At 42.5% G+C, this 72,089-nt stretch overlaps 1 protein-coding gene and 2 pseudogenes across 1 annotated transcript; all 3 read left to right on the top strand.

Moving 5' to 3' along the window:
* Positions 1-4,311: 4,311 nt before the first annotated feature.
* Positions 4,312-6,291, top strand: LOC120050537 (APC membrane recruitment protein 2-like). The gene is made up of 2 exons (XM_038997123.1): positions 4,312-5,676; positions 5,728-6,291. The coding sequence occupies exons 1-2, from the start codon at positions 4,312-4,314 to the stop codon at positions 6,289-6,291; spliced, it is 1,929 nt and encodes a 642-aa protein (XP_038853051.1).
* Positions 6,292-13,436: 7,145 nt separating this feature from the next.
* Positions 13,437-29,628, top strand: LOC120050526 (annotated as a pseudogene).
* A 760-nt stretch (positions 29,629-30,388) lies between these two features.
* Positions 30,389-33,189, top strand: LOC120050521 (annotated as a pseudogene).
* Positions 33,190-72,089: the final 38,900 nt, after the last annotated feature.

The raw sequence follows: 72,089 nt of genomic DNA, 5'->3' as shown, positions 1-72,089 counted from the left end.
ATGTTATCCTGTTGTGTATGGGAACAGCTGGAAGAGAGAGGCTAAATGTTATCCTGTTGTGTATGGGAACAGCTGGAGAGAGAATGTTATCCTGTTGTGTATGGGAACAGCTGGAAGAGAGAGGGAAATGTTATCCTGTTGTGTATGGGAACAGCTGGAAGAGAGAGAGGTAAATGTATCCTGTTGTGTATGGGACACGCTGGAAGAGAGAGGGTAAATGTTATCCTGTTTGTGATGGGAACAGCTGGAAGAGAGAGGGCTATATGTTATCCTGTTGTGTATGGGAACAGCTGGAAGAAGAGGATATGTTATCCTGTTGTGTATGGGAACCAGCCTGGGGGAAAACATAAAACAAAGAGAAGAAACCGAAATTAAAACATTTCAATAAGATGACGCCCATAAGACAGACTTTCCAGGCAGGCAGACAACCTGACCTGGTAACATGGCCTCCAGGCAGACAGACAACTGACCTGGTAACATGGCCTCCAGGCAGACAGACAACCTGACCTGGTAACATGGCATCCAGGCAGGCAGATGTTTTGACCTGGTAACATGGCCTCCAGGCAGACAGACAACTTGACCTGGTAACATGGCATCCAGGCAGGCAGACAACTTGACCTGGTAACATGGCATCCAGGCAGACAGACAACTTGACCTGGTAACATGGCATCCAGGCAGGCAGACAACCTGACCTGGTAACATGGCCTCCAGGCAGACAGACAACTTGACCTGGTAACATGGCCTCCAGGCAGGCAGATGGCCTGACCTGGTAACATGGCCTCCAGGCAGACAGACAACTTGACATGGTAACATGGCATCCAGGCAGGCAGACAACCTGACCTGGTAACATGGCATCCAGGCAGGCAGACAACTTGACCTGGTAACATGGCATCCAGGCAGGCAGACAACTTGACCTGGTAACATGGCATCCAGGCAGACAGACAACCTGACCTGGTAACATGGCATCCAGGCAGACAGACAACTTGACCTGGTAACATGGCCTCCAGGCAGGCAGACAACTTGACCTGGGAACATGGCCTCCAGGCAGACAGACAACCTGACCTGGTAACATGGCATCCAGGCAGGCAGACAACCTGACCTGGTAACATGGCCTCCAGGCAGGCAGACAACCTGACCTGGTAACATGGCATCCAGGCAGGCAGACAACTTGACCTGGTAACATGGCCTCCAGGCAGGCAGACAACCTGACCTGGTAACATGGCATCCAGGCAGGCAGACAACCTGACCTGGTAACATGGCATCCAGGCAGGCAGACAACTTGACCTGGTAACATGGCATCCAGGCAGGCAGACAACCTGACCTGGTAACATGGCATCCAGGCAGGCAGACAACCTGACCTGGTAACATGGCATCCAGGCAGACAGACAACTTGACCTGGTAACATGGCATCCAGGCAGACAGACAACTTGACCTGGTAACATGGCATCCAGGCAGACAGACAACCTGACCTGGTAACATGGCATCCAGGCAGACAGACAACTTGACCTGGTAACATGGCATCCAGGCAGACAGACAACCTGACCTGGTAACATGGCCTCCAGGCAGGCAGACGACCTGACCTGGTAACATGGGATCCAGACAGACAGACAACTTGACCTGGTAACATGGCCTCCAGGCAGGCAGATGGCCTGACCTGGTAACATGGCCTCCAGGCAGACAGACAACTTGACATGGTAACATGGCATCCAGGCAGGCAGACAACCTGACCTGGTAACATGGCATCCAGGCAGGCAGACAACTTGACCTGGTAACATGGCATCCAGGCAGGCAGACAACTTGACCTGGTAACATGGCCTCCAGGCAGGCAGACAACCTGACCTGGTAACATGGCATCCAGGCAGGCAGACAACCTGACCTGGTAACATGGCATCCAGGCAGGCAGACAACTTGACCTGGTAACATGGCATCCAGGCAGGCAGACAACCTGACCTGGTAACATGGCATCCAGGCAGGCAGACAACCTGACCTGGTAACATGGCATCCAGGCAGACAGACAACTTGACCTGGTAACATGGCATCCAGGCAGACAGACAACTTGACCTGGTAACATGGCATCCAGGCAGACAGACAACCTGACCTGGTAACATGGCATCCAGGCAGACAGACAACTTGACCTGGTAACATGGCATCCAGGCAGACAGACAACCTGACCTGGTAACATGGCCTCCAGGCAGGCAGACGACCTGACCTGGTAACATGGGATCCAGACAGACAGACAACTTGACCTGGTAACATAGCCTCCAGGCAGGCAGACAACCTGACCTGGTAACATGGCATCCAGGCAGACAGACAACCTGACCTGGTACCATGGCATCCAGGCAGGCAGATGTTTTGACCTGGTAACATGGCCTCCAAGCAGACAGACAACCTGACCTGGTAACATGGCATCCAGGCAGGCAGACAACTTGACCTGGTAACATGGCCTCCAGGCAGACAGACAACCTGACCTGGTAACATGGCAGCCAGGCAGGCAGACAACCTGACCTGGTAACATGGCATCCAGGCAGGCAGACAACCCGACCTGGTAACATGGCATCCAGGCAGGCAGACAACCTGACCTGGTAACATGGGATCCAGACAGGCCTAGGTCAGCTCTGTCTATCAGAGTTGGTTGGGAAAGAGCATAAGTTGTTTCTCAACGCTTCACTATGCGGAAGCCCTCGTGTGTGTGTGTGTGTGTGTGTGTGTGTGTGTGTGTGTGTGTGTGTGTGTGTGTGTGTGTGTGTGTGTGTGTGTGTGTGTGTGTGTGAATGCAGACATTGTTTGATAGCAATGAGGTGGAAAAGGGGTCCTGTGCTCAAAGCTAGGAAAGAAGAGAGGAGATGATGAAGGAGGGATGAGAGAGGTGCTGAAAGTAGGTCAGGTGCTTAGGGAAAGGGAAATGGGGAGACCTTGTCAGTTGTACAACTGAATGCATTCAACTGAAATGTGTCTTCCGTATTTAACCCAACCCCTCTGAATGAGAGAGGTACGGGGGGCTGTCTTAATCGACTCCCACGTCTTCGGAGCTCGGGGAGATCGGGAGGATTGGAGGAATAGAAAAATAATACCCACAGAGCTCAGCTAGATGACTTAGAATATGTGGAAGAAACACATTTGTTGAGAGTGAGAGAATGAAACAGAATCTGTGGAAGAAACAGACATTTGTTGAAAGTGAGAGAATGAAGCAGAATGTGTGGAAGAAACAGACATTTGTTGAAAGTGAGAGAATGAAGCAGAATGTGTGGAAGAAACAGACATTTGTTGAAAGTGAGAGAATGAAGCAGAATGTGTGGAAGAAACAGACATTTGTTGAAAGTGAGAGAATGAAGCAGAATGTGTGGAAGAAACAGACATTTGTTGAGAGAGAGAGGATTGGGTAATATGCTATGCACAGAGGCATGTCTGCAGTCTGGTGTGTGTGCGTGTGCGTGTGCGTGTGCGTGTGCGTGTGCGTGTGTGTGTGTGTGCGTGTGCGTGTGTGTGTCAAGAACGTTAGCAATGCTGAAATATTTCTCTAAATCTACTTTATCCTTTAGATACCGCTGATCAGCAGATCTGCTCAAATCTCTCTCTCTCTCTCTCTCTCTCTCTCTCGAAACTACACAACTGAATCTTCTCATCTAAGTGGGATTTGAGAGGCTTAGTTTTGTTTACTTAAAGTTTTTAAATCTGAATACACACACACACACACACATTATCGTGTAAGTACTGTATCAGTCACACATTCATAAGCAAGAACAAGCTCATTTGTTTCATACTATTGAAATCTCTCACAAAAACCTACACACAACCACATACAGCAGTGCAGCACAAGACAGTCACCCTCTCTCTCTCTCTCTCTCTCTCTCTCTCTCTCTCTCTCTCTCTCTCTCTCTCTCTCTCTCTCTCTCTCTCTCTCTCTCTCTCTCTCTCTCTCTCTCTCTGTCTCACTGTGATGGGGCGTGAACATAGATAAATAAAGGAGAGAAAAGAAGAGAGGGATCCATAGTGCTGGTGGGATGGGGAGGGAGGGAGGAGTATATTGAGGGTGGAGAGTGAGGAGGGGAAGAGAGAGAGAGAGGCATGGGCAAGCCGCCAACGCTGACGAAAGCTGCTTAGCGCAACCAGTTGCCATGGATACAGTCAGGGGCAGCACCTTGTGTGTGTGTGTGAGAAAAAAAAGAGAGAGAGAGAGGGAGGGAAAACCAACAGGCAGCGTCAGACAGAACCAGTGAGGAAGATAGAGAACACCAGGCTGCAGGACAGAGAGAGAGTGAGAGAGACAGAGGGAGACAGCCAGAGCAAAAGAGTGATAGTGATAGCTAGAAGATGGAGGTTCAGTCAGAATGCGTTGAGCCTCCTCCTCCTCCATGCGATCCCCAGCCGCCAGGGAAGATCAACAAAGCAGCATTCAAGCTGTTCGGAAAACGACGCTCCGGAATGGCCGGATTCTTCTCTTTCAGGAACAAAGGGGGCAACAGGAACGGGAATTCTGTGAATGTGAATTCTGTGAATGTGAATTCTGTGAATGTGAATTCTGTGGGGGCGACTAACGAGCTCGTCAGGAGTAAAACGCATGACGGACTAACGAGCTTGGAACCAGACGGACAGAGAGGGGAGGAGTCCGGAATATCAGAGGCGGGACAGGTGAGGTCTCTCAGCAAATCACTGAGCTTCTTTTCGCTGCTCAGACGAGGAAGTATGAGAGCCAATGAGAATACAGGGTTTGGGAGAAGGGGGAGGGGTTTAAAAGGCTTCTTCAGTAGTATGAAATGGCGGCGGAAGGAGAACGTGACGGAGGGAGAGGGGGAGGTAGCGGAGGTGAGAGAGGGGGAAGTGATTCTAACAGAAGAAGTGAAAGACATCACTCTGACCCTCGAACCCCAGCCCCGCCTGCCCCAGGAGGATCATGGTAGCTTGGAGGCTGAGCAAAACACAGAATCGGCAGGAACCTCTCCCTCCAACAACGCCACGACACCACTCACGCACTCAATCGCCTTGACTACAAACCTGTCAGAATCCCTCTATACGCCATCCCCCTCCCCTCTGCGCACCGTCCTCCACTCAAAACCCAAAACGTCAATTTCCTCTGTAACGGCCATCCCCCCTCTGGATCAGTGTGACCCTCCCTCCGAACCCTCAGTGGACCGGCTCTGTTCAGTCCTCTTCACTGACGTCACTTCACTCAAGAGCTTCGATTCACTGACGGGGTGCGGTGACATCATCGCAGACGCAGAGGAGGAGGGGGCAGGAAACGGTGGAGGAGGAGTAGGAAGTGCTACTAGCAGTAGCACTAGTAGTGGGGAAGGAGGAGGAGGAGTACGAAGCTCCATTAATACCCATGTCACCCCTTCCACCCCTACCTCCACCTCCGCTACTGCCTCTGCCCCTGCCCCCCTCCATGCCAGGGCACGGCTGATGCCCTCTCACTCTGCCCCAACTCAGCAGCCCTCTGGCAGCGGCGTGGTGGCCTACATGGGGGGTGGGGAGGAGATGGCCAGCCCTGACGGGGTGGACGACGCAGACATGCAGGGGCTCTGGCACATGCTCCCCTCTGGGGGAGAAAACTCCCCCACCTTCCTCCGATCCAACTCTCACCTGGCTCCCCCGAGGGGTACAGAGCGGAAACTCACCCAGGTCAAGTCTCTGGGACTCAGCAAGATCCCTGTAGTGGGGGGAGGAGGGGGAGGAAGGGTGACTAAACTCCCCACTCACGCCGCTTGCCAAACCTCCTCGTCCAATGAGATGGAGACTAAGGAGGAAGTCCCGCCCCAACAGGATGTCCCGGCTCTTAGGGATGAGGGCTACTGGGATACGCCTTCTGCAACCCCCACGGCAACGCCTGACAACGGCTTCCTGCGGAACCAAAGGCTTGGCCTATTGTGTGACAGTTGCTCTGGCGATGCGCTCTACGACCTCTACAATGAGGAATTGGAAAGATCTGATGACGAGGAAGAGGAAGAAGATCTGATGAGTACACCTTCCACCTCTGCATGTGAGTACAAACTCAGCCCTCTGGCCCGGACTACTCCTCCTTTCTCCTCCTCCTCTTCCTCTTTCCACTCGATGAAGGGAAGCACTAGCCTTCCCCGCGAGTCCAAAATCCCTCTTAGTGTCAGACAGATCACACCCCCTCACTCTGTGAGCCAATCAGCTCTTTCCTCTGTCCACGCAACCGCTCCTCCCTCTGACACACCCACCCATGCCCCTCCCCCAGCCCGGACCAGAATCCCTGTCTCCAAGGTGCCAGTCCGTCGCCCTGGGAACAAGGCCGGCAACGCTACACAAGGGCCAGCCCCCAGGAAGTAGCTTTGGACCAGGCAGCCATGAACTTTGGTGTCTTTGGACTAAACCTGTGTACACCATCACTGGTCTTATGTGTAAGACATTGCTGGACTGGTGGGTTGTGGAAGGCATCAGACAATGATAGACACTGGAAATAAAGTGAGAAGAGCTCTAAGCAACACTCCCTTTAGATCCTAGTGGGTCACAAGAAAACTAAATAAACTTTGGGTGGCAAAAAAAGTTTGACATATTGTAACCACTGAACATAAGTGCTCAACATCACCGGACGTGTGTGTTCAACATCACCGGACGTGTGTTCAACATCACCGGACGTGTGTGTTCAACATCACCGGACGTGTGTGTTCAACATCACCGGACGTGTGTGTTCAACATCACCGGACGTGTGTTCAACATCACCGGACGTGTGTGTTCAACATCACCGGACGTGTGTGTTCAACATCACCGGACGTTTGTGTTCAACATCACCGGACGTGTGTTCAACATCACCGGACGTTTGTGTTCAACATCACCGGACGTTTGTGTTCAACATCACCGGACGTTTGTGTTCAACATCACCGGACGTGTGTGTTCAACATCACCGGACGTGTGTGTTCAACATCACCGGACGTGTGTGTACAACATCACCGGACGTGTGTGTTCAACATCACCGGACGTGTGTTCAACATCACCGGACGTGTGTGTTCAACATCACCGGACGTGTGTTCAACATCACCGGACGTGTGTGTTCAACATCACCGGACGTGTGTGTTCAACATCACCGGACGTGTGTTCAACATCACCGGACGTGTGTTCAACATCACCGGACGTTTGTGTTCAACATCACCGGACGTGTGTGTTCAACATCACCGGACGTGTGTGTTCAACATCACCGGACGTGTGTGTTCAACATCACCGGACGTGTGTGTTCAACATCACCGGACGTGTGTGTTCAACATCACCGGACGTGTGTGTTCAACATCACCGGACGTGTGTGTTCAACATCACTGGAGTTATGTGTATGGGACAAGAAACTTGGCAACTCTTCAAGTGGGGGAAGGGAGCGCACCGAAAAGTTTGGGATCCACATTTTTAGACAACTCTCATCACTTCCTGACCAGATATGCAAACTTTGGTCATATAAATCAACTGCACTACACACCGCTAGGAAGGACCAGGGCACCTTTCACACCGCTAGGAAGGACCAGGGCACCTTTCACACCGCTAGGAAGGACCAGAGCACCTTTCACACCGCTAGGAAGGACCAGGGCACCTTTCACACCGCTAGGAAGGACCAGGGCACCTTTCACACCGCTAGAAAGGACCAGAGCACCTTTCACACCGCTAGGAAGGACCGGGGCACCTTTCACACCGCTAGGAAGGACCAGGGCACCTTTCACACCGCTAGGAAGGACCAGGGCACCTTTCACACCGCTAGGAAGGACCAGGGCACCTTTCACACCGCTAGGAAGGACCAGGGCACCTTTCACACTGCTAGGAAGGACCAGGGCACCTTTCACACCGCTAGGAAGGACCAGGGCACCTTTCACACCGCTAGGAAGGACCAGGGCACCTTTCACACCGCTAGGAAGGACCAGAGCACCTTTCACACCGCTAGGAAGGACCAGGGCACCTTTCACACCGCTAGGAAGGACCAGGGCACCTTTCACACCGGCTAAGAAGGACCAGAGCACCTTTCACACTGCTAGGAAGGACCAGAGCACCTTTCACACCGCTAGGGAGGACCAGAGCACCTTTCACACCGCTAGGAAGGACCAGAGGACCTTTCACACCGCTAGGAAGGACCAGGGCACCTTTCACACCGCTAGGAAGGACCAGGGCACCTTTCACACCACTAGGAAGGACCAGGGCACCTTTCACACCGCTAGGGAGGACCAGAGCACCTTTCACACCGCTAGGAAGGACCAGAGCACCTTTCACACCGCTAGGAAGGACCAGAGGACCTTTACCTTTTCTCTTCAAGTCCTTTTTTCTAAAACACAGATTTTATATGATACGACGTGTTTAATCTAACAACAGCCTAATATAATTAAACAGTTTGGAATGTGTCATCATCTAATCTGTAACTAATTACCTCCTAATCCCAGACTCCAATCCTTAATCTGTATCTATAATTTTGTCATGCCATTTAGCAGACCTTTTTATCCAAAGTGATTTACAGTAATGTAGGTGGGAGGAGCTATATGAGGGCGGGCTCATTGTAATGGCTGGAATGGAATTAATGGAACAGAGTCAAACATGTTGTTTCCATATGTGTGATACCATTCCATTTATTCCATTGAGCCCATCCTCCCACCAGTGAGACATACATGCATATTATTATATTATTGTTTATGATGGGTGATCCCGGAAATCAAACCCACCATCCTGGCATTGCAAGCGCTATGTGCTACCAATTGAGCTACGGTGGACCACCGTCTTCTAAAACCTGATTGGTTGTACTGCTGACTATTTGTCTGCCAGTGTTAAAGTACCAGTGGATGGCAGTGATGACAACATTGCTAAAATAAATCCGAGAGAATGTATGTATGTTTACTAAGGTGCACATGGAGATCACAGGATACCAAGAAACGTCCCTAAAACATCCTCCTTAGTGAAACATAAACACACACATGGTCCTCTGGACCTGATGGACTCCACCACTCAAACGAGCAACTACTGTACTGTGATGAGCTTACACAGCCGCACTGCAATCTGGGAAAACAGCTGCAGGTTCAATCTCTCTGGGATTTACAACCATAACAAATCACCTAATGGAAAACTGGAAAACGAACTGAACAATCGCTGCATGAGGTGCCTGGAACACAGGGCACTAGGATCAGGGAACACTGACGCACACACACATTTTAAATACTTAATTTGAATCCACCAATCAAATGTACAAAAAAAGGATCCAAATATTTCAAAGTCCCTTTTTTGCATGGTACAGAAAGCAGCTCCTTCTCCAAACAGCTAGGCTCCCCAGAGCAGTACCTAGCCTACTGCTTTGCCCTAGTTTTTGTCAGGCCCGCAATCTGGAGGCCACACACTGCAAGCCTGTGTACGTGGCCGAGACCGCCAATTATCAGGGCCACCAGCTTGCACCTCCACCCGAGGCTGTCCAAGCGTGCCACGAGGGGCAGGTACTGAAGCAGCTTCTCAGCAAACACAAACACAAACACAAAAACACACACACACACACACACACACACACACACACACACACACACACACACACACACACACACACACACACACACACACACACACACACACACACACACACACACACACACACGTCAAGAACTGTCTTTCGTACCAACCCTGGATTACTTTCTTCTCTACCAGGACACATCAATACAATGCTTTTTTCTACTGAGTACTTTGTTATTCACTAGTTTTCATACTCTTTTTTATAGGACAATGTTTCATGAGATACCGCAACCAACCTTGACTGTGAACACACCAGCTACTTAGTGGGCTTTCATTTTTGTTTCTGATTTATGAAGGAAGTGTGTGTGGGGGTGGGGGCCAAAGCTTGCCTGTGGCATACATTCAGGAGTATATTTCACCTCCCCCACCCCAATCCCCAAATCAGGAGTGCACTTCACCTCCCATCCCCAGATCAGGAGTAACCTTCACCCCCATCCCCAAATCAGGAATGCACTTCACCTCCCATCCCCAGATCAGGAGTAACCTTCACCCCCATCCCCAAATCAGGAGTGCACTTCACCTCCCATCCCCAAATCAGGAGTAACCTTCACCCTCCGTCCCCAAATCAGGAGTAACCTTCACCTCCCATCCTCAAATCAGGAGTAACCTTCCCCCTCCATCCCCAAATCAGGAGTAACCTTCACCTCCCATCCCCAAATCAGGAGTAACCTTCACCTCCCATCCCCAAATCAGGAGTAACCTTCACCTCCCATCCCCAAATCAGGAGTAACCTTCCCCCTCCATCCCCAAATCAGGAGTAACCTTCACCTCCCATCCCCAAATCAGGAGTAACCTTCACCTCCCATCCCCAAATCAGGAGTAACCTTCCCCCTCCATCCCCAAATCAGGAGTAACCTTCCCCCTCCATCCCCAAATCAGGAGTAACCTTCACCCTCCGTCCACAAATCAGGAGTAACCTTCACCCTCCGTCCCCAAATCAGGAGTAACCTTCACCTCCCATCCCCAGATCAGGAGTAACCTTCACCCCCATCCCCAAATCAGGAGTAACCTTCACCTCCCATTCCCAAATCAGGAGTAACCTTCATCCCCAAATCAGGAGTAATCTTCACCTCCCATCCCCAAATCAGGAGTGACCTTCACCTCCCATCCCCAAATCAGGAGTAACCTTCACCCTCATCCCCAAATCAGGAGTAACCTTCACCCCCCATCCCCAGATCAGGAGTAACCTTCACCCCCCATCCCCAAATCAGGAGTAACCTTCACCTCCCATCCCCAAATCAGGAGTAACCTTCACCTCCCATCCCCAAATCAGGAGTAACCTTCACCTCCCATCCCCAAATCAGGAGTAACCTTCACCCCCATCCCCAAATCAGGAGTAACCTTTACCCCCATCCCCAAATCAGGAGTAACCTTCACCCTCCATCCCCAAATCAGGAGTAACCTTCATCCCCAAATCAGGAGTAACCTTCACCCTCCATCCCCAAATCAGGAGTAACCTTCATCCCCAAATCAGGAGTAACCTTCACCCTCCATCCCCAAATCAGGAGTAACCTTCACCTCCCATCCCCAAATCAGGAGTAACCTTCACCTCCCATCCCCAAATCAGGAGTAACCTTCACCCCCCATCCCCAAATCAGGAGTATACTTCATCCTGTGTCCCCAAATCAGGAGTATACTTCACCTCCCATCCCCAAATCAGGAGTAAACTTCACCCTCATCCCCAAATCAGGAGTAACCTTCACCCTCCGTCCCCAAATCAGGAGTAATCTTCATCCTGTGTCCCCAAATCAGGATTAACATTCACCCTCCGTCCCCAAATCAGGAGTGACCTTCACCCTCCATCCCAAAATCATGCTGTTATTCTATACCATTAGGAGTTACAGACCCATAGACATGGAGATCTGAATGCAGCATGACGTCATTCTTAGCCTTACATCTACCTACCTGTCTGTCCATCTCTCTGTCTTTCTTTTATTCCCTCTGGTGTGAATATCTTTGTTTTCTTTCACTCTGTTAATGGTGTGAATATCTTTGTTTTCTTTCACTCTGTTAATTGTGTGAATATCTTTGTTTTCTTTCACTCTGTTAATGGTGTGAATATCTTTGTTTTCTTTCATTCTGTTAATGGTGTGAATATCTTTGTTTTCTTTCACTCTGTTAATGGTGTGAATATCTTTGTTTTCTTTCACTCTGTTAATGGTGTGAATATCTTTGTTTTCTTTCACTCTGTTAATGGTGTGAATATCTTTGTTTTCTTTCACTCTGTTAATGGTGAGAATATCTTTGTTTTCTTTCACTCTGTTAATGGTGAGAATATCTTTGTTTTCTTTCACTCTGTTAATGGTGTGAATATCTTTGTTTTCTTTCACTCTGTTAATGGTGTGAATATCTTTGTTTAATTAATAAACCGCTGTGATCGCGCTAATAGAGACGATTTTGGCTCAGTGTGTTGGCATACATTTCAGTCGCCTGCTAGCAGACACACACACACACACACACACACACACACACACACACACACACACACACACACACACACACACACACACACACACACACACACACACACACACACAGGAGGAGTGATGGGAGGGTGATGCTGTTGTTGCTCTGCTGCAGTGGGGGGTGATGTTTTTGTGAGTGGCTCAGAGAGCTACAGCTGCTGATGGATATACAACTTGATTGTTAGATTGTGTGGTCTTTCTGAGACTGAATGAATGGTGAAGGTGGCAGAGAGACACAAAGAGAGAGGCTGGCTGCAGCTGATACAGGCTTTCTGTCAATATGAAACTGGGCATGTGTGTGTGTGTGTGTGTGTGTGTGTGTGTGTGTGTGTGTGTGTGTGTGTGTGTGTGTGTGTGTGTGTGTGTGTGTGTGTGTGTGTGTGTGTGTGTGTGTGTGTGTGTGTGTGTGTGTGTGTGTGTGTACATTTACTTTAAGACCCCCCTATCTGCTTAAGTGTGTGTGTGCATGAGTGTGTGTGTGTGTTTGACTGTTGAATATAGATGGGAGGGAATGTCTCTTTTTGTAAGCTTTCTCTGTCACTGTTAGAGGGACCCACGTGTTGCTCGAGAAAGTATGTATTTGTGTGTGTGTGTGGTGTGTGTGTGTGTGTGTGTGTGTGTGTGTGTGTGTGTGTGTGTGTGTGTGTGTGTGTGTGTGTGTGTGTGTGTGTGTGTGTGTGTGTGTGTGTGTGTGTGTGTGTGTGTGTGTGTGTGTACGCCTAAGGAAGGCAGGAGGATTTGGTGCAGTGTGAATCCCCTTTGTAATGGTGCAGAATAAATACATCTCCCCCTCATTCTCCCCTCCATCTCTCTCTCCCTCTCACTCCCCCTCTTTCTCCCCTCCCCCTCGCTCTTTTTCTCCCCTCCATCTTTCTCCCCATCTTCTTCTCCCCCTCTCTCGCTCCCTGCAGAGTGTAGTTTATGTAAAAGCATTAGGTAATACCAGATCAAAGCTTCTCGTGATGACAGAGAGAGGGGTCTGTGTGTGTGTGTGCGTGTATGTGTTTGTGTGCGTTTGTGTGTGTGTGTTTGTGTGCATTTGTGGTGGGTTATAAACACTGTTGCTGATCTCATCTCCTTTAAGTGTTCTGGGCAACCTGGACTTTGACTCCACACGCACGCAAACACACACATTTAGCGTGGGTATATATTCGACTAAAAAGACTGGGTGGAATTATTTTGAATTTTGTACAGATGAAAACAAAGACAACAGACTGAGAAGAGAAATGAGAGACTAAGAGAATGAGAAAGAAAAAGATAACTAAAGACTGAGGGGTAGGGAGGAGAAGAATGAGGGGTAGGGGGGAGAAGAGTGAGGAGAAGAGTGAGGGGTAGGGAGGAGAAGAATGAGGGGTAGGGAGGAGAAGAGTGGGGAGAAGAGTGAGGAGAAGAGTGAGGAGAAGAGTGAGGGGTAGGGAGGAGAAGAGTGAGGAGAAGAGTGAGGGGTAGGGAGGAGAAGAGTGAGGAGAAGAGTGAGGGGTAGGGAGGAGAAGAATGAGGGGTAGGGAGGAGAAGAGTGAGGAGAAGAGTGAGGAGAAGAGTGAAGGTAGGGAGGAGAAGTGTGAGGAGAAGAGTGAGGGGTAGGGAGGAGAAGAGTGAGGAGAAGAGTGAGGGGTAGGGAGGAGAAGAATGAGGGGTAGGGAGGAGAAGAAGGAGGAGGAGAGTGAGGGGTAGGGAGGAGAAGAATGTGGAGTAGGGAGGAGAAGAATGAGGAGTAGGGAGGAGAAGAGTGATGGGTGGGGAGGAGAAGAATGAGGGGTAGGGAGGAGAAGAATGAGGGGTAGGGAGGAGAAGAATGTGGAGTAGGGAGGAGAAGAGTGAGGGGTAGGGAGGAGAAGAATGAGGAGAAGAGGGAGGTGAAGAATGAGGAGAAGAGGGAGGAGAATAATGTGTGTGTAAGTGTAAGTGTCTGCGTGTGCGTGTGTGTGCGTGCGTGCGCGCGCGTGTGTGTGTGTGTGAGAATCTGCATAATGTAGAAGAATTATACCTGCATGACTATTCAGGTCAGACTGTACTGATGATGATGATGATGATGATATACTTAACCAATAAGGCATGAGGGGGTGTGGTATATGGCCAATATACCACGGCTAAGGGCTGTTCTTACATATGACGCAATACGGAGTGCCTGGATACAGCCTGTAGCCGTGGTATATTGGCCATCAGGGTTGGGGAGTAACGGTTTACAAAAAAACTGTAACTGTAATCCGTTACGTTACCAGCAAAAATATTGTAATCAGATTACAGATACTTTTGAGAAACTAGATGATTACCTTAAGGATTACTTTTAAATTCAGAAAGGATGTTTGCGAAAAAAAACATTTTTGACACTTTTCTCAATTACATTCAAATCAGCATTGGAAAAAGGCGCAAATTTTAATTTGTTCAACGTGAGCGAGTCTCGCCACCAATCAGAGACCACTATGACACACCAATGTGTTTGATTGATTGCAGGGAAAGAGCAGGAATATGTTTTTTTAGGCTACAGTCCAAGCTTTGTCTTCCAATGTTACGACTGCTGTCGGCATCCAAAGATTAACCAACTTGAATAAAGGCTTGGAGGTAAGGATGACAGCAGTGGTGTAGTCTACAACGATACGGATATCCCTTATTATTGATGTCTACATAGCGTATTGATGTGAATCACACTGCTGCTCTCTCATTTAGCTATTTGCACCTTATGAATTGTTGTTGTTGTGGACGGCTGTTCACAAATCTAAATGTGTATTTCAACCCAATAATGATTGAATTCAAGAAGTTTAAGCTGCCTATCAATCATTGTTTTTGAAACCAGTGGACAGCCAGTGTAAAATGCGTTTTTGCTACAGGTGCATAGTGCGGATCCAAGCCTATGGAATAAAAGTGGGGCTTTTATTGTTCAATCTAATTCATGGTGATAAAAACATTAAATCCATAGGCCTAATAGACACATGCTCAAACTTGTACACGTTTGATAGACTTAAAGTGTCAATCTGTAGTTGCTACATCCATTTTTGGACTTATATATATATATATATATATATATACACACTACCATTCAAAAGTTTGTGGTCACTTAGAAATGTCCTTGTTTTTGAAAGAAAAGCAAAAAAAAAATGTCCATTCAACTAACATCAACTAGATCAGAAATACAGTGTAGACATTGTTAATGTTGTATATGACTATTGTAGCTGGAAACGGCCTCTGTACGCCTCTGTAGATATTCCATAAAACAACAGCCGTTTCCAGCTACAATAGTCATTTACAACATTAACAATGTCTACACTGTATTTCTGATCAATTTGATGTTATTTTAATGGACAACAAGGACATTTCTAAGTGACCCCAAACTTTTGAACGGTAGTGTGTGTGTGTATATATATATATATATATATATATATATATATATATATATATATATATATATATATATATATATATAAATCTCAATTGATTTTTGAAGAATATAACTTAGAAATGCCTAATGAGTAATGAGCCTAGTTCAACTGTCACACTCCATGAGAACCCATATATATATATATATATATATATATATATATATATATATATACACATTTACACATTTTCTCCAATGTTTGTAAACATTGTAAATGTAAACTAACACTGGAAATCAAATCAAATCAAATGTTATTTGTCACATGCATCGAATACAACAGGTGTAGACCTCACAGTGAAATGCTTACTTACAAGCCCCTAACCAACAATGTAGTTACATTTTTTTACTTAAAAAAAAATAATATATACCTAAAAATAGCCTCAAAATGGTTAAAACAATAAGAGTGGTTACATTTCTCCAGGCCCATCCCTTTTTACCAAAACAGAGGCGGGGCGGCCGTTGTTATTGTTTCATCTGTGGATTTGTCCTTTAAACAACTTCATATTATCAAGATATCAAAGTGTCACCAACTAAAAGGTAAACAGTAGGCCTATAGCAAATGCAGCATATTGCATTCATTTTTCACATGTAAATAGCTCTTTTCAGTAGTGCTCAAAGCCACTCCATGAGCGCAGCATTTATTTTTCAACTGGAGTCAATGAGCCCAATCAGTCCTCCATGACAACAAAATCATAAACAACAGAGTAGGGCTGGCTAATTAGTCATTCGTTTTGGGGTCAAAGTCAGGTAAAACTATTTGGCTAATCTATACTTCCATATTTCCAAGTCCTATTCTTGAAGATACAGGGGTATAACATTTATTGGAATGACTGGAATTCTGATAGACTTTAGTTTTTAATGTAAAGATATAATTTTATCATATTATTATATGTAGTAGAAAGCGATGGGTTAGCAGAAGCCTACATAACCAACCCATAACGTAAAATGTAACATCCATATATGGCCAGCTATGTAAACTTTAACATTGATTTATCCTGCAATAGATGTCGTTCAATTTGTAACATGCATTTTTCTCTTCTAATGCCGCTTAAGGGTGAAAGTAATCTAAAAGTAACAGAATGTAATCAGATTACATTACTGAGTTTGGGTAATCCAAAAGTTACGTTACTGATAATTTTGGACAGGTAACTAGTTACTGTAACGGATTACATTTAGAAAGTAACCTACCCAAACCTGTTGGTCATATACCACAAACACCCCAGGTGCCTTTACAGCTGTTATAAAATGGTTACCAACGTAATTTAAGCAGTAAAAATACATGTTTTGTCATACACATCATACTTTCAGCCAATCAGCATTCAGGGCTTGAACCACCCAGTTTATAATAGATAATATACTCTTTTGGATAAAACCACCAGGTGACAATGATAGCTGTTTACTCCTCATGTCATCTTTTCCTCCATCATTACATCTCCAGGGGTAACTAGCCTTGCTTCTATAAAACCTCACCACTGATTTTCCCCTGAGTCTGTGTGTATTCAACAACGTGGATGCATACATGTGTGTGTCCGTGCATGCATTCCTGTGTGTGTGTGTGTGTGTGTGTGTGTGTGTGTGTGTGTGTGTGTGTGTGTGTGCGTGATTGAGGCCCATTCAAAAAAGATGCACCCCACATTTCGCAGGGTAGCCTCACCACAGATGTTTCCTTGGCAACCCCACTAGGTCATCCAATGAGAAGAGGGGGCTGGGCAAGGAGGGAGAGGAGGGGGGGGGGGAGGAAGGAGGTGGCACTGACACAGAGAATCTGAGAGACCTGATTGGAGTTGGACTGGTGCAGTGAAACACGCACACGCACACACACACACACCTTCAAAGCATGCAAATTTCAACTTTCAGAGCTGTTTTGTTTTGTAGTAATGTGGTGCCTGCCTGTATTTCCTTAAACATTTAATTAACAGTACATGCCATTGAAAAATATGAATATTTCATGACATCATTTTTGTCAGTAGGTACCCAACAGAAGGTGATGTGTTGGACACAGTCATATAGATACAGAGGTCTATAGAGCCTGTCTGTATTCCTGATTTCTGGAACTCTTACCAGTGTAATATTGACATAAGGTTAGCTTACCAGCGTAATATTGACATAAGGTTAGCTTACCAGTGTAATATTGACATAAGGTTAGCTTACCAGTGTAATATTGACATAAGGTTAGCTTACCAGCGTAATATTGACATAAGGTTAGCTTACCAGCGTAATATTGACATAAGGTTAGCTTACCAGCGTAATATTGACATAAGGTTAGCTTACCAGCGTAATATTGACATAAGGTTAGCTTACCAGTGTAATATTGACATAAGGTTAGCTTACCAGCGTAATATTGACATAAGGTTAGCTTACCAGTGTAATATTGACATAAGGTTAGCTTACCAGTGTAATATTAACATAAGGTTAGCTTACCAGTGTAATATTGACATAAGGTTAGCTTACCAGCGTAATATTGACATAAGGTTAGCTTACCAGTGTAATATTGACATAAGGTTAGCTTACCAGCGTAATATTGACATAAGGTTAGCTTACCAGCGTAATATTGACATAAGGTTAGCTTACCAGTGTAATATTGACATAAGGTTAGCTTACCAGTGTAATATTGACATAAGGTTAGCTTACCAGTGTAATATTGACATAAGGTTAGCTTACCAGTGTAATATTGACATAAGGTTAGCTTACCAGTGTAATATTGACATAAGGTTAGCTTACCAGCGTAATATTGACATAAGGTTAGCTTACCAGCGTAATATTGACATAAGGTTAGCTTACCAGTGTAATATTGACATAAGGTTAGCTTACCAGTGTAATATTGACATAAGGTTAGCTTACCAGTGTAATATTGACATAAGGTTAGCTTACCAGTGTAATATTGACATAAGGTTAGCTTACCAGTGTAATATTGACATAAGGTTAGCTTACCAGCGTAATATTGACATAAGGTTAGCTTACCAGCGTAATATTGACATAAGGTTAGCTTACCAGTGTAATATTGACATAAGGTTAGCTTACCAGCGTAATATTGACATAAGGTTAGCTTACCAGTGTAATATTGACATAAGGTTAGCTTACCAGCGTAATATTGACATAAGGTTAGCTTACCAGTGTAATATTGACATAAGGTTAGCTTACCAGCGTAATATTGACATAAGGTTAGCTTACCAGTGTAATATTGACATAAGGTTAGCTTACCAGCGTAATATTGACATAAGGTTAGCTTACCAGTGTAATATTGACATAAGGTTAGCTTACCAGCGTAATATTGACATAAGGTTAGCTTACCAGCGTAATATTGACATAAGGTTAGCTTACCAGCGTAATATTGACATAAGGTTAGCTTACCAGTGTAATATTGACATAAGGTTAGCTTACCAGCGTAATATTGACATAAGGTTAGCTTACCAGCGTAATATTGACATAAGGTTAGCTTACCAGCGTAATATTGACATAAGGTTAGCTTACCAGCGTAATATTGACATAAGGTTAGCTTACCAGTGTAATATTGACATAAGGTTAGCTTACCAGTGTAATATTGACATAAGGTTAGCTTACCAGCGTAATATTGACATAAGGTTAGCTTACCATTGTAATATTGACATAAGGTTAGCTTACCAGTGTAATATTGACATAAGGTTAGCTTACCAGTGTAATATTGACATAAGGTTAGCTTACCAGTGTAATATTGACATAAGGTTAGCTTACCAGTGTAATATTGACATAAGGTTAGCTTACCAGCGTAATATTGACATAAGGTTAGCTTACCAGTGTAATATTGACATAAGGTTAGCTTACCAGTGTAATATTGACATAAGGTTAGCTTACCAGTGTAATATTGACATAAGGTTAGCTTACCAGTGTAATATTGACATAAGGTTAGCTTACCAGCGTAATATTGACATAAGGTTAGCTTACCAGCGTAATATTGACATAAGGTTAGCTTACCAGTGTAATATTGACATAAGGTTAGCTTACCAGTGTAATATTGACATAAGGTTAGCTTACCAGCGTAATATTGACATAAGGTCAGAACCGCTTGTTATTTCAAACATGGTCCTGTTGAATCAGATCAATGGACAGTTCATTACCTCTGTCAAATGAATATGTAGCTCGAAGTTATCTTTCCACTTCTATTTATTTGGGGACGCAACGATAATACACATTTACAATAGGCCTATATCTAAAAAGACATACAGCCAAATGATACGTAAACTGAGTATACTACACATTAAGAATGCTCTTTCCATGACACAGGAGAATGACCAGGTGGAAGCTATGATCCCTTATTAATGTCAGCTGTTAAATCCACTTCAATCAGTGTAGATGAAGGGGAGGAGTTAAAGAAGGATTTTTAAGCCTGGAGACAATTGAAACATGGATTGTGTATATATGCTATTCAGAGAGAGAATGGGAAAGACAAAAGATTATATATATTTTCTTTATTTAACTGGGCAAGTCAGTTAAGAACAAATTCTTATTTTCAGTGACGGCCTAGGAACAGTGGGTTAACTGCCTTGTTCAGGGGCAGAACAACAGATTTTTACCTTATCAGTTCAGGGATTCAATCTTGCAACCTTTCGGTTACAAGTCCCCATATGCCTTTGAACGGGGTATGGTAGTAGGTGCCAAGCACACCGGTTTGTGTCAAGAACTTTAACGCTGCTGGGTTTTTCACTCTCAACAGTTTCCTGTGTGTTTCAAGAATTGTCCACCACCCAGGGACATCCAGCCAACTTGACACAACTGTGGGAAGCATTGGAGTCAACATGGTCCATGCCCCAACAAATTGAAGCTGCTCTGAGGGCAAACCGGGGGGTGCAACTCAATATTAGGAAGGTGTTCCTAATGTTTGGTTTACCCAGTGTAAATATGAAAACAGATGGGAGTACTCACAGATCTGGAACAGACTATACAGTACGTGCTGCTGATAGTGTGCGATTTACTGTGTGCATATTAATAAGCTATGTCATTTGTCAGATGCACGTGGGCCAGCTTGAAACATTTCTTAGCTTCTCAAATGACATAAAGCGGAGCCTGAAAATAATAAACTTTTACAACTTGCGTATTTGTATCGTAGGGATGGCGTGCTTCTGACGGATGAGGGCAAAGACCTCTTCCTTGAGAGTTTGAGCGTGTACGTGTGCGTGCCGTTGTGTGTCGGGAAAGGTAGGGGTTGTCAAAAACTGTGCAAGAAAGAGAATGGTCAAAATGTCCCCCCCGGTTCGCGAATCCAGGACCACTCTATGTAAATGGACAGTCTGGTTATGACGTTAGTTTCTAAATGTTTTTATTCATTCACTCAGTGCTGATTGAACGATTATTTATCCTGCTTGGTTAAAATAGTCTAAAACAGTTGATGTGTTGAAAACTGTTACATTTGATCATATAGCTAACCAAGTTAGCATGGCATTTTCTTTTGACTGCGCACAGATCGCGCAAGCAAGCAATGATCGTTATTATGTTATTTTTGCTTTACTTTGCTTTGTGTGCAAACTGCACCCATGCTACTTTTAACTTGTGGATAGCGACTTCAGTTTTTTGGGAACACATTGAAAAGTAACTTGACACTGTTGATCAGTCAGCACAAGTTTGGATTAAAATGACAAGAAGAAAATTGCATTGGCATAAGAGGGAGCACACTGAGGTAATGCATAAGGTAAGAGCTAGAATTTGCTCGGGATCTTCATACACACACTAGAGCAATTACATAACCTTGGTACAACCCTTCAGACAGTAGTAATAAAATAGATTTCTGTACAAAATAATCATTTTTTGGGACAGTTTCAGCTCATATAAGACTGTGATGTACCCAGTGTGTCTGGGGAGTAGACTCAGAGGCAGTCTGAATACAGGACAAGATCGCCCTCTAGTCGTTCTAAAATGATACTGCTGGTTCTGAGCACATGGATGACAAAATCAATGGCTGTATATGAATGGACAACGCCATCGGTCACATGACCACACCTATTAATGTGGTTATTACCTGTAGTTTGGTAGCAGGCCTAGCTGATGTTGGTGATAACTCTACTGTAGGTCAGTGTGGTGTCAGTATTGAAGGGTCCTAAATTCCAGCCGTCAACCCAGCAGAAAATGCCACTGTTGTAACGAAATCCCACAAGGAGGGTCACGCACCCTCCAGGCTAAGATTTACAGATTTATTGTTGATAGCGCATCCCTCAAGCTATGAAGGATGAAGGAGCAGATGTTCCCTGTGCACGCATCAATGGGACGAAGGGGGGGGACTTGCTTGGGCCAAGAAACATGAGTGATGTTAGGATCGAGACTAGTTAGGATCGAGGCAAAGATGAACAGAGAAAAGTACAGAGAGATCCTTGATGAAAACCTGCTTCAGAGTTCTCAGGACCTCAGACTGGGACGAAGGTTCACCTTCCAACAGAACAACGACCCTAAGCACACAGCCAAGACAACGCAGGAGATGGCAAGTTCTTGAATGCTAGTATTTCCTGAACTTTTGGTAAACATAAGACATTTCATGTGGTAGGATGAATCCTTCATAATGAGAAAATAAAACATTTCTTTTAAATACAGCCAAGGGTGTTGGTCCTAATCGGGAGGTGGTGGTAGCGGCATGTCGGACATGATCGAGTGGATGACTGTTTTGCAAGTGACAGGCTCCCTGGTGGGTGGGGGTTACACTTTAGGGTGCTTGGATTTGCCCAAACATATGAGGTCTGCTTGTGTGTCGTCGCCTGCTGCCGAGCAAAACCAGTTCAACCATCAGTGACTCGCTGACGTTGCTTGCATCTTTTTTCCAACGTTATTTGTTTTTTTCTTCCAGCTTCAGATTGATTTGATTTTGTTGCGAGTAACGAAGGTGTCAGGGGAAATGTATCACAGTAAAAGTATACATTTTCTTTTGAAAATGTAGTGAAGTAAAAGTAGAAATTTACAGAAATATAAATAGTAAAGTACAGATACCATAAAAAACTACTTAAGTACAGTAACAAAGTATTTCTACTTTGTTACTTTACACAACTGGAAATAGCTCAATTTGAGATGATGTAAAAGCAACAAAGGGTTCTTCTGATAGCAGTATTGAGTTAAGCTGCCAAGGGCGATGATTAGGCTGTGTATTTGGTATAAGTAGTTTCATAGCAAGGGGAGAATGATCCGAAATGACCGTAGCAGCTTTTGTTCAGTTTGACTATTTTATTGAATAGTTCAGTATAGTGTTATTTAGCCTAATAAAGTTATCAGTTTAGGAACCAAGTTGGTTAGTTGGATTACCCATAAATAGGGGAAAGGGGGATACCTAGTCAGTTGTCCAACTGAATGTATTCAACTGTAAAGCCGTCAAATGCGTGATAAAAACATGTTTGTAATTGCATGATTAACTATGACTACAGGGTAGTTCCATATAATTTCAATCACTTTCTGACAGCACCCCTTATGATTTGACGGAAACCTTCCATAGCCTACATGTTTGCTGATGATAGAAGTGGTCATAAAGGGATTTTCTGGTACCTGAATGCCAAAACATTTAGGAGATAGAGGTGCTCAAAGTCAAAACATTATGCATACCCCACCCTACCATGAGACATCCATGTCTTCATCACTGAAAATGTATTGAAAAAAAAGTTTTATAATAAAAAAATATGTAATTTCTTAACCTTTAATGTAAATGATCTGAAACGCATTAACTCAGATTATTTATGTATGTTGTAGCGTAAAGCCTATTTTACATCATCAGAGGTGTTTGTGTTGTGCCCACCATCGGTTGAGTCACATCATTCTCTTGAATACAGGGTGGATGTCATGTTTTGGCTGATAAATGTACTAAAATGTGAAAACAATTAAAAATGAAACTTTCAAATGGTACCACAACGATGGCTGGAGGTCCACACATCAGAGAATGTTGAGTTGAGTGGAAATATCCATTGTTATAAATTAAACTGTCGATCTTCCATAGGAAACCTATTGAAATGATCATAGATAAACAGAGTAGACATTCTCATTCAAGTTGACAATCAATGGTGGGTGGAACGGTGGCCATCTTTCTGGTATTAATTTGAAGTTAACATTTCTATTATATTTAAATTTCAATGATGTACCAGCTAAGTTGCAGTGGTCTAATAGGATAGGTCTATTCTACAAATTCTATTTCTATGAATGAAATGATACCCACCCTGCATGTTGTGTCTGAACCGATGACAGGAGCAATACAAAACCTCAGATAATGCAAATTAGGGACTAGGCTACAACATACAGTATGTGAAAATGAGAAACATCTGAGTTTACGCGTTTTTACATCATTAACGTTAACAGTAAAAAACAAATATTTGATTAAGAATACTTTTTAAAGAAATTATTAAAAAGTTTGACACCACCGTTTGTAAACCTTAGGGATAGGGGGCAGTATTTTCACGTCCGGATGAAAAGCGTGCCCAAAGTAAACTGCCTGCTACTCAGGCCCAGAAGCTAGGATATGCATATTAATAGTACACTGCTCAAAAAAATAAAGGGAACACTTAAACAACACAATGTAACTCCAAGTCAATCACACTTCTGTGAAATCAAACTGTCCACTTAGGAAGCAACACTGATTGACAATAAATTTCACATGCTGTTGTGCAAATGGAATAGACAAAAGGTGGAAATTATAGGCAATTAGCAAGACACCCCCAATAAAGGAGTGGTTCTGCAGGTGGTGACCACAGACCACTTTTCAGTTCCTATGCTTCCTGGCTGATGTTTTGGTCACTTTTGAATGCTGGCGGTGCTTTCACTCTAAATGGTAGCATGAGACGGAGTCTACAACCCACACAAGTGGCTCAGTAGTGCAGCTCATGCAGGATGGCACATCAATGCGAGCTGTGGCAAGAAGGTTTGCTGTGTCTGTCAGCGTAAGAAGTGTGATTGACTTGGAGTTACATTGTGTTGTTTAAGTGTTCCCTTTATTTTTTTGGGCAGTGTATATTTGGATAGAAAACACTCTGAAGTTTCTAAAACTGTTTGAATACTGTCTGTGCGTATAACAGAACTGATTTGGCAGGCGAAACCCCGAGCACAATCCATCCAGGGAATTTTTTTTTTGAGGTCAATCTGTTTTCCATTAGTTTCAATGGTAAGCCCTTTTTAATAGGAATCTGCTTGCAGTTCCTATGGCTTCCACTAGATGTCAACAGTCTTTAGAAATTGGTTGATGTTTTTCTTTTGAGAAATGAAGAAGTAGCCCTGTTCTTTCCATGTGTCACTCCAGGTGGACTCAAGTCTTTTGGTGCGTGCGACCTGGAACCCCTTCACATTGTTTTCGTCCGGTATGGAACACAGTTTATCCCGTCTTAAATTTGATCGATTATTTACGTTTTAGGATACCTAAGGTTGGTTTAGGAAAGTGGTTTGAAATGTTTCGACCAAGTTTGCAGGTAACTTATTAGACACTTTGTAGTCATGTTGGGCGAGTTGGAACCGGTGTATTTTCTGAATCAAACGCGCCAAATAAATTGATATTTTGGGGATATAAAGAAGGAAATTATCGATCAAAAGGACCATTTGTGATGTTTCTGGGACATTTTGGAGTGCCAACAGAAGAAGATCTTCAAAGGTAAGGCGTGAATTATATCGTTATTTCTGACTTTTGTGTAGCACCTGCCTGGTTGAAATATGATTTTCATGTGTTGGTATGTGGGGCACTGTCCTCAGATAATCTCATGGTCTGCTTTCGCCGTAGAGACTTTTTGAAATCTGAAATCTGAAATATGCGGCTGGATTAACAAGAAGTTAAGCTTTATTTTGATGTATTACACATGTATGTTTTGTGAATTTTTATTATGAGTATTTCTGTAACATCTCTAACATCTGCAATTTCACTGGATGTTGTCAAATCAATCATGTTATCGGGATTCGAGCTGGAAGGGATCACTAAGAAGTTAAAGTAATGTAAATCTCAACCATTTATCTTTTTCAGTGATGAAGACATGGATGTCTCATGGAATGGTGGGGTATGCAAAATGGGCAAACTTGAGCATCTCTGTCTCCTGAGTGTTTTGGCATTCAGGTCCAAAAAGTCACTTAATGAGCACTTCTAACGTGGGCAAACATCTATGGAAGGTTTTGTTCAAGGCAAAAGAACTGGAGTTTTTCCTGATCATGTGACTTGACCAGGAAAACTTATTTTAGGTTTATATTTTTAGATTCAGTGAATACAGTATTGATTTAAGGCCCAGTGCAGTCAACATTCCTGAGTTTTATATCATATTGTACACCAGCTGATGAAACTGACACTGTAAACGTGTGAACAAAATAGATCAGTGTCACTTCCTGAGAGTTGCTGGTTGAAAATACAATATGCACAGGACATTCTAATTAGAAGCTTTGCATGGGCGGGAGTTTCGTCTTTCCATGGTGACATCCTCATGAGGTGAATTGGCTAATAGGCCAATAAGAAAGAGAGTTCCGAACCTCTCTCCCAATAACAGCTAGTTTTCAGTTTTCCCCTCCCCACTCAGACCACACCCAGACAGTCATAGCTAAATTCATGCTTGAGAAATCGTTTTTTTGTTGTTACTAAAAAGCAATTTTATCTATTACAGACAGGTATTTAATTGTGACGCCATTGTAACGGGTCACTGAAAATTGTGCAGAATTGTGTACTACGTCAACCATTTTGTATGATATGTTACATCCTGCAGTTGTTTTTTCAAATATATTTGTATTACTTTTGAAATTCGTGTAATATGTTACGAATTCCAATTTGTACAATATGTTATGAATTTGTAAGCACTTAACACCCCGAACTGCATCTTTAATACTCCCACAATCTAGGTACTGTAGTATACCGTATAATTCAATATGAATCACACACAATCTAGGTACTGTAGTATACCGTATAATTCAATATGAATCACACACAATCTAGGTACTGTAGTGTACCGTATAATTCAATATGAATCAGGCACAATCTAGGTACTGTAGTGTACCGTATAATTCAATATGAATCAGGCACAATCTAGGTACTGTAGTGTACCGTATAATTCAATATGAATCAGGCACAATCTAGGTACTGTAGTGTACTGTATAATTCAATATGAATCAGGCACAATCTAGGTACTGTAGTGTACTGTATAATTCAATATGAATCAGCACAATCGAGGTACTGTAGTGTACTGTATAATTCAATATGAATCAGGCACAATCTAGGTACTGTAGTGTACTGTATAATTCAATATGAATCAGCACAATCTAGGTACTGTAGTGTACTGTATAATTCAATATGAATCAGGCACAATCTAGGTACTGTAGTGTACTGTATAATTCAATATGAATCAGCACAATCTAGGTACTGTAGTGTACTGTATAATTCAATATGAATCAGCACAATCTAGGTACTGTAGTGTACTGTATAATTCAATATGAATCAGGCACAATCTAGGTACTGTAGTGTACTGTATAATTCAATATGAATCAGCACAATCTAGGTACTGTAGTGTACTGTATAATTCAATATGAATCAGGCACAATCTAGGTACTGTAGTGTACTGTATAATTCAATATGAATCAGCACAATCTAGGTACTGTAGTGTACTGTATAATTCAATATGAATCAGGCACAATCTAGGTACTGTAGTGTACCGTATAATTCAATATGAATCACACACAATCTAGGTACTGTAGTGTACCGTATAATTCAATATGAATCAGGCACAATCTAGGTACTGTAGTATACCGTATAATTCAATATGAATCACACACAATCTAGGTACTGTAGTGTACCGTATAATTCAATATGAATCACACACAATCTAGGTACTGTAGTGTACTGTATAATTCAATATGAATCACACACAATCTAGGTACTGTAGTGTACCGTATAATTCAATATGAATCACACACAATCTAGGTACTGTAGTATACCGTATAATTCAATATGAATCACACACAATCTAGGTACTGTAGTGTACCGTATAATTCAATATGAATCACACACAATCTAGGTACTGTAGTGTACCGTATAATTCAATATGAATCACACACAATCTAGGTACTGTAGTATACCGTATAATTCAATATGAATCACACACAATCTAGGTACTGTAGTGTACCGTATAATTCAATATGAATCACACACAATCTAGGTACTGTAGTATACCGTATAATTCAATATGAATCACACACAATCTAGGTACTGTAGTGTACCGTATAATTCAATATGAATCAGGCACAATCTAGGTACTGTAGTGTACTGTATAATTCAATATGAATCAGGCACAATCTAGGTACTGTAGTGTACTGTATAATTCAATATGAATCAGGCACAATCTAGGTACTGTAGTGTACTGTATAATTCAATATGAATCAGCACAATCTAGGTACTGTAGTGTACTGTATAATTCAATATGAATCAGGCACAATCTAGGTACTGTAGTGTACTGTATAATTCAATATGAATCAGGCACAATCTAGGTACTGTAGTGTACTGTATAATTCAATATGAATCAGGCACAATCTAGGTACTGTAGTGTACTGTATAATTCAATATGAATCAGCACAATCTAGGTACTGTAGTGTACCGTATAATTCAATATGAATCAGGCACAATCTAGGTACTGTAGTGTACTGTATAATTCAATATGAATCAGCACAATCTAGGTACTGTAGTGTACCGTATAATTCAATATGAATCAGGCACAATCTAGGTACTGTAGTGTACCGTATAATTCAATATGAATCAGGCACAATCTAGGTACTGTAGTGTACCGTATAATTCAATATGAATCAGGCACAATCTAGGTACTGTAGTGTACCGTATAATTCAATATGAATCAGGCACAATCTAGGTACTGTAGTATACTGTATAATTCAATATGAATCACACACAATCTTAACCGGGAACATCTACTTGTATATTCTGAGTTTAGAACTAAAACAACTGATGATTTTATATGTTAGCGATATGTTTTCATTATTGAATTACTCCATTTCATATGTCCTGTATGTATGATGAAACCGTTGTTACACATGATCTTTTATTTGTATCTATTGTTTACATTAGATCTCAAGTATAAGTTGAAGACATCAGCAAGAACTTTAAGAGGACTGTCATTGAGATTGTGTGTGTTGGTCACCAGCCAAGCTCCGTGATACGTCAGGAGAAGGAAGTGGATTTATGTATTCTCAGCTGAGAGTTTTCTTTATGCGTTCTGCTCTATTGTTGATCCAGTAAATGGCTACTCAATGACAACGACTCTCAAAATCTTTATGTAGTAGACTGTGAAAACAAGCATCTCAAAGCTGGACCACCAGACACTCCAATAATAACATTACAAAGATAAAAAGTGAGGACTTACACATTCTGAAAATATTACCACTGAACAGCAACAGGATATCTTATGTGAACAAAGGGTCTTTTTCAGATCTGGGCTCTCCACAGCTGTAATATCTTTCCTTCAACAAACTCACTTCCATCTCAGACCACACGTTTAATAAGGGCCTGGACAACCTCATAGTATTACAACTGGATAACAACCACATCTCAAGTATCACATCATCATCTTTTCAGTTCCTCTTCAGCTTGAGGAAACTGTACTTAACCAGCAACCAGCTTCATTGTCTTCAGCCCATTTTAGAATGACCACATTTGCAGAAATTGTTCATTGTGAACAATAACTTGACCTCTTTTCATTCACAGGAAATATCAAATAGGTCTATAGTGCTGACAGTACTGGATGTATCCAGTAATCCTCTGGAGATCTTCAGTGTCACAGTAGATGTCCTTTCCCATCTTCATACATTAGATCGTTCCCTCTGTGGCTCTAATGGAATGGGATGTGGCGGACAGGTATTTTCTGAGGAATGTTTATGGTCTCGACTTGAGTGGCGTCCACATGTCTTCAAGAGGGGTTAGTGTTGGTGCTCCAGAGCCTCGACTCCTAAATTAAATCTCTGGGACTGGATACAGTAGGGGGAGATGCGCTCATTAATTAATATAGCCTGCCACATACCTACAGTGAGAACACTCTGATTGCAATGTAACAACTTCAGTATTGTCTCTGACAAGCTGCTGCAGTCCTGCACACAGTTGACTGACCTGGACATATCATTTATAATATGATTTACCTGTCCACATCCACTTTAAGATCAATAAACACTGAACTATAATGGCTGGACAATAATGGCATCTCTTCCATGTCGAATGCTATAAGGAATCTGGCCACATTGGAAACATTGGATCTCAGCCACAACATCATCAAAACTCTAGGCTGCTCAGATTTCACCAGTCTAAGAAAACTCGTAAGACTCAATCTTAACAACAATTTAATCTCTAACTTTGAAGACTGTGTTTAACAGGATTTGAGGGCCTTAAATTTCCTGGAACTTGGAAACAACAGAATCCTCCACTTGGGTGATGCTTTAACGAAGGGTAGCAACTTCTAAAGAGCTGTATTTAGTTGACATCAGACAAAAATACTTCAACAACTTACAATCACTTGTGGAGTTGGCTTTAAATGACAATAAAGTAAAGACACTGGAAGATGAGGCCTTTGAGGGTTTGGTTAACCTTAAACACTTCCTCCAAAACAATGTCATCGGTCAAAGGACTTACAAGCTTACAAGCTTACTTACAAGCTTAAAATATCTCAATATGGTTTTCTGTTTTATCAAATATGAAACAGATGAACCAATCCACCCACCACTCTTAACATACTTGTAATCTCTGAAGATCATTTATATCTATAGTCAGCATCAAAGTAGGTAGAAGATTCAAGCTTATCTGCCGTCCAACTTTCTTGTAGGGCTGAAAAACTTATCAGAGTTCTATGCAGGGAATCTGTATCTTGTGTCCCTTTACCCAAACACATTCATTCACACACCCCAGCTGTTGTCCCTTGATTTTAGCAAGAATTGGTTCATTTCCCCAGAGCTGTTTCACCCAATCCCAAAGCTCCAAAGTTTCTCTGTAGCCAAAGCTGGACTGAAGTCCTTTGATTTCCTAAAAAGAGCCAACCTCACTCAAGTCAGTTCCTTACATGTGACACAGAATCAATTTACAGTACATCCATCAAAGAGACACGGGTGCCATCTCTCCTGGCCTTAACTATCCTTGATGCGGCAGAATCCTTTCCTCTGTGACTGCAGACATGCTTGGGCTGAAAGCAATAACCAAACAACCAAATACAAGTTGTTTATGACCATGACTATCCCTGCAGCTATCCATACAATCTAAAGGACACTAAATTGTTTGACCTGGACACCCACTCCTGTTTAGAAGACACAGGCTTCTTCTACTTCATCTCCACTACTTGTCTGGTCCTCCTCACCCTGCTGGAGTTCCTTCATCTACCATCTCCTGAGGTGGCAGGTGGTCTACGCCTACTATCCCTTCCTGGTTTATCTCCATGACCCCAAGCGGAGGAAGAGCCAAAGTGGAGGAAGAGCCAAAGCAGAGGAACAGACAAAGGCGTCAGTTCGACGTCTCCTACAACACCCACTATGATCCCTGCGTCCTGAGGGAGCTGCTGCCAGAGCTGGAGGGAGAGCAGGGCTGGAAGCTGTGTCTGCACCACCGGGACTTCCAGCCAGATACCCCATACTGTATGCAACACATCAATTAGTCATTGTATTGAAATGCATTGTTAATTCAGACATTTAATATGACATTTAATATATTTAATTCAATATGACATTTAATATGACATTTAATAAACGTTTAAATTGATACTCTGGACATAACACTGGCTTGTGTGAGTGACCTGACTCCAGTATATCATTAAATATTGTGTCTGAAATGGGAACTACGTCAGTTTACTAACGCAGTTGCCAGCTGATGTCTCCCTGTAACTACAGCGCCTTCCGAAAGTATTCAGACCCCTTGACTTTTTCCACATTTTGTTATGGTACAGCCTTACTCTACAATTGATTAAATAAATACAAATATTCAGCAATCTACACGCAATACCCCATAATGACAAAGCAAAAACAGGGTTTTAGACATTTTTGCAAATGTATTATAAATAAAAAACAGAAATACCTTATTTACATAAGTATTCAGACCCTTAGCTATGAGACTCAAAATTGAGCTGAGGTGCATCCTGTTTCCATTGATCATCCTTTAGATGTTTCTACAACTTGATTGGAGTCCACCTGGGGTAAATTCAATTGATTGGACATGATTTGGAAAGGCACACACCTGTCTATATAAGGTCCCACAGTTGACAGTGCATGTCAGAGCAAAAACCAAGGCATGAGGTCGAAGGATTTGTCCGTAGAGCTCCGAGACAGGATTGTGTTGAGAAACAGATCTGGGGAAGGGTACCAAAAAATGTCTGCAGCATTGAAGGTCCCCAAGACCACAGTGGCGTCCATCGTTCTTAAATGGAAGAAGTTTGGAACCACCAAGACTCTTCCTAGAGCTGCCCGCCCGGCCAAACTGAGCATTCGGGGGGAAAGGGCTTGATCAGGGAGTGGAACAAGAACTCTATGGTCACTCTGACAGAGCAGAGCTCTAAAGTTTTTCTGTGGAGATGGGAGAACCTTCCAGAAGGACAACCATCTCTGCAGCCACTCCTCAGTAAAAGACACTTGACAGCCCGATTGGAGTTTGCCAAAAGACATTGAATGTCAAGCATCACGTCTGGAGGAAACCTGGCACAATCCCTACGGTGAAGCATGGTGGTGGCAGCATCATGCTGTGGGGATGTTTTTCAGCGGGAGGAACTGGGAGACTAGTCAGGATCAACGCAAAGATGAACTGAGCATAGTACATAGATCCTTGATGAAAACCTGCTCCAGAGCGCTCAGGACAGACTGGGGCGAAGGTTCACCTTCCAACAGGACAACGACCCTAAGCACACAGCCAAGCCAATGCAGGAGTGGTTTCAGGACCAGTCTCTGAATGTCCTTGAGTTGCCCAGCCAGAGCTCGGACTTGAACCTGATCGAACATCTCTGGAGAGTCCTGAAAATAGCTGTGCAGCTACGCTCCCCATCCAACCTGACAAATCTTGAGAGGATCTGCAGAGAGGAATGGGAGAGACTCCCCAAATACAGGTGTGCCAAGCTTATAGTATCATGCCCAAAAGACTCCAGGCTGTAATCGCTGCCGAAGGTGCTTCAACAAAGTACTGAGTAAAGGGTCTGAATACTTATGTAAATGTGATAATTAAGATTTTATTTTTAATACATTTTCAAAAATGTCTAAAAAACAGTTTTTGCTTTGTCATTATGTTGTATTGTGTGTAGATTGATGAGAGAACATTGTTTCTCACTGTGTTCCACAGATAAACCAACCATAGAAATAATAACATAAGCCATCTACCGGAGCAGAAAGACCGTCTGTAATCAGCAGCTGAAACCTGGAGAGCGAGTGTTGCTCCAGAGAGATCCAGGTGGCCAGGTTGGTTTAATATCTTTCTATTTATTGTTGTATTCTGCACAGGGGTTCATTTCCCTAAAGTGTCGTAGCTAACAGTAGAACAGCAAAATTCTTTATTTGCAAATGTTTTTCACACACTGACAATTGACTGTCACACATCGAGTTGATCATTTATTTTCTTGTGTGGCTGGGTTGTTGAGGAAAACAATGTTAGATACAGGTGGGAGTTTTTTGGGGAAACTCTTCTGTATATTGATCGAGGGTCAAATAATGAAAAAAAAGCTCGTTTCCAGCTTCCGTCTGTTTGATGAGCAGAAGGATTTGTTGATCCTGGTGTTTTTTGAGGAGATCCCAGACCACCAGCTCTCACCCTGCCACCACATGAGGAAGCTGGTGAAGAGACACACCTACCTGAGCTGGCCCAGAGCTGGGGAACACACCAGAGTCTTCTGGCAGAAACTCTGGGTTGCTCTGGAGACCAGGGACTGTCCTGCTGTGGAGGACCCCATCCTCACCGGGGTGGAGAGAACGTGACATAGACAACTGTCATGCTGTGTTTTACATTTATATGATATTTTATATATCACATGCTTTACATTTTAGTCATTTAGCAGATGCTCTCATACAGGGCGACTTACATGATTGAATAACATTGACCAATGCTAATATTTAATGAATCTAATGAGCTTAGTTACAATGATTTCTATGAACCTTTGTTAACTCTTGGCTGTTGTATTTAGCTTTATGAGAAACAAACATTCTCTTTGAAATAAACTATAATGAACACGAGGGGAGACAGAGATCCGGTTTCATACACGAGGAGAGACAGAGAGCTGGTTTCATACACGAGGAGAGACAGAGAGCTGGTGTCATACACGAGGGGAGACAGAGAGCTGGTGTCATACACGAGGGGAGACAGCGAGCTGGTTTCATACACTAGGGGAGACAGAGAGCTGGTTTCATACATGAGGGGAGACAGAGAGCTGGTGTCATACACGAGGGGAGACAGAGAGCTGGTTTCATACGAGGGGAGACAGAGAGCTGGTGTCATACACGAGGGGAGACAGAGCTGGTTTCATACACGAGGGGAGACAGAGAGCTGGTTTCATACATGAGGGGAGACAGAGAGCTGGTGTCATACACGAGGGGAGACAGAGAGCTGGTTTCATACACGAGGGGAGACAGAGCTGGTTTCATACGAGGGGAGACAGAGAGCTGGTTTCATACACGAGGGGAGACAGAGAGCTGGTTTCATACACGAGGGGAGACAGAGAGCTGGTTTCATACACGAGGGGAGACAGAGAGCTGGTTTCATACACGAGGGGAGACAGAGAGCTGGTTTCATACACGAGGGGAGACAGGGAGCTGGTTTCATACGAGGGGAGACAGAGAGCTGGTGTCATACACGAGGGGAGACAGAGAGCTGGTTTCATACACGAGGGGAGACAGAGAGCTGGTTTCATACGAGGGGAGACAGAGAGCTGGTTTCATACACGAGGGGAGACAGAGAGCTGGTTTCATACGAGGGGAGACAGAGAGCTGGTGTCATACACGAGGGGAGACAGAGAGCTGGTTTCATACGAGGGGGGACAGAGAGCTGGTGTCATACACGAGGGGAGACAGAGAGCTGGTTTCATACGAGGGGAGACAGAGAGCTGGTTTCATACACAAGGGGAGACAGCTGGTTTCATACACGAGGGGAGACAGAGAGCTGGTTTCATACATGAGGGGAGACAGAGAGCTGGTGTCATACACGAGGGGAGACAGAGAGCTGGTTTCATACACGAGGGGAGACAGAGAGCTGGTTTCATACATGAGGGGAGACAGAGAGCTGGTGTCATACACGAGGGGAGACAGAGAGCTGGTTTCATACGAGGGGAGACAGAGAGCTGGTTTCATACACGAGGGGAGACAGAGAGCTGGTTTCATACACGAGGGGAGACAGAGAGCTGGTTTCATACATGAGGGGAGACAGAGAGCTGGTGTCATACACAAGGGGAGACAGAGAGCTGGTTTCATACGAGGGGAGACAGAGAGCTGGTTTCATACACGAGGGGAGACAGAGAGCTGGTTTCATACACAGGGCACAGCAGGTGTTTATTGCAAAGGACCACAGGAGGAGGCAGGTAGCTGGGTCCAGGGGCAGGCAGAAGGTCATACACAGGAGGAGGCAGGTAGCTGGGTCCAGGGGCAGGCAGAAGGTCATACACAGGAGGAGGCAGGTAGCTGGGTCCAGGGGCAGGCAGAAGGTCATACACAGGAGGAGGCAGGTAGCTGGGTCCAGGGGCAGGCAGAAGGTCATACACAGGAGGAGGCAGGTAGCTGGGTCCAGGGGCAGGCAGAAGGTCATACACAGGAGGAGGCAGGTAGCTGGGTCCAGGGGCAGGCAGAAGGTCATACACAGGAGGAGGCAGGTAGCTGGGTCCAGGGGCAGGCAGAAGGTCATACACAGGAGGAGGCAGGTAGCTGGGTCCAGGGGCAGGCAGAAGGTCATACACAGGAGGTGTAGGGGCAACAGTACTGGCAGGGAGAAGACTAGTAACGTAGTCCAGGAGATCAGGCAAAAGGTAGATAGTGTTTGCCTGCCTCACTATCACACACAGGAAGAGTAAATCACAGGCAAACCAGACACTCCGAAAGAAGTGTCACAAAACAAACAATAACTCACAGTGATGGGGGGGGGGGGGGGGGGGGGGCAAAGAACTGAACTAAATAGAGTGGGATGATGACATGCAGGTGCGTGAACAGGTGATTAGAATTCATGTGATTGGGATCTGGAGAGTGAGCTGCATTCAGGGGATCTAGGTGTTTGAGAGTGTGAGCTGGAAAGTGGGCTGGAGAGTGAGCTGTGTTCAGGGGATCTATGTGTTTGAGAGTGAGTTGGAAAGTGGGCTGGAGAGTGAGCTGCGTTCAGGGGATCTATGTGTTTGAGAGTGAGTTGGAAGCAGATGTTACTTAAACAGCTCTTTATCATTATGGCATTAAGTAGACTTTATGCAATGTGTATTTTTCCTTGTCACCTTTACATCAATAGATAATGATAGCTCCCAGTCCACAGCACAGCTCCAAACCATATGGGTTTACAATCACCTTTACATCAATAGATAATGATAGCTCCTAGTCCACAGCACAGCTCCAAACCATATGGGTTTACAATCACCTTTACATTAATAGTACTATACCAATTGGAGGGTTTAAATCACCCTTACATTAATAGTACTATACCAATTGGAGGGTTTAAATCACCCTTACATTAATAGTACTATACCAACTGGAGGGTTTAAATCACCCTTACATTAATAGTACTATACCAATTGGAGGGTTTAAATCACCCTTACATTAATAGTACTATACCAATTGGAGGGTTTAAATCACCCTGACATTAATAGTACTATACCAATTGGAGGGTTTAAATCACCCTGACATTAATAGTACTATACCAATTGGAGGGTTTAAATCACCCTGACATTAATAGTACTATACCAATTGGAGGGTTTAAATCACCCTTACATTAATAGTACTATACCAATTGGAGGGTTTAAATCACCCTGACATTAATAGTACTATACCAATTGGAGGGTTTAAATCACCCTTACATTAATAGTACTATACCAATTGGAGGGTTTAAATCACCCTTACATTAATAGTACTATACCAATTGGAGGGTTTAAATCACCCTTACATTAATAGTACTATACCAATTGGAGGGTTTAAATCACCCTTACATTAATAGTACTATACCAATTGGAGGGTTTAAATCACCCTTACATTAATAGTACTATATTAGCTACTGTAATATTACAGTTACCACACATGTTTCATTATCAATTTGTCAGCTACAGAGCACAATTTAGCTAATAGTCTTCTTTCTCTTCAAATGTTTTTGTTCCTATGTTTTACTTGTATTATACACTGAACAAAAATATAAACTCAACATGTAAATATTGTTCCCATGTTTCATTAGATAAATGAAATATCCTAGAAATGTTTGTCACGCACAAATAGCTAATTTCTCTCAAATTTGTTTGTATCCCTGTTAGTGAGCATTTCTCCTTTGACAAGATAATTCATCCACTTGACAGGTGTGGCATATCAAGAAGCTGATTAAACATTATGATCATTACACAGGTGCACCTTGTGCTCTAAAATGTCCCGTTTTCTTCACACAACACAATGCCACAGATGTCTCAAGTTTGTGCAGTTGGCATCTGACTGCAGGAATGTTCGCCAGAGCTGTTGCCAGATAATTTTATGTTAATTTCTCTACCATAAGCCACCTCCAACTTTGATTTAAAGAATTTTTCAGTACGTCCAACCAGCCTCACAACCTCAGATCACGTGCATGGCATTGTGTGGGCGAGCGATTTGCTGATGTCAATGTTATGAACATAGTGCCCCATGGTGGAGGAGGGGTTATGGTATGGGCAGGCATAAGCTACGGACAACGAACACAATTGCATTTTATCGATGGCAATTTGAATGCACAGAGATACCTTGATGATACTGATGCTCTTGATGGACGCACAGCCATTGAAGAGGAGTGGGACAACATTCCGACTGGTTTTCTGGAACACGCCCCTACTTTTTTTTTTAAGGTATCTGTGACCAACAGATGCATATCTGTATTCCCAATCATGTGAAATCCATAGATTAGGGTCTAATGATTTTATTTCAATTGTCTGATTTCCTCATATGAACTGTAACTCAGTAAAATCTTTGAAATTGTAGCTTGTTGCATTTATATTTTCATTCAGTGTAGATGGAACATGTTAAACTATAGAAGGTATTCATACGAGACTTTGAAAGGGGGAATAGCATTTTTGCGTATTTTTTTATTTTTTATTCTATGGACAAAGCATCAAGACGAAGTTGTCCAATCATTTTGAGCTTTGTTGCACATTGTCCTCAATACAGTAGATTAGTACCATTAAATCCTTCTATTGTTTATGAAGGTCAAACAGAAGAAGGAACTTCAAGTCTAATCAATGAAAAACCATGTTAACATCTCTAATTCTACATTAACCCTTTCATGTCTGTAACTAATGACTGTATCCCCAATAAACACCTCTACATTAACCCTTTCATGTCTGTAACTAATGACTGTATCCCCAACAAACACCTCTACATTAACCCTTTCATCTTTGTAACTAATGACTGTATCCCCAATAAACACCTCTACATTAACCCTTTCATGTCTGTAACTAATGACTGTATCCCCAATAAACACCTCTACATTAACCCTTTCATGTCTGTAACTAATGACTGTATCCCCAATAAACACCCCTACATTAACCCTTTCATGTCTGTAACTAATGACTGTATCCCCAATAAACACCTCTACATTAACCCTTTCATGTCTGTAACTAATGACTGTATCCCCAATAAACACCTCTACATTAACCCTTTCATGTCTGTAACTAATGACTGTATCCCAATAAACACCTCTACATTAACCCTTTCATCTCTGTAACTAATGACTGTATCCCCAATAAACACCTCTACATTAACCCTTTCATGTCTGTAACTAATGACTGTATCCCCAATAAACACCCCTACATTAACCCTTTCATGTCTGTAACTAATGACTGTATCCCCAATAAACACCTCTACATTAACCCTTTCATGTCTGTAACTAATGACTGTATCCCCAATAAACACCCCTACATTAACCCTTTCATCTTTGTAACTAATGACTGTATCCCCAATAAACACCTCTACATTAACCCTTTCATCTCTGTAACTAATGACTGTATCCCCAATAAACACCCCTACATTAACCCTTTCATGTCTGTAACTAATGACTGTATCCCCAATAAACACCTCTACATTAACCCTTTCATCTCTGTAACTAATGACTGTATCCCCAATAAACACCCCTACATTAACCATTTCATCTCTGTAACTAATGACTGTATCCCCAACAAACACCTCTACATTAACCCTTTCATCTCTGTAACTAATGACTGTATCCCCAACAAACACCTCTACATTAACCCTTTCATCTCTGTAACTAATGACTGTATCCCCAATAAACACCCCTATATATATATATCCCCTTACTTATTTAAAAAAATGCAAGGCCTGAGGCACTTTGATCAGTCACGTCCCTGAAGCCCAAGAAACAAACAATTAGCTTCCTGCTACATATGGAAATTAAAAAGGTTTATGAATGACTTTTGGGAGGGTTACTGTTATTACATTTAAAAAAAATGTACATCGATGATAGGCACATGGGCCCCCAGAGCTCGTGCCCCCCCCCCCCCCCCCCCCCCCACCCCACCCCACACGGGGCAGCTGGGGAGTTCGGTACGGCATTTAGATTTGTTATTGTAGATCTGAATATAGCTGCATTCTGCTGTTGGACCACCAGGGGGTAGTGTTGTATAACAAGTGAAACAAATGAAAAGTGTTACAGTTTTTCCCCAGTTGTTTACACACTAAAATTGGAACTTGAAACGCAATCACCGAAACCTGAATTTCATGTACTAAATCCCTAGACCAAGTCTGCAAAATTGCAAGCACAATTCCTGCTTTATACTCAGTTTTCAATTCTATATCACACTTTTTGCAAAACACTACACACAGTTCTCTACATTAGGCACAACATTCAAAATGACAACGCCAAGCTCTATACACCAATTGGCAACACCCACTCCTCACAGGTGTAAACACTAGCTGCTGAATTGTTCACTTAGAAATCAGAGCTTTAGCACTATAAAAGGCCCCAGATGAGCTCTCCTGTTTTGGAGGAAAATGGAGGTCAATGATGAAGCAAGAGCTAGAGGTGAAGGAGTGAGAGGAAGAGGAGGACAAGGACGAGGAAGGACAGTTGTCTCAGATGAGATCAGGGCCACATTGGTTGACCATGTGCTCAACCATGGATTGAGTATGAGGGAGGCTGGGCAGAGAGTTCAGCCCAACCTGAGCTGCTACACAGTTGCATCTATCATCCGTACATTCAGAAATGAGAACCGGTAAGTTACCTACCATCTACACTATGCTCTTTATGTATGTATACTGTAGTATACTGCAGTCCGACATATCAGTAGGCCTATGTTACTCAGTGATTGTTGGCCAATGTTATAGTAATGTCATTTCATAGAAAGAAAATGTATTATTTTAGCTCACTGTAACCAATCATACCATATTTGTGGATCTTCTGCAGAACTGAGAGACGGTCAGGCCATGGTGGAAGACATCGGCTGTTCACACCAGAACAGGAGACCGCTATTGTGAACATGGTGGTGGTCAACAATACCATTAGACTACGAGAAATCCAGAACCACATAATTGCAGACAACACAATATTCATTAACATTTACCAGGTGGGTTTGTCTACATTGGACCGTGTATTACAGCGCAACCGAATCCGGATGAAACAGGTCTACAGGGTGCCATTTGAGTGAATCTCAGAGAGGGTTAAAGAACAACGCTATGAATATCTGCTAGTAAGTACTAGACTGTGAATTTACTATCATATCAGTACTGTATAGACACATTACAGTACTGTAATCCAGTGTATTGTGCCTCACCGTATTGACTGTTCTGGGTCTATGTCACATATTCTCTTGTCTGTTTCAGAGTCTTTGAGCTGGATGCTGCTGCAATTCAGCACATTTATATTTACATTGAGGCTGGCTTCAGCCTAGCCAAAAGAAGGGGACGGGGACAAAACATTATTGGTCACCCTGCCATTGTGAATGTCCCTTTATTGTTCTATACCTCCCACCATATTCCCCATATCCTAAAACCAATCTAATATTTTTTTCCCGGCATGGCGATGGAATGTGTATGACCGCCATCCCCTCGCACTCATGTCTCTTCTCCGGGCAATGGAGGATGCATGTGGTGAAGTTGATGTGGGGGCTTTTGGAGGCTGGATCCATCACTCCAGAATATTCTTTCCCTGCTGTTTAGCCAGGGAGAACATGGCTTGTGATGTTGATGAGGTGCTGTGGCCAGACCAGAACAGGAGGCAGGATGCAACCTAATGTCTTTTTTCTTTTTTTCTTTTTGCATGTGTTTTTGTCTTTTTGTGTTTAGAGTTTTAAAAGAATGAGCCTCTTTCATTTTTTTTTTATTTTTGTACAGAAAACCATTTATCTCACTGAATGTTTTTCCTGGTTTTCTCCTGTTGGATTTGGAATGTGTCACATACAAAACACAGGTGTTCAAAAATACTGCATTTTGGAAATAAATGACAATGTTTTTGTTACTGTATTGCATTTGTGTGTGTTTATTTATGTATATTTGAGAAGGTATACATTACTGTAACAATCTTTTATAACCGGCTACAGTGTAACATTGAAAATTCAAAAGGCATAAACCTACTAATGGATCTTTATTGTAGTGTTTAATGTTGAGCACATCAGTGTGTTGGTTGGTAGACAGATCTATTCATAGTGTTGATCACATCAGTGTGTTGGTTGGTAGACAGATCTATTCATAGTGTTGATCACATCAGTGTGTTGGTTGGTAGACAGATCTATTCATAGTGTTGAGCACATCAGTGTGTTGGTTGGTAGACAGATCTATTCATAGTGTTGATCACATCAGTGTGTTGGTTGGTAGACAGATCTATTCATAGTGTTGAGCACATCAGTGTGTTGGTTGGTAGACAGATCTATTCATAGTGTTGATCACATCAGTGTGTTGGTTGGTAGACAGATCTATTCATAGTGTTGAGCACATCAGTGTGTTGGTTGGTAGACAGATCTATTCATAGTGTTTAGTGTTGATCACATCAGTGTGTTGGTTGGTAGACAGATCTATTCATAGTGTTGATCACATCAGTGTGTTGGTTGGTAGACAGATCTATTCATAGTGTTGATCACATCAGTGTGTTGGTTGGTAGACAGATCTATTCATAGTGTTGAGCACATCAGTGTGTTGGTTGGTAGACAGATCTATTCATAGTGTTGAGTGTTGATCACATCAGTGTGTTGTTGGTAGACAGATCTATTCATAGTGTTGATCACATCAGTGTGTTGGTTGGTAGACAGATCTATTCATAGTGTTGATCACATCAGTCTGTTGGTTGGTAGACAGATCTATTCATAGTGTTGAGCACATCAGTGTGTTGGTTGGTAGACAGATCTATTCATAGTGTTGATCACATCAGTGTGTTGGTTGGTAGACAGATCTATTCATAGTGTTGAGCACATCAGTGTGTTGGTTGGTAGACAGATCTATTCATAGTGTTGATCACATCAGTGTGTTGGTTGGTAGACAGATCTATTCATAGTGTTGAGCACATCAGTGTGTTGGTTGGTAGACAGATCTATTCATAGTGTTGATCACATCAGTGTGTTGGTTGGTAGACAGATCTATTCATAGTGTTGATCACATCAGTGTGTTGGTTGGTAGACAGATCTATTCATAGTGTTTAGTGTTGATCACATCAGTGTGTTGGTTGGTAGACAGATCTATTCATAGTGTTGAGCACATCAGTGTGTTGGTTGGTAGACAGATCTATTCATAGTGTTGAGCACATCAGTGTGTTGGTTGGTAGACAGATCTATTCATAGTGTTTAATGTTGATCACATCAGTGTGTTGGTTGGTAGACAGATCTAGTCATAGTGTTGATCACATCAGTGTGTTGGTTGGTAGACAGATCTATTCATAGTGTTGATCACATCAGTGTGTTGGTTGGTAGACAGATCTATTCATAGTGTTGAGCACATCAGTGTGTTGGTTGGTAGACAGATCTATTCATAGTGTTGAGTGTTGATCACATCAGTGTGTTGGTTGGTAGACAGATCTATTCATAGTGTTGATCACATCAGTGTGTTGGTTGGTAGACAGATCTATTCTTAGTGTTGAGCACATCAGTGTGTTGGTTGGTAGACAGATCTATTCATAGTGTTTAATGTTGATCACATCAGTGTGTTGTTGGTAGACAGATCTATTCATAGTGTTGATCACATCAGTGTGTTGGTTGGTAGACAGATCTATTCATAGTGTTGATCACATCAGTGTTTTGGTTGGTAGACAGATCTATTCATAGTGTTGATCACATCAGTGTGTTGGTTGGTAGACAGATCTATTCATAGTGTTGATCACATCAGTGTGTTGGTTGGTAGACAGATCTATTCATAGTGTTTAATGTTGATCACATCAGTGTGTTGGTTGGTAGACAGATCTATTCATAGTGTTGATCACATCAGTGTGTTGTTTGGTAGACAGATCTATTCATAGTGTTGAGCACATCAGTGTGTTGTTTGGTAGACATATCTATTCATAGTGTTGATCACATCAGTGTGTTGGTTGGTAGACAGATCTATTCATAGTGTTGATCACATCAGTGTGTTGGTTGGTAGACAGATCTATTCATAGTGTTGAGCACATCAGTGTGTTGGTTGGTAGACAGATCTATTCATAGTGTTGAGCATATCAGTGTGTTGGTTGGTAGACAGATCTATTCATAGTGTTGATCACATCAGTGTGTTGGTTGGTAGACAGATCTATTCATTGTGTTGATCACATCAGTGTGTTGGTTGGTAGACAGATCTATTCATAGTGTTGATCACATCAGTGTGTTGGTTGGTAGACAGATCTATTCATAGTGTTGATCACATCAGTGTGTTGGTTGGTAGACAGATCTATTCATAGTGTTTAATGTTGAGCACATCAGTGTGTTGGTTGGTAGACAGATCTATTCATAGTGTTGATCACATCAGTGTGTTGGTTGGTAGACAGATCTATTCATAGTGTTGATCACATCAGTGTGTTGGTTGGTAGACAGATCTATTCATAGTGTTGATCACATCAGTGTGTTGGTTGGTAGACAGATCTATTCATAGTGTTGATCACATCAGTGTGTTGGTTGGTAGACAGATCTAGTTATAGTGTTGATCACATCAGTGTGTTGGTTGGTAGACAGATCTATTCATAGTGTTGATCACATCAGTGTGTTGGTTGGTAGACAGATCTATTCATAGTGTTGATCACATCAGTGTGTTGGTTGGTAGACAGATCTATTCATAGTGTTGAGTGTTGATCACATCAGTGTGTTGGTTGGTAGACAGATCTATTCATAGTGTTGAGCACATCAGTGTGTTGGTTGGTAGACAGATCTATTCATAGTGTTGATCACATCAGTGTGTTGGTTGGTAGACAGATCTATTCATAGTGTTGATCACATCAGTGTGTTGGTTGGTAGACAGATCTATTCATAGTGTTGATCACATCAGTGTGTTGGTTGGTAGACAGATCTATTCATAGTGTTGATCACATCAGTGTGTTGGTTGGTAGACAGATCTAGTCATAGTGTTGATCACGTCAGTCTGTTGGTTGGTAGACAGATCTATTCATAGTGTTGAGCACATCAGTGTGTTGGTTGGTAGACAGATCTATTCATAGTGTTGATCACATCAGTGTGTTGGTTGGTAGACAGATCTAGTCATAGTGTTGATCACGTCAGTCTGTTGGTTGGTAGACAGATCTATTCATAGTGTTGAGCACATCAGTGTGTTGGTTGGTAGACAGATCTATTCATAGTGTTGAGCACATCAGTGTGTTGGTTGGTAGACAGATCTATTCATAGTGTTGAGCACATCAGTGTGTTGGTTGGTAGACAGATCTAGTCATAGTGTTGATCACATCAGTCTGTTGGTTGGTAGACAGATCTATTCATAGTGTTGAGTGTTGATCACATCAGTGTGTTGGTTGGTAGACAGATCTATTCATAGTGTTGATCACATCAGTGTGTAGGTTGGTAGACAGATCTATTCATAGTGTTGAGTGTTGATCACATCAGTGTGTTGGTTGGTAGACAGATCTATTCATAGTGTTGATCACATCAGTGTGTAGGTTGGTAGACAGATCTATTCATAGTGTTGAGTGTTGATCACATCAGTGTGTTGGTTGGTAGACAGATCTATTCATAGTGTTGATCACATCAGTGTGTTGGTTGGTAGACAGATCTATTCATAGTGTTGATCACATCAGTGTGTTGGTTGGTAGACAGATCTATTCATAGTGTTGAGTGTTGATCACATCAGTGTGTTGGTTGGTAGACAGATCTATTCATAGTGTTGAGTGTTGATCACATCAGTGTGTTGGTTGGTAGACAGATCTATTCATAGTGTTGATCACATCAGTGTGTTGGTTGGTAGACAGATCTAGTCATAGTGTTTAGTGTTGATCACATCAGTGTGTTGGTTGGTAGACAGATCTATTCATAGTGTTGAGCACATCAGTGTGTTGGTTGGTAGACAGATCTATTCATAGTGTTGATCACATCAGTGTGTTGGTTGGTAGACAGATCTAGTCATAGTGTTGAGCACATCAGTGTGTTGGTTGGTAGACAGATCTAGTCATAGTGTTGATCACATCAGTGTGTTGGTTGGTAGACAGATCTATTCATAGTGTTGATCACCTCAGTGTGTTGGTTGGTAGACAGATCTATTCATAGTGTTGAGCACATCAGTGTGTTGGTTGGTAGACAGATCTATTCATAGTGTTGATCACATCAGTGTGTTGGTTGGTAGACAGATCTATTCATAGTGTTTAGTGTTGAGCACATCAGTCTGTTGGTTGGTAGACAGATCTATTCATAGTGTTGATCACATCAGTGTGTTGGTTGGTAGACAGATCTATTCATAGTGTTGATCACATCAGTGTGTTGGTTGGTAGACAGATCTAGTCATAGTGTTTAGTGTTGAGCACATCAGTCTGTTGGTTGGTAGACAGATCTATTCATAGTGTTGATCACATCAGTGTGTTGGTTGGTAGACAGATCTATTCATAGTGTTGATCACATCAGTGTGTTGGTTGGTAGACAGATCTATTCATAGTGTTGATCACATCAGTGTGTTGGTTGGTAGACAGATCTATTCATAGTGTTTAGTGTTGATCACATCAGTGTGTTGGTTGGTAGACAGATCTATTCATAGTGTTGATCACATCAGTGTGTTGGTTGGTAGACAGATCTATTCATAGTGTTGAGCACATCAGTGTGTTGGTTGGTAGACAGATCTAGTCATAGTGTTGATCACATCAGTGTGTTGGTTGGTAGACAGATCTATTCATAGTGTTGATCACATCAGTGTGTTGGTTGGTAGACAGATCTATTCATAGTGTTGATCACATCAGTGTGTTGGTTGGTAGACAGATCTAGTCATAGTGTTGATCACATCAGCGTGTTGGTTGGTAGACAGATCTATTCATAGTGTTGATCACATCAGTGTGTTGGTTGGTAGACAGATCTATTCATAGTGTTGATCACATCAGTGTGTTGTTTGGTAGACAGATCTATTCATAGTGTTGAGCACATCAGTGTGTTGGTTGTTAGACAGATCTATTCATAGTGTTGAGCACATCAGTGTGTTGGTTGGTAGACAGATCTATTCATAGTGTTGATCACATCAGTGTGTTGGTTGGTAGACAGATCTATTCATAGTGTTGATCACATCAGTGTGTTGGTTGGTAGACAGATCTATTCATAGTGTTGATCACATCAGTGTGTTGGTTGGTAGACAGATCTATTCATAGTGTTGATCACATCAGTGTGTTGGTTGGTAGACAGATCTATTCATAGTGTTTAGTGTTGATCACATCAGTGTGTTGGTTGGTAGACAGATCTATTCATAGTGTTTAATGTTGATCACATCAGTGTGTTGTTTGGTAGACAAATCTATTCATAGTGTTGATCACATCAGTGTGTTGGTTGGTAGACAGATCTATTCATAGTGTTGAGCAAATCGGTGTGCTGGTTGGTAGACAGATCTATTCATAGTGTTGAGCACATCAGTGTGTTGGTTGGTAGACAGATCTAGTCATAGTGTTGAGTGTTGATCACATCAGTGTGTTGGTTGGTAGACAGATCTATTCATAGTGTTGATCACATCAGTGTGTTGGTTGTTAGACAGATCTAGTCATAGTGTTGATCACATCAGTGTGTTGGTTGGTAGACAGATCTATTCATAGTGTTGATCACATCAGTGTGTTGTTTTTAGACAGATCTATTCATAGTGTTGATCACATCAGTGTGTTGGTTGGTAGACAGATCTAGTCATAGTGTTGATCACATCAGTGTGTTGTTTTTAGACAGATCTATTCATAGTGTTGATCACATCAGTGTGTTGGTTGGTAGACAGATCTATTCATAGTGTTGAGCACATCAGTGTGTTGGTTGGTAGACAGATCTATTCATAGTGTTGAGCACATCAGTGTGTTGGTTGGTAGACAGATCTAGTCATAGTGTTGATCACATCAGTGTGTTGGTTGGTAGACAGATCTATTCATAGTGTTGATCACCTCAGTGTGTTGGTTGGTAGACAGATCTATTCATAGTGTTGAGCACATCAGTGTGTTGGTTGGTAGACAGATCTATTCATAGTGTTGATCACATCAGTGTGTTGGTTGGTAGACAGATCTATTCATAGTGTTTAGTGTTGAGCACATCAGTCTGTTGGTTGGTAGACAGATCTATTCATAGTGTTGATCACATCAGTGTGTTGGTTGGTAGACAGATCTATTCATAGTGTTGATCACATCAGTGTGTTGGTTGGTAGACAGATCTATTCATAGTGTTTAGTGTTGATCACATCAGTGTGTTGGTTGGTAGACAGATCTATTCATAGTGTTGATCACATCAGTGTGTTGGTTGGTAGACAGATCTATTCATAGTGTTGAGCACATCAGTGTGTTGGTTGGTAGACAGATCTAGTCATAGTGTTGATCACATCAGTGTGTTGGTTGGTAGACAGATCTATTCATAGTGTTGATCACATCAGTGTGTTGGTTGGTAGACAGATCTATTCATAGTGTTGATCACATCAGTGTGTTGGTTGGTAGACAGATCTAGTCATAGTGTTGATCACATCAGCGTGTTGGTTGGTAGACAGATCTATTCATAGTGTTGATCACATCAGTGTGTTGGTTGGTAGACAGATCTATTCATAGTGTTGAGCACATCAGTGTGTTGTTTGGTAGACATATCTATTCATAGTGTTGATCACATCAGTGTGTTGGTTGGTAGACAGATCTATTCATAGTGTTTAGTGTTGAGCACATCAGTCTGTTGGTTGGTAGACAGATCTATTCATAGTGTTGATCACATCAGTGTGTTGGTTGGTAGACAGATCTATTCATAGTGTTGAGTGTTGATCACATCAGTGTGTTGGTGGTCGACAGATTATTATAGTGTTGATCACATAAGTGTGGTTGGTTGGAGTCCAGATCTATTCATAGTGTTGACCCAAATCAGTGTGTGGGTGGTAGAAGATCTATCATATAGTGTTGATCACATCAGTTGTGTGGTTGGTAGGGACAGATCATATTCATAGGTTGATACACATCCAGTGTGTTGGTGGTTTAGTACCACATATCTATCATAGTGTTGATCACATCCGTGTGTTGGTTGGATAGACAAGGATCTATTCATAGTGTTGATCACATCAGTGTGTTGGTTGGTAGACAGATCCTATTCATAGTGGTTTAGTGGTGTATCACATCAGTGTGTTGGTGGTAGGACAAGAAAATCTTATTCATCAGGGTTGAGGCACATCAGTGTGTTGTGTTGGTAGACAGATCTAGTAAATAGTGTTGATCACATCAGTGTGTTGGTTTGGTAGACAGATCTATTCATAGTGTTTAGTGTTGATCACATCAGTGTGTTGGTTGGTAGACAGATCTATTCATAGTGTTGATCACATCAGTGTGTTGGTTGGTAGACAGATCTATTCATAGTGTTGATCACATCAGTGTGTTGGTGGTAGACAGATCTATTCATAGTGTTGATCACATCAGTGTGTTGGTTGGTAGACAGATCAAACTCAATGAAGGTGATTATTATGAGCCACACACACAGTGTGGTTGGATGCGCCGAGTAGAGCCGCATATCAGTATTATAGTGTGGAATCACATCAGCTGATGGTTGGAAGAGATAGAGACGATAATATTCCATAGTGTTGAGCACATCAGTGTGTTGGTTGGTAGACAGATCTAGTCATAGTGTTGATCATCAGTGTGTTGGTTGGTAGACAGATCTATTCATAGTGTTGAGCACATCAGTGTGTGGTTGGTAGACATATCTATTCATAGTGTTGATCACATCAGTGTGTTGGTTGGTAGACAGATATTCATAGTGGTTGAGCACATCAGTGTTGGTTGGTAGACAGATCTAGTCATAGTGTTGAGCACATCATGTGTTGGTTGGTAGACAGATCTATTCATAGTGTGATCACATCAGTGTGTGGTTGGTAGACAGATCTATTCATAGTGTTGAGTGTTGATCACATCAGTGTGTTGGTTGGTAGACAGATCTATTATAGTGTTTAGTGTTGATCACATCAGTGTTGGTTGGTAGACAGATCTATTCAAGTGTTGATCACATCAGTGTGTTGTTGGTAGACAGATCTAATCATAGTGTTTAGTGTTGATCACATCAGTGTGTTGGTTGGTAGACAGATCTATTCATAGTGTTGAGTGTTGATCACATCAGTGTGTTGGTTGGTAGACAGATCTATTCATAGTGTTGATCACATCAGTGTGTTGGTTGGTAGACAGATCTAGTCATAGTGTTGATCACATCAGTGTGTTGGTTGGTAGACAGATCTAGTCATAGTGTTGATCACATCAGTCTGTTGGTTGGTAGACAGATCTATTCATAGTGTTTAGTGTTGATCACATCAGTGTGTTGGTTGGTAGACAGATCTAGTCATAGTGTTGATCACATCAGTGTGTTGGTTGGTAGACAGATCTAGTCATAGTGTTTAGTGTTGATCAAATCAGTGTGTTGGTTGGTAGACAGATCTATTCATAGTGTTTAGTGTTGATCAAATCAGTGTGTTGGTTGGTAGACAGATCTATTCATAGTGTTGATCACATCAGTGTGTTGGTTGGTAGACAGATCTATTCATAGTGTTTAGTGTTGAGCACATCAGTGTGTTGGTTGGTAGACAGATCTATTCATAGTGTTGAGCACATCAGTGTGTTGGTTGGTAGACAGATCTATTCATAGTGTTTAGTGTTGAGCACATCAGTGTGTTGGTTGGTAGACAGATCTATTCATAGTGTTGAGCACATCAGTGTGTTGGTTGGTAGACAGATCTAGTCATAGTGTTGAGCACATCAGTGTGTTGGTTGGTAGACAGATCTATTCATAGTGTTTAGTGTTGATCACATCAGTGTGTTGGTTGGTAGACAGATCTAGTCATAGTGTTGATCACATCAGTGTGTTGATTGGTAGACAGATCTATTCATAGTGTTTAGTGTTGATCACATCAGTGTGTTGGTTGGTAGACAGATCTATTCATAGTGTTGATCACATCAGTGTGTTGGTTGGTAGACAGATCTATTCATAGTGTTGAGCACATCAGTGTGTTGGTTGGTAGACAGATCTATTCATAGTGTTGATCACATCAGTGTGTTGGTTGGTAGACAGATCTAATCATAGTGTTTAGTGTTGATCACATCAGTGTGTTGGTTGGTAGACAGATCTATTCATAGTGTTGATCACATCAGTGTGTTGGTTGGTAGACAGATCTATTCATAGTGTTGATCACATCAGTGTGTTGGTTGGTAGACAGATCTATTCATAGTGTTGAGCACATCAGTGTGTTGGTTGGTAGACATATCTATTCATAGTGTTGATCACATCAGTGTGTTGGTTGGTAGACAGATCTATTCATAGTGTTGAGCACATCAGTGTGTTGGTTGGTAGACAGATCTAGTCATAGTGTTGATCACATCAGTGTGTTGGTTGGTAGACAGATCTATTCATAGTGTTGAGCACATCAGTGTGTTGGTTGGTAGACATATCTATTCATAGTGTTGATCACATCAGTGTGTTGGTTGGTAGACAGATCTATTCATAGTGTTGAGCACATCAGTGTGTTGGTTGGTAGACAGATCTAGTCATAGTGTTGAGCACATCAGTGTGTTGGTTGGTAGACAGATCTATTCATAGTGTTGATCACATCAGTGTGTTGGTTGGTAGACAGATCTATTCATAGTGTTGAGTGTTGATCACATCAGTGTGTTGGTTGGTAGACAGATCTATTCATAGTGTTTAGTGTTGATCACATCAGTGTGTTGGTTGGTAGACAGATCTATTCATAGTGTTGATCACATCAGTGTGTTGTTGGTAGACAGATCTAATCATAGTGTTTAGTGTTGATCACATCAGTGTGTTGGTTGGTAGACAGATCTATTCATAGTGTTGAGTGTTGATCACATCAGTGTGTTGGTTGGTAGACAGATCTATTCATAGTGTTGATCACATCAGTGTGTTGGTTGGTAGACAGATCTAGTCATAGTGTTGATCACATCAGTGTGTTGGTTGGTAGACAGATCTAGTCATAGTGTTGATCACATCAGTCTGTTGGTTGGTAGACAGATCTATTCATAGTGTTTAGTGTTGATCACATCAGTATGTTGGTTGGTAGACAGATCTATTCATAGTGTTGAGCACATCAGTGTGTTGGTTGGTAGACAGATCTATTCATAGTGTTGATCACATCAGTGTGTTGGTTGGTAGACAGATCTATTCATAGTGTTTAGTGTTGATCACATCAGTGTGTTGGTTGGTAGACAGATCTATTCATAGTGTTGATCACATCAGTGTGTTGGTTGGTAGACAGATCTATTCATAGTGTTGATCACATCAGTGTTTTGGTTGGTAGACAGATCTATTCATAGTGTTGAGCACATCAGTGTGTTGGTTGGTAGACAAATCTATTCATAGTGTTGATCACATCAGTGTGTTGGTTGGTAGACAGATCTATTCATAGTGTTGATCACATCAGTCTGTTGGTTGGTAGACAGATCTATTCATAGTGTTGAGCACATCAGTGTGTTGGTTGGTAGACAAATCTATTCATAGTGTTGATCACATCAGTGTGTTGGTTGGTAGACAGATCTATTCATAGTGTTGATCACATCAGTGTGTTGGTTGGTAGACAAATCTATTCATAGTGTTGATCACATCAGTGTGTTGGTTGGTAGACAGATCTATTCATAGTGTTGATCACATCAGTCTGTTGGTTGGTAGACAGATCTATTCATAGTGTTTAGTGTTGATCACATCAGTGTGTTGGTTGGTAGACAGATCTATTCATAGTGTTGATCACATCAGTGTGTTGGTTGGTAGACAGATCTATTCATAGTGTTGATCACATCAGTGTGTTGGTTGGTAGACAGATCTATTCATAGTGTTGAGCACATCAGTGTGTTGGTTGGTAGACAGATCTATTCATAGTGTTGAGTGTTGATCACATCAGTGTGTTGGTTGGTAGACAGATCTATTCATAGTGTTGAGCACATCAGTGTGTTGGTTGTTAGACAGATCTATTCATAGTGTTGATCACATCAGTGTGTTGGTTGGTAGACAGATCTATTCATAGTGTTGATCACATCAGTGTGTTGGTTGGTAGACAGATCTATTCATAGTGTTGATCACATCAGTGTGTTGGTTGGTAGACAGATCTATTCATAGTGTTGAGCACATCAGTGTGTTGGTTGGTAGACAGATCTATTCATAGTGTTGATCACATCAGTGTGTTGGTTGGTAGACAGATCTATTCATAGTGTTGATCACATCAGTGTGTTGGTTGGTAGACAGATCTTTTCATAGTGTTGAGCACATCAGTGTGTTGGTTGGTAGACAGATCTATTCATAGTGTTGAGTGTTGATCACATCAGTGTGTTGGTTGGTAGACAGATCTATTCATAGTGTTGAGCACATCAGTGTGTTGGTTGGTAGACAGATCTATTCATAGTGTTGAGTGTTGATCACATCAGTGTGTTGGTTGGTAGACAGATCTATTCATAGTGTTGAGCACATCAGTGTGTTGGTTGGTAGACAGATCTATTCATAGTGTTGAGCACATCAGTGTGTTGGTTGGTAGACAGATCTAGTCATAGTGTTGAGCACATCAGTGTGTTGGTTGGTAGACAGATCTAGTCATAGTGTTGAGCACATCAGTGTGTTGGTTGGTAGACAGATCTATTCATAGTGTTGATCACATCTGTGTGTTGGTTGGTAGACAGATCTATTCATAGTGTTGAGCACATCAGTGTGTTGGTTGGTAGACAGATCTATTCATAGTGTTGATCACATCAGTGTGTTGGTTGGTAGACAGATCTATTCATAGTGTTGAGCACATCAGTGTGTTGGTTGGTAGACAGATCTATTCATAGTGTTGAGTGTTGATCACATCAGTGTGTTGGTTGGTAGACAGATCTATTCATAGTGTTGATCACATCAGTGTGTTGGTTGGTAGACAGATCTATTCATAGTGTTGTGCACATCAGTGTGTTGGTTGGTAGACAGATCTAGTCATAGTGTTGAGCACATCAGTGTGTTGGTTGGTAGACAGATCTAGTCATAGTGTTGAGCACATCAGTGTGTTGGTTGGTAGACAGATCTATTCATAGTGTTGATCACATCTGTGTGTTGGTTGGTAGACAGATCTATTCATAGTGTTGAGCACATCAGTGTGTTGGTTGGTAGACAGATCTATTCATAGTGTTGATCACATCAGTGTGTTGGTTGGTAGACAGATCTATTCATAGTGTTGAGCACATCAGTGTGTTGGTTGGTAGACAGATCTATTCATATGATGTGTGTCATTTTGATGCAAAAAAAAAACATTTTGGAGATAAAACAGTTTTGAATGCAGTGTTTGCTTTGCGAGAGATTTGTAGAGTTTTGTGTTTTGTGTTTAGGGTTTTGGGGAAATGGTCCAAAGCAGAGGTGTGTAAACAATTGTGGAAAACTGTAATTGTCAAATCTTGTATTTGTCACATACTTGCTAAACAACAGGCGTAGACTTACAGTGAAATGCTTACTTACAGGCCCTTCCCAACAATACAGAGAGAAAGAGAAATAAAAACACAAGGAACAAATTCACAATGAGTAACGATAGTTTGGTTAAATACACAGGGTACCAGTCCATGTGCAGGAGGGGAGGGAGGGGTTGAGTATGGGATACTAATGCAGTAGTGTAGTTGTCTCTCTCTCTCTCTCTCTCTCTCTCTCTCTCTCTCTCTCTCTCTCTCTCTCTCTCTCTCTCTCTCTCTCTCTCTCTCTCTGCCCGTATTCATCTCTCTTTTCACCATCCATTCAGACCTCCATGGGAGAGGCGGGTCATGCCTAAAACCTATGCCCAGGAGAGTGCCTCCTGCCTGGGACCGGTTCACTCAGCCTCCCGAGAGAGAAATACTGACCCTCTCTCTTGCTCTCTCCCTATCTCTGATTGCTCTCTTTCTACTTCTCTCTCTTTCCCCATGCAAATCTGCTTATTGTATTACAGTATATAATTCAACATTTTTTAATGGAGTCTTAAAATAATTAGAACATTCCAAGAATCAAATTTATTGTACTTATCTTCAGTGCTCGGAATCTAGTCTCTCTCTCTCTCTCTCTCTCTCTCTCTCTCTCTCTCTCTCTCTCTCTCTCTCTCTCTCTCTCTCTCTCTCTCTCTCCCTCTCCCTCTCCCTCTCCCTCTCCCTCTCTGAGGGTTTGAAAACATCACAGCACCATGTATAGGTAATGTAACATGTTTTATTTCAGTGTTTTAGTGTGTTTGGACAGCTGACTAACTATTGCTGGTGACTCCTGTGGGCTTTCCGCTAGCACAGACACATGATAACCAAGACCTCAAATTAGCACTCGCACGGCGCAGAGAGAGCCTCCATTACAATCTAATTGCTGCCTGTGAGCTGCGAAGACACATATTTGCGGTGATCTAAATTAGCACAATTAACCAACGTTAATTGTTGTTGATGTTGTTGATGATGGATTGTTTAGTTTTCTGTGGAGAAAATAAGTCATTGGGCTCGTCACACTAATTATCAATGGCCTTTTCTGTAGAATAGAAAACTCTGAAATAGTGTTTAGAAAATCAATGTGTTTGCTCAAACATTTTACACAGACATTTTGTGACAAACACAACACCATACCTCCTTACTTACCAACTTGAGGTTTTTCTCACCACTTGATAGGACCAGAGAAAACACAAGGCCCTTTTCCTAACTACAGCCCAAAAGCTTTATCCCTCATGTCTGATATGAGGGTAAGGCTGTGCTCCAGGGATGTTTCCTTTTAAAGAAATGTCTCTTACGTTAAACATTTCTAGTCCCGTTCATTTTCCCCATTTCTCAAGACCTTCATAACACATCAGTCAACAGTGTTAATTGTTGCATATTTAAAACACGTCTCCAGCTACCCACAACTCTTTAAACACACACACACACACACACACACACACACACACACACACACACACACACACACACACACACACACACACACACACACACACACACACACACACACACACACACACACACACACACACACACACACACACACACACACAGACCTCTCTGCCCACAACTCTTTAAAAAGCCATGCGTTGGTGGAATACTCAGCATTTTATGGAAATATGATCTTATACTATAAAAACAGACTTTGAACATTGTGTCTGTGCATGGATATGACGTCTCCATGGTCACCCAGGGTGAACTCTCTCTCTCTCTCTCTCTCTCTCTCTCTCTCGCTCTCTCTGTCTCTGTCTCTCTCTGTCTCTCTCTGTCTCTCTCTTTCTCTCTCTCTGTCTCTCTCTCTCTCTCTCTCTCTCTGTCTCTCTCTCTGTCTCTCTCTGTCTCTCTCTGTCTCTCTCTCTCTTTTTCTATCGCTCTCTCACGCTCTCTCTCTCGCTCTGTGTCTCTCTCTCTCTCTGTCTCTCTCTCTCTCTCTTTCTATCGCTCTCTCACGCTCTCTCTCTCTCGCTCTGTGTCTCTCTCTCTCTCTCTCTCTCCCTTGATTTCTCTCTATTCTACCATTTATCTAGCTACCTATACCTCAATCATTGATTTATAATGACAATCCACATTTCAGCCTATTTAGTATTTCATCCTTTGGAAACATGCAGCCCACAATATGTTTATGAATCCCTATGAAGTTTTGTAGTATACTAGCGATTGTCTTGGTTTAGAATTAATCCAACCCAGGAAAATGTTGAAGCTGACGTTATAGCTGACGAGCTGAGAAGCAGGAACCTTCCTCGCGGCCAGACGCGTGATCATAAAAACACTGGCAATTAAAAATATGAACAAAGTTACGTTTTTTCAGAGAGCTTTTTTGTTTCGTTAATTCCCTGTCGTCGACAACACTGCACCAGCCTGGAAGAGATTACATTTCAACTTCTAATTAAGGGAGCTCATTTGTATAAAGCTTTATCAATCATAATACACACTAATGTGAACTTACATTTTGCTGTGTACACAGTTAACGTGTCCTACATTTGTCCATAAACATTATGGTTGAAGATAAATAAGTTATTTTGAGCTACTTATAATGCGTCTTCCAATTTTTTTCCCCCAATGATATGTTTTTCATACATTGTTGAGTCGAGCGCAATTATGGTTTAGTATAAATGACACATTGCTCTACCCGCATGACATACGCAATCAGAACGGAATTCAAAACACTGCAGTACTTTCTGTCTAACAGCTTGCGGTTCAGATTTGATGTAAATGTTATTGAGGGTTTTAGTATGGGACGAGATATTTTGAGCAGAATGGTTGTGTTTATTTTACCAACGGAGCAGATACTGGATCACTTCCATGGAACTCCCACACGTACTACTGGATGGATGGGGATACTCTGTAATACACTCCAAGCCCTCTGTAGGAAACTTCTAGAACAGCAAGTCTTGTATATAGAACTAGGATGATAACTTCTAGAACAACAAGTATTGTATATAGAACTAGGATGATAACTTCTAGAACAACAAGTATTGCATATAGAACTAGGATGATAACTTCTAGAACAATAAGTATTGTATATAGAACTAGGATGAAAACTTCTAGAACAACAAGTATTGTATATAGAACTAGGATGAAAACTTCTAGAACAACAAGTATTGTATATAGAACTAGGATGATAACTTCTAGAATAACACATGTTCTATAAACCTGCTCCCTCTACACCTCCATTACCTAGTGTTCTATAAACCTGCTCCCTCTAAACCTCCTCTACCTAGTGTTCTATAAACCTGCTCCCTCTACACCTCCATTACCTAGTGTTCTATAAACCTGCTCCCTCTACACCTCCTCTACCTAGTGTTCTATATACATGCTCCCTCTACACCTCCATTACCTAGTGTTCTATAAACCTGCTCCCTCTACACGTCCTCTACTTAGTGTTCTATAAACCTGCTCCCTCTACACCTCCATTACCTAGTGTTCTATAAACCTGCTCCCTCTACACGTCCTCTACTTAGTGTTCTATAAACCTGCTCCCTCTACACCTCCATTACCTAGTGTTCTATAAACCTGCTCCCTCTACACGTCCTCTACTTAGTGTTCTATAAACCTGCTCCCTCTACACCTCCATTACCTAGTGTTCTATAAACCTGCTCCCTCTACACCTCCATTACCTAGTGTTCTATATACCTGCTCCCTCTACACCTCCATTACCTAGTGTTCTATAAACCTGCTCCCTCTACACCTCCTCTACCTAGTGTTCTATAAACCTGCTCCCTCTACACCTCCATTACCTAGTGTTCTATAAACCTGCTCCCTCTACACCTCCATTTCCTAGTGTTCTATAAACCTGCTCCCTCTACACCTCCATTACCTAGTGTTCTATAAACCTGCTCCCTCTACACCTCCATTACCCAGTGTTCTACAAACCTGCTCCCTCTACACCTCCATTACCCAGTGTTCTACAAACCTGCTCCCTCTACACGTCCTCTACTTAGTGTTCTATAAACCTGCTCCCTCTACACCTCCATTACCTAGTGTTCTATAAACCTGCTCCCTCTACACGTCCTCTACTTAGTGTTCTATAAACCTGCTCCCTCTACACCTCCATTACCTAGTGTTCTATAAACCTGCTCCCTCTACACCTCCATTACCTAGTGTTCTATATACCTGCTCCCTCTACACCTCCATTACCTAGTGTTCTATAAACCTGCTCCCTCTACACCTCCTCTACCTAGTGTTCTATAAACCTGCTCCCTCTACACCTCCATTACCTAGTGTTCTATAAACCTGCTCCCTCTACACCTCCATTTCCTAGTGTTCTATAAACCTGCTCCCTCTACACCTCCATTACCTAGTGTTCTATAAACCTGCTCCCTCTACACCTCCATTACCCAGTGTTCTACAAACCTGCTCCCTCTACACCTCCATTACCCAGTGTTCTACAAACCTGCTCCCTCTACACCTCCATTACCCAGTGTTCTACAAACCTGCTCCCTCTACACCTCCATTACCTAGTGTTCTATAAACCTGCTCCCTCTACACCTCCATTACCCAGTGTTCTACAAACCTGCTCCCTCTACACCTCCATTACCCAGTGTTCTACAAACCTACTCCCTCTACACCTCCATTACCTAGTGTTCTATAAACCTGCTCCCTCTACACCTCCTCTACCTAGTGTTCTATAAACCTGCTCCCTCTACACCTCCTATACCTAGTGTTCTATAAACCTGCTCCCTCTACACCTCCTCTACCTAGTGTTCTATATACATCCTCCCTCTACACCTCCTCTACCTAGTGTTCTATAAACCTGCTCCCTCTACACCTCCATTACCTAGTGTTCTATAAACCTGCTCCCTCTACACGTCCTCTAGTTCTATAAACCTGCTCCCTCTACACCTCCATTACCCAGTGTTCTACAAACCTGCTCCCTCTACACCTCCATTACCCAGTGTTCTACAAACCTGCTCCCTCTACACCTCCATTACCCAGTGTTCTACAAACCTGCTCCCTCTACACCTCCATTACCTAGTGTTCTATAAACCTGCTCCCTCTACACCTCCATTACCCAGTGTTCTACAAACCTGCTCCCTCTACACCTCCATTACCCAGTGTTCTACAAACCTACTCCCTCTACACCTCCATTACCTAGTGTTCTATAAACCTGATCCCTATTTCTGTTTATGATTAGTATTTCTGTAATTTCTGCAATTTCTCCGGATATCTTGGAGGCATTTCTGAACATGGCGCCAATGTAAACCGAGATTTGTGGATATAAATATGCACATTATCGAACAAAACATAAATGTATTGTGTAACATGATGTCTTATGAGTGTCATCTGATGAAGATCATGAAAGGTTAGTGATTAATTTTATCTCTATTTCTGCTTTTTGTGACTACTATCTTTTGCTGGGAAAATGGCTGTGTTTTTCTGTGGCTATGTACTGAGCTAACATAATCGTTTGGTGTGCTTTTGCCGTAAATCCTTTTTGAAATCAGACATATTGGCTGGATTCACAACATGTGTAGCTTTAATTTGGTGTCTTGTGTGATTGTGTGATTTCATGAAAGATTGATTTTTATAGTAATATATTTGAATTTGGCGCGCTACATTTTTTCTGGCTTTTGGCCAAGTGGGACGCTACCGTCCCACATATCCCAGAGAAGTTAACCTCTACTTCCTCAGAAACCCGGGTCCGGGAGCACCCCCCACCACCCCCACCAGTAAAAAAGCTGACTAGCATAGCTAGCATAGCGTCACAAGTAAATAGTAGCATCTAAATATCATTAAATCACAAGTCCATGACACCAGATGAAAGATACACATCTTGGTAATCAAGCTATCATTTCTGATTTTTAAAATGTTTTACAGGGAAGACACAATATGTAAATCTATTAGCTAACCACGTTAGCAAAAGACACTTTTTTTTTTACTCCACCAGTTTTTGACTCCATCACTAGCTATCACAAATTCGACCAAATAAAGATATAAATAGCCACTAACCAAGAAACAACCTCATCAGACGACAGTCTGATAACATATTTATTGTATAGCATAGGTTTTGTTAGAAAAATTTGCATATTTCAGGTATAAATCATAGTTTACCATTGCAGCCACCATCACAACTCGACTAGAATAACTACAGAGAGCAACGTGTATTACCTAATTACTCATCATAAAACATTTCTTAAAAATACACAGCGTACAGCAATAGAAAAACACAGATCTTGCGAATCCAGACAATATTTCAGATTTTCTAAGTGTTTTACAGCGAAAACACAATAAATCGTTATATTAGCAAGTGCAATCATTACCCCAGCATTGATTCAAGGCAAAAAGAGCGATAACGTTATCACCACCAAAATATATTAATTTTTTCACTAACCTTCTCAGAATTCTTCAGATGACAGTCCTGTAACATCATATTACACAATCCATGTAGAGTTTGATCGAAAATGTGCATATTTAGCGGCACAAATCGTGCTTATACAATGGAAATACTGTCCAACTACTCAAGCAATCTGCCCGGCGCCATCTTGGAAAGACACCTATTTTTATCGAAAACTATTCATAAACTTGACTAAAAAAATACAAGTTGGACAGCAATTGAAAGACAAATTAGTTCTTAATGCAATCGCTGAATTACATTTTTAAAATTAACCTTTACCGAACCTCAACCCCGTATCCGGGATCACCCCCCACCCCCCACACACTGATTAGCATAGCTAGCATAGCTTCACAAGTAGATAGTAGCATCTAAATATCATTAAATCACAAGTCCAAGACACCAGATGAAAGATACAGATCTTGTGAATAAAGCCACCATTTCAGATTTTTAAAATGTTTTACAGGGAAGACAAAATATGTAAATCTATTAGCTAAACACGTTAGCAAAATACACCACTATTCTAACTCCATCAGTTTCTTACTCCTTCAGGTGCTATCACCAATTCGGCTCAACTAAGATATTGATAGCCAATAACCTATAAAAAAACCCATCAGATGACAGTCTGATAACATATTCATGGTATAGGATAGTTTTTGTTAGAAAAAAGTGCATATTTCAGGTAGAAATCACAGTTTACAATTGCACCGACCATCACAAATCGACTAGAATTACTAGATAGAGCAACGTGTATGACCAATTTACTCATCATAAAACATTTCATAAAAATAGACAAAGCATAGCAATGGAAAGACCCAGTTCTTGTGATTTCAGACCATATTTCAGATTTTCTAAGCGTTTTTCAGCGAAAACACAATAAATCGATAAGTTAGCATACTACATGTGCAAACGTTACCAGAGCATCGATTCCAGCCAAAGAGCGCTATAACGTAATCACCGCCAAAAGATATTAATTTTTTCACTAACCTTCTCAGAATTCTTCCGATGACACTCCTGTAACATCATTTTACAACATACATATACAGTTTGTTCGAAAAGGTGCATATTTAGCCATACAAAACCGTGGTTACACAATAAAAATACTAGGAAATCAAGCCTCAATATGTCTGACGTCATCTATCAGAGTGATCTAGTTTAATTGAAAGCTAATCATATACTTGACTAAAAAATACAGGGTTGACAGGAATCGAAAGACAAATTAGTTCTTAATGCAACCGCTGATTTACATTTGTAAAATTATCCTTACTTTTCAATACAGGGTTCGCCAAGTGAAGCTATACCAAACAAAATGGCGAAATATGCGTTTAAAATATTTCGACAGAACAACAATTTATCATATTAAATATTGCTTACTTTGAGCTGTTCTTCCATCATATTCTTGGGCAATGTATCCTTTCTATGTTATAAACGTCTTTTGGTCGATAGATGTCCTCTGTCCTTCGAAATATCCACTAACGATCGAACGGGACCCCAAAACGTGTCCAAAGTTTCAGAGTGCACAACAAAGAAATTCCTCAAAATCGCACTAAACGGATATAAATTGCTATAAAACGGTTTAAATTAACTACCTTATGATGTTTCTAAGTCCTATATCGAATTAAATTACAGACGGATACATTTCAAGTTGATAACCGAGCCTGTGAAAATGGCGTCCGGAGGTCCCTTCCTGCGTAAGGGCGAGCGTCGAAAGGGGGGCTACTCTCACTCCTTGGTCTTTTATAACCTCTGAGAGCTACGGAGAAGGCCCATTCCACTTCTCATTGGTTACTGACATCCAGGGGAAGGCGGGTGCAGTTCGTGTCGTTCCATAGGATAGACAGAGACCTTAAAAACTGATCTGAAACCAGAGCTTCGCTCTCAGACCTTTCACTGTCTGTCATGGATTTCGCTGTAGAAAGAGTTCTGGGTCACCCACAGACATCATTTCAACGTTGTATGAAACTAGAAGGTGTTTTCTATCCAATATAATTAATAATATGCATATTGTACGAGCAAGAATTGAGTACTAGGCAGTTTAATTTGGAGACGACAAAATGCTAATTCGGAACAGCACCCCCTGTAGTCGCAAGAAGTTAACCTTACTGCGCAATACTGGGTACAATACAGGGTGCGATAGCGCAACGCTACACGGAAAATAATGGTGTCTTATACATTTTACTTTTTCAACAGAACAACGATTTATCAGCATAAATAGTACTTACTATTAGCTGAACTCCCATCAGAATCTTGGGAAAGGTGTCCATTGGCCAAAAGAATCGTTGCTGGGTTGGAGAATGTTTCCTTCGACGTTGCAATTAGCAGTACAGAATGGCATTCGAGAGAGAGATACCCAACTTCCTACAGCGCCAAGGAAATAAATACCCGAAAATCGCAATATACTGACATAAACTGGTATAATTCGGTTCAAAATAACAAGATTATGATGTCTTTAAAGCCTATATCGAATAAAAACATGACCGGAATTATCTAAGTAGCTAAAACCAGAGCTTCTACAAGGACATGGCAAGCTCCTCTTTGCGCCCAGTTGAAGATCCAAAAGAACGTACACCGTGGTTCCAATCCATTTATAACCTCTGGGAACTACGTAGAGACTCCATTTCAAGTCTCCCTATTTGCTGACACCCAGGGGAAGGCGTATGCAGTGCATCTCAACCAATAGAGGACAGGCATATTAATACACAGATCACAGAACAGTTTTGGAAAAATCAGCATTCTCAACTCTACATAGGGAAATTGCTCTAAGTCGAGTTCTGTTTCACTTACGGACATAATTCAAACGGTTTTAGAAACTAGAGAGTGTTTTCTATCCAATAGTAATAATAATATGCATATTGTACGAGCAAGAATTGAGTACGAGGCAGTTTAATTTGTAAACACCAAGAAAAAAATAATGCTAACAGCTCCCCCTATTGACAAGAAGTTAACTGACTTGCTAGTTAAATAAAAAATAAAAATGCTGACACTGCTATGCCTTTCACCACACCCATGCCTGTCCAGCACACTCCCTGCAGTCTCCTGCGTAGCAGTCCTAAAAAAGGCTCAATGGCTAGTATATATAAGTGCCCTGATAGAGGGCATCCTTGTCTAATTCCCCATCTCACCCAGACTGGCCTACTGACCCCCCTCCAACCTTGACCATACATGACGCCCCAGCATACAACAGCTTCACACAGGTCAAAAACCTCTTCCCAAACACAGACATCACATTAAACACATACTCATGGTCCACTCTATCAAAAGCCTTCTCTTGATCTAAAGAGACCCGTCCAAAGTTCACATTAGAACCTCTCGACAAGTGCAACATGTCCCTGATTAAGAACAAGTCGTCTGTGATTGAGTATCCCAGTACATAATATGTTTGGTCCTTGTACTATCGAGGCCAGATGGGACGTCAGTCTGTTAGAGAGGACCAAATATCTTGTAGTCCGCACAGAGCAATGCCCCAGTTCTTAAGTACACACAAGTCCCCTTTTTTTGGGCAGGAGAGTCAGAGCCGCCCGACGGCAGCTCATCGGCAACTCTCCTACCCCGACGCATTCACGCAACATGCAAAAGAAGTCCTGTCCAATTATTCCCCAGAATTTTTTATAAAACTCCACTGGGAGTCCATCGACCCCTGGCCTCTGCCAGTTCATGGGACAACAGAGGAATGTCCATTTCATCCCTCTCTGCCAGAGAGAGCTTAGGGAGTCCTGCGAACAAGACCTGAGCACACATAGGATCACACATTTCTGCCCTATACAAGTCAGTATAAAACTCCACAGTCCGCTCCTGCATCTCCCCCACCACAGAGGTCACCCACCCATCAAACAGCCGTAGACAATGCATACCCTTGGCTTCACCGGTCTCTTTCCAAACCAAAGAAGAAGGAGCTGGGAACATCCATCTCATTGAGCATGGAGAACCTGGCTCTTACAAGTGCTCCCTTTGCTTTAACCTGGTAAAAACTACCCAGGTCCCTACGTAATTCAGCTAAATTAACCTGGAGGCCTACGTTGCCTTGCCCCACCATCTCTACCTCCATCTCACTAATAAAATGCTCTAGTTCCCCCAATACTCTCCTAGCCACTGAGAATTAGAAGGCTGTATACTGTTGACAGAAAAGCCGAATTTGGACTTTCCCGACATCCCACCATTGACTCAGAGACTCATACTCCTCTTTCGCTGCCCCCACCTTTCCCAAAGGTCTGGAAACCTGAGCAAAAAGTGGTATCTTGTAAGAGCTTTACATTAAATTTCCAATAGGATGCCTGCCGGGGCCCTGGTGAAATAGACAGCCGAGCCATGGTTTCGTGGTGATCTGAAAACTCCACCGGGAAAATGGTAGCGCCCAACAGCCTATTGCTTCGATTCCTGGACATGTAAAACAGATCTAGTCGGGCTGCACTCACCCTAGCCCAAAAAACCTTCAACCATGTATACTGTCTTGTGTTGGGATGTTTAGTTCTCCTAACATCCACGAGGTCAAACTGATTAATGATGTCCCTTAACACCCCCACTGAGCCTGAATGAGGCTCCTCCCCATTTCTGTATTTTTTAAAATCCATTGTACAGGTCCAGTCTCCGCTGACCACCAGCATCTCCTCAGGTGCTACCTGTGAGAGTTCCTGTCTAAGGAAGCCAAATAGAACCTCTCTTTCTCTCCCTGTGTTAGGTGCATACACATTTATAAAGACAAAACCCATGTTGTTCATTTCTGCTTTTACAACAAGCAGCCTACCCCTACACACCTCCTTTGAGAAGCACATTTTTATAGACAGACCCGGTGCAAAAAGTACTGCCAACCCTGCACAAAAATTTGTCCCATGGCTCAACACACTTGCCCCTTTCCACCAGAGCCCCCAATCAACTTCATTCACCACATCACTATGCGTCTCCTGCAGAAACAACACCTGTACTTTGTTTGGTTTTACATATTCACCCAACACACTCCTCTTTCCCGCATATCTAGCGCCATTTATATTGAGCGATCCTACTTGAAGAGTCTCCATAAGAAGTGGGAGAAAAGCCAGCAAAGAAAGAGACCAATAGCAAAGCTTAAAAAACCCAAGTGCCAGAAAGAAACTATACATCTAACAGTGTCTGAAGGTAGACCCTTACGCACTGTTGTGACTCACTTCCTCAACCTAAACCGTTTCCTGGGTGAGAGGACACCATGCCCCTTATTTTTCATATCATGTAGTACTGATCTTACAAACTTTCTCGGTTCAGAACAAAAATCCTCAAGATTAACTTTTTCCCCCTTGGTCTCATCCAGGAACCTTGTCAGTTCCCTCAACATGTACCTTGACCCCTCTGCTTGACTGGCTGTCAGCTCTGGATCCATTGAAGAGGAGTCTGAAAGAAATAACTTCTCATCATCCTCTTCCTCAGACTCACTTTCCTCCTCATTTCCATCTCCCATCCTGACCACCTGCTCTTCCTCTCTGGTCAGGTCCTCCCCCCAGCACAAGGCAAAGATTCCATGGTGCCTTTGACCACACCCTTTTTCCTTTTCCGCTTGACTCCCTACTCCTCCCCCCTAGTCTCTTACACTTCCCCACTATACTCTCCTCATCCACTAGGATAACCTGACTAGACCCAGCCTCATCTACACCACCATCCATAACCTGACTAGACCCAGCCTCATCTACACCACCATCCATAACCTGACTAGACCCAGCCTCAGCTACCCCACCATCCATAGCATGACTAGACCTAGCCTCAGCTACCCCACCATCCATAGCATGACTAGACCCAGCCTCATCTACACCACCATCCATAGCATGACTAGACCTAGCCTCAGCTACACCACCATCCATAACATGACTAGACCCAGCCTCATCTACACCACCATCCATAGCATGACTAGACCCAGCCTCAGCTACCCCACCATCCATAGGATAACCTGACTAGACCCAGCCTCATCTACACCACCATCCATAACATGACTAGACCCAGCCTCAGCTACCCCACCATCCATAGCATGACTAGGCCCAGCCTCATCTACACCATCATCCCTGGCATGACTACGCCCAGCTTCTGCTGTATGCATCTCATTGCCCCCTGCATGTTGACCTCGATTTCCCCCACTGGCGCTTGTGCCCTCACCTTGTCTACGACCTTTATGTGTGCACGCAAAGCTCTTATGCCCCAAATCCCCACGTAGAGACCCTCCCCATGCCTCACTTTAAAATGCACATTTAGCTGTTGCTCATTGTTATTCAGAAACATGAACACTTGCCTCCGTAACGAAACAACGTTCTTAACGGCATCTGCCTGAAAGCCTGCCGACACGGAACCCGCTAGCAAACTACCCAAAACCACTCAGCTCTTTCCTGATTTGATCATCAGTAATAAACGGAGGCACATTTGCAACTACCACCCTTGTCAAAGGGGTAGAAGAGGTGAAATTGGTACCAACACACCCCTTACAAATATTCCACCAGCAATTAGCCAACCAAATTTGCTATTTTCAGGAACACAACCACAGCTTTGTTCATTCTGGAAGCGGAATGTATAAATTCTGCTCCTACCTTTTCACCTACTGCAAGCAGAAACTCCTACACTTGAACTGCATTCTCAGGAACACACCTGAATCCATGCCATATCGACAGCACACCTTCCAAACCCCAGGAAACTAACTCTGTCCTCTTCCACCCTAACTCTGAAAAAACCTGTGGATACTGCTAAAACAAATACAGAAAGAATTTACAAAAAAATCAGATCAAACTAGAATGCTATTTGGCCCTAAACAGAGAGTACACAGTGACAGAATACCTGACCACTGTGACTGACCCAAAATTGACTATGTACAGACTCAGTGAGCATAGCCTTGCTATTGAGAAAGGCAGCCAAAGGCAGACCTGCCTCTCAAGAGAAGTCAGGCTATGTGCACACTGCCCACAAAATGTGGTGGAAACTGAGCTGCGCTTTTTAACCTCCTGCCAAATGTATGACCATATTAGAGACACATATTCCCCTCAGATTACACAGACCCACAAAGAATTCGAAAACAAATCTAATTTTGATAAATTCAAATATCTATTGGTTGAAATACCACAGTGTGCAATCACAGCAGCAAGATTCCGTGTCTCCTTGTCTGGCTAAAACACACACACACACACACACACACACACACACACACACACACACACACACACACACACACACACACACACACACACACACACACACACACACACACACACACACACACACACACACACACACACACAAGACTTCCGCCGGGTCCTCTCTCTCCTTGTTCGGGCGGCGCTCGGCAGTCGGCGTCGCCGGTCTTCTAGCCATCGTCGATCCACTTTTCATTTTCCATTTGTTTTGTCTTGTTTTTTCTCACACATGGTTTCAATCCCCTCATTTACTTGTTGTGTATTTAACCCTCTGTTCCCCCCATGTCTTTGTGTGGGATTGTTTATTGTAGTGCTTGTGCACGTTCCCCGGGAGCGCATGACAGGTTATTTTGTGCTAATTTATTCTTGTTGTTCTGGATGCCGATGGTTTTGCTTAATAAATCTCCGGTTATTACCAAGTTCTGCTATCCTGCGTCTGACTTCTCTGCCACCAATTACGCACCCCTCTACACAGACAGACAGACAGACAGACAGACAGACAGACAGACAGACAGACAGACAGACAGACAGACAGACAGACAGACAGACAGACAGACAGACAGACAGACAGACAGACAGACAGACAGACAGACAGACAGACAGACAGACAGACAGACAGACAGACACACACACACACACACACACACACACACACACACACACACACACACACACACACACACACACACACACACACACACACACACACACACACACACGTTCTTGTATGTCTGGCTCTTGCCCCTGATTTCCTTGGCGACCAGGGTTTTTCTCCCTACCAGCTCTCACAGTCTCATGTTAGAATTAAACGTTCATCCATGTTTCTTAAATGTAACATTTCTAAGTTGTTCCAAACGTCAAATATTGAAGTGTGTAAGATTAAGTTTAGGTTTTATCTCTGAATCTTTAAGATAAGGGTTAAGGTTTGGGATTGGCTTAAAACAAAAATATAAAAATTAACTTCCTATTGCTGGATTTGATCTAGAAACCTTTGGAATCAGCGGCAGATGCTTACACCCATCCCTGCACCAAAACCTACATGAAGGAAACAGTACCATTTCCCAACGTCCTCGAACATGGATGGACGTCGAATGCTGACTTGTATCAAAGGTGACCAGGCTGTATTCTCCAACCATATTACCTTCTCCCTCGTCTCCAGAGTCGCAGTCACACACACTCACACTCACACACACACCTAGACACACTCACACTCACACACACTCCTAGACACACTCAAGCACACTCACACACACTCCTAGACACACTCACACACACTCCTAGACACACTCACACACAGACCGTCAGTCAGCAAGACCGGAGAGAGGACCGAAACGTACTGGTAAATATATATACATATTTGCCAAATGTTTTTTAGTATGTGTGCATGTGTTTGCATTGGCATGCAATTCCATCTCTCTCTTTGACATTTAAGGTGAGCTTGTGTTATAATGAGGCCTTGGTGTGTGTGTGTGTGTGTGTGTGTGTGTGTGTGTGTGTGTGTGTGTGTGTGTGTGTGTGTGTGTGTGTGTGTGTGTGTGTGTGTGTGTGTGCGTGCGTGCGATTGAGTGAGTGAGTGAGTGAGCGATTGAGTGAGTGAGTGAGTGAGTGAGTGAGTGAGTGAGAGATCACACATGTGTTACACAGGGCTACCTGGATCCTTATCTGTCCATTAGAGTTGTGGTTTTGGTGGGAGTGGCTTGACTATCATCTATAATCATGTGAGGGAGGTACTTAACTTCGTCACACAGCGCTCCATTGGTGGGAGAGGGAGAGCTTATTTGGATAGGGATGATTGACAAATGCTGGTACATCGGCAACCGGTGTCAAGAAAGGCAACTGATTTGTATGTTTGATGGTGGGGACAGAAAATATGTGCTGTCATAAAATATAGTGTGTTTTCGTGTATAAAATATAGATATTTATTTAATTATTCATGGAAGGTGTATGTACCTCTAAAATGTATATAAATAAGCCATTTTACTGAGTTGATTTTGGTTCTTTCTTATGCTACAATTTTACATTTTAAAACAAACAGATGGATGGACAAGAGATATACAGTACATTTCAAAATCAATTCTGATCCTGAAATCATTCTTAAATTAGGTTGTTACTACAAAGCTGAATTCAATCAGAAAAGAATACGTGTGTACATATAACTGCAATAAAAAAAGTGCATATTCATGTACAACATGTATTGAATAGTTATAAAACAATACATTATTAGCAAATACACACCATATTCTCAAACAAAGGCACCATTTTGTCCAAATTGTCAGTACATAGTAATAAGAACATAACATAATATGGGCTGGTTTTCTCCAGCTTGTAACCAGAATACGAATAGAACCTCTCTCTCATTCTGTCATAACCTTTTTTTCCCTCTCCTCCTAAAAGCCTTTCTTCCTCTGGGTTTGGACACCAGCTGCATGCAGTAAAATGAAACACATTAGTTAAAAATAGATTGGGGTCTCTCTCTCTCTCTCTCTCTCTCTCTCTCTCTCTCTCTCTCTCTCTCTCTCTCTCTCTCTCTCTCTCTCTCTCTCTCTCTCGCTCTCTCTCTCTCTCTCTCTCTCTCTCTCTCTCTCTCTCTCTCTCTCTCTCTCTCTCTCTCGCTCTCTCTCTCTCTCTCTCTCTCTCTCTCTCTCTCTCGCTCTCTCTCTCTCGCTCTCTCTCTCTCGCTCTCTCTCGCTCTCCTCAACTGACACATTGAAAATGAGAAACAGGGCAGACATTTCTGTCACCTTTGAAGAAGAAATGTACAGCAGACATTTTGTTAATCTTCTCCAACCCTTCCTTTCTTTCTCCCTCTACCTGTGCCTCTTCACATTTATCCTTCTCTTTCCACCTTTCCTAAAATCCCTCCCTCCCTCTTTCCCGCCCCCTCTCCCTCCCTCCCTCTTTCCTGCCCCCCCCTCCCTCCCTCTTTCCCGCCCCCCCCCTCCCTCCCTCCCTCTTTCCCGCCCCCCCTCCCTCCCTCCCTCTTTCCCGCCCCCCTCCCTCCCTCTCCGTCTGACCTTCAGCTTTGTGAGGGTGGAAATTGGGAACATCTAACTAGGGGGCTTAAGTGTAATGATGTAGTTAGCTGTAGGGAGAGATTTAGACTGACTGGGCCTGGGTCTGAGACTGCTCCTTTATGGAAACACACACACCACCAATCAGACATCTGGTGTCTACTTCTAAGTCTATAGGTGAGCCTACCACTGGTACGCATTCCATGGACTTCTGAAAGAAAAAAATACAAAAAGATGGAAAATGAGGAATACTTAGAGTGTTCTGTTCTTCTTCGTTGTTTTTGACTGTGGGCATTTTAGATTGGTCAGGCTGTTTTCCATTTTTCTTATCAAGCATTTACAAATTATTTATCTGGTTGTGTTTTTGGGGAATTTGTTCTAACGTTCACGTTTTAAACGGGATTACTTTCTTTCTCAGATCAATGTTAATCTAAAATCTTTTCCACTAATAATATTCTTCAAGAAATACTTAGAGATCTATTCAATCTGTATCACCGAAGGTCAGTGTTACAGCGTGATTGAAATCTAATGGAAACGTTCCCACGTTAGTGGAGACTGCGTTCACGGTAAACAGAACATATGTCGGCCCATTCGAAAATGACCTTTCTATCACTTAATCTGCAACGCCTCAGCGATCCAGACTGAACAGAACCCTTAATCAGTTAAATAAGGTGTGTTACTGCTTTAGTTGGAGCGAAAGCCTGAACCCACAACAACCCTCGTGAGTTCAGCCCTGTTTAATTCCCTTACATGTCCAATAGGTGGCAGTGTGTATCCATCTACATGACATGGCTTCTCACTGTAAAATCAAATAAGAGGTTGTTATCCAGGGAACAGTATTAGGAGAGAGAGAATGGGAGGGAGGGAGGGAGGGAGGGAGGGAGGGAGGGAGGGAGGGAGGGAGGGAGGAGCTGGTGTCAGTGTGTTAATGTCAAATACAGAACATTTTAAACAAGTGAGTCTTTAGCTCTGCTTCTAGAATATGCTAAAGTAACATCGATGACGTACACCCTGATCACACCCTGATCACAACCTGATCACAACCTGATCACAGCCTGATCACAACCTGATCACAACCTGATCACACCCTGATCACACCCTGATCACAACCTGATCACACCCTGATCACACCCTGATCACACCCTGATCACAACTTGATCACACCCTGATCACAACCTGATCATAAAGCACATTTAGGAAGCTAGAACCGTACACATTTAGGAAGCTAGAACCGTACACATTTAGGAAGCTAGAACCAGACACATTTAGGAAGCTAGAACCGTACACATTTAGGAAGCTAGAACCGTACACATTTAGGAAGCTAGAACCGTACACATTTAGGAAGCTAGAACCGTACACATTTAGGAAGCTAGATCCGTACACATTTAGGAAGCTAGAACCAGACACATTTAGGAAGCTAGAACCGTACACATTTAGGAAGCTAGAACCGTACACATTTAGGAAGCTAGAACCGTACACATTTAGGAAGCTAGAACCGTACACATGTAGGAAGCTAGAACCAGACACATTTAGGAAGCTAGAACCGTACACATTTAGGAAGCTAGAACCGTACACATTTAGGAAGCTAGAACCGTACACATTTAGGAAGCTAGAACCGTACACATTTAGGAAGGTAGAACCGTACACATTTAGGAAGCTAGAACCGTACACATTTAGGAAGCTAGAACCGTACACATTTAGGAAGTTAAAACGGTACACATTTAGGAAGCTAGAACCGTACACATTTAGGAAGCTAGAACCGTACACATTTAGGAAGCTAGAACCGTACACATTTAGGAAGCTAGAACCGTACACATTTAGGAAGCTAGAACCAGACACATTTAGGAAGCTAGAACCGTACACATTTATGAAGCTAGAACCGTACACATTTAGGAAGCTAGAACCGTACACATGTAGGAAGCTAGAACCGTACACATTTAGGAAGCTAGAACCGTACACATTTAGGAAGCTAGAACCGTACACATTTAGGAAGCTAGAACCGTACACATTTAGGAAGTTAAAACGGTACACATTTAGGAAGCTAGAACCAGACACATTTAGGAGCTAGAACGTCCCTCCCCTCTCCCTCCTCAAAACAACATGGAAACAACAGTTTTAAACTCAATCACCCAGTCGATGTGTTAAAATGTTTTACCCTCTCTCTTGCTCTCTCCCTATCTCTG

This window comes from Salvelinus namaycush, chromosome 7 (assembly GCF_016432855.1).
Source record: "Salvelinus namaycush isolate Seneca chromosome 7, SaNama_1.0, whole genome shotgun sequence".
Lineage (NCBI taxonomy): Eukaryota > Metazoa > Chordata > Actinopteri > Salmoniformes > Salmonidae > Salvelinus > Salvelinus namaycush.
The sequence above is the reverse complement of the archived record's forward strand: the minus strand, read 5'-3'. Positions and strand labels throughout refer to the sequence as shown.

Bases quoted from the DNA above. Each gene is read 5' to 3' on its own strand.
- LOC120050537 (XM_038997123.1), top strand. From the start codon at position 4,312: ATGGAGGTTCAGTCAGAATGCGTTGAGCCTCCTCCTCCTCCATGCGAT. The intron at 5,677-5,727 runs GTGACTAAACTC...TCGTCCAATGAG, and splicing joins GGGGAGGAGGGGGAGGAAGG to ATGGAGACTAAGGAGGAAGT.